The sequence below is a fragment of the Euprymna scolopes genome, chromosome 33 (assembly GCF_053919585.1).
Source record: "Euprymna scolopes isolate OS-2025 chromosome 33, ASM5391958v1, whole genome shotgun sequence".
Classification (NCBI taxonomy): Eukaryota; Metazoa; Mollusca; class Cephalopoda; order Sepiida; family Sepiolidae; genus Euprymna; species Euprymna scolopes.
In genome coordinates, this window is record NC_136514.1 from 6,184,676 (window position 1) to 6,256,764 (window position 72,089).

At 34.2% G+C, this 72,089-nt stretch overlaps 1 protein-coding gene across 1 annotated transcript; it reads right to left on the minus strand.

Moving 5' to 3' along the window:
- Nucleotides 1-1,887: 1,887 nt before the first annotated feature.
- Nucleotides 1,888-57,323, minus strand: LOC145258129 (uncharacterized). Its single transcript, XM_080115871.1, has 9 exons — nt 57,166-57,323; nt 48,995-49,071; nt 44,525-44,605; nt 44,187-44,314; nt 40,412-40,556; nt 39,723-39,823; nt 32,522-32,603; nt 28,244-28,332; nt 1,888-3,197 (listed from the first exon to the last, which is right to left on the minus strand). Exons 1-9 carry the CDS (start codon nt 57,189-57,191, stop codon nt 2,034-2,036), a joined length of 1,893 nt encoding a protein of 630 aa, XP_079971997.1. The 5' UTR covers nt 57,192-57,323; the 3' UTR covers nt 1,888-2,033.
- Between the last annotated feature and the right edge of the window lie 14,766 nt (nt 57,324-72,089).

A 72,089-nucleotide genomic window follows, 5' to 3' on the forward strand; every position in this document is an offset into this window, starting at 1 on the left:
TTTTCTACATTCTTAGTTAAACTGCTCAAACTTTAGAATGGTACTTTGGTGCTTCTATATTATAACAACAAAAAAATATTGAATTTCCAGTAAAACGATTGGTACCTATATAATTGTCATGTCACAAATAGTAACATATCCAAAAATTACAGAAAACGATAAGGTAGAAAAATAATTATTCATGAAAAACAGTTCCAATAATATTGGGTCATGTGACCTAAGCAAAAGGGGAAGTAACTCAGTTTAAACCAGACAGAATTTATTCAGAAAACAAAAATATAACATATATACATAATTTGTGAATTTTTTCAAAATAACTTTTTTTTTTAATTGTTTCGATTTTGAATTATTTTATAAAATAAAAAAAAAAATGATTGAATTTGTGAGAAATTGAAAACTTAATTACCTCCTCTGTTAACTCTCTAATTCAAATCACTAGATTGTACAAATGTCTTTTTTCATGAATAATTATTTTTCTATCTGATGAGGTTGGCGCGAAAATAATGTGTTTTGACATGAAGTTGAATGTCAAAAAACATTATTTTTGTACCAACCTAATATTTTCCGTGATTTTTTAATATATTACTATTTGCGACATGACAATTATGAAGGTACCATTTTTTTTACTTGAAATTCAATTTTTTTTTTTTTTCGTTATTTAAATATAGAAGTACCGGTACTTTTCTTTTTTTACATTAAACTTCAGCAATAACTTTTTTTTATGTGGCCTCCACCATTATCTTGGAGAATGATGAACAAGATAAAATATCTATTTAAAATATATACACTAATATACAATATACCAACATTGACCTGATCAGGTCACAAGTCATCTAATTTATGTTTGTAATATAATAGAAGTGACATGGCTTGGAAAACAGCAGAAATCACTCTCCAGTTATGACATAAAAAGAAGGGTATGCTAAAAAAGACAAGACTTGTCGGTCCTCTTTGGTTTGATTTGTGAGACGAGGCAGATGTGTTTTCAGAGGACTTCTCCCTCTTCCACCTTGTTGGGGGAAGATTAATAATACACTTATTGTCAGCAGAGAAATTTCAAGCAAAAGAAAAGTATTAAAACTAAAAAAACCTGCTTTGTTGTAGGCACATATGTAGAGACACTGCCGTATTTTGTAGACTGCTACACATTGCCAACTACTGTGGAAAGAGATACAATGGTATAAATTCTACTACCCGACATCAGACAACGCTACGTGCACTGACCATATTTGCTTATGTTTCAAAGATTCGTCCTTTATGTTACACATTGCGAGCAAATGCTTTGATATTGCGATTTAATCTGACAGTATGTTATATATTATGCTGTCTTTATGTTGATACTAATGTTTGTGCAGGTAATATCACTAAAGAAACGAATACATTTAATCCATGGGGCTGGGGATAAACAAAGAATACCACAAAGTGGTACAAGTCTCAATTTTCATTTTGTAGCATTATTTGTTTATTCCCAGCCCTGTGGGCTAAATAAAATGATTTTTTAGTAATATTATTCATGCAAACATTGGCTAAAAAGAAAAAAAACAGCATAAACACATAACATACTATGAAATGTAAATTTTAACTGCTATATTGGTGATCTTTTAAATCGACGCATTTTAGGTGAAAACATTATTACGTACTTATGTGCCATGACGAAATTAGTATGAATTTTTGGAATTTATAAAAATGATCCAGTAGAAGATGTGCTCGATGTATTTTTTAACGAAATAATCAGCCACAATTACATTCTGAAATGCATCGGTATAAAAATAGCGGATCTTCAATTTGTTATTTTAAGTCAAGGATCATCTCCCTTGTTTCTCATACTGACTTGATTCCACATTAAAACCTACGATAAAACTCAATAATTCGATAAATTGTATTTTTTACTTGTAATTATTTTTGTATCGGACTACTTTTTATAATTTGTGGAATTTATACTAATTTTGTCATGATACATAAGTACGTAGTGTTTTCACCTGAGTTGCGTTAGTTAAAAAGATTACCAATATAAACAAGCATCAAATATTATCTCAACAAAGTTGATAGGCTCTCATTGGTTTTTTCTTCAGAACCGGCGTATTTTCTGCAGAGTTGGTTCCGAAGGATAATGTAGACTTATCACTGCTGCTGTAATTCTCTTTGTGTTCACCAGAAATCGAAAATGAAGGCAGACAAAGCGACGACGACTCTAAAGACTGATCCGACGATGAAATCGATGTCGATTGATGAACATGGTCCCATTTGAAGAAATTACACGGATTAACGGGTTTGTTTTTCAATTTTATGCTGCTTCCCTTCATGCTACAGGTGAAGAAGCGTTTGCCCATATTGACGCCTGGGCTATGGCTGACACAGAGTTTGGCACGACGACCACACTTACATAAGGGCGGAGTGGATTTCATTTTGGAGGGATTACTATTAGCACTATTATTTGGACATTTAAACATAGTTCCACTATTCGATTTTTTGGGGGGTAAGGAATTGGGAGTGATGAATGTATTAGAGATATCTCTAACGGCTGAATATGGTGTTGAAACAGTCGTACTACGATTCAGAATTTTATCTTTGGCCGACAATACATCTTTTGCACAGGGCTGATTTTTTTTAGGATCAGGAATTTTAATGTCAGTATAAACCATGAATTGTTTCTTTGGTTGTTGTTGGTTTGATTGTGTTTGGTGTTGAAAGGACGTCGAAATAGTATTAAAAGATGTTGATTTTGAGTTAGCTATAGTTGAAGATATTACGGACTGGTTATTGTTTAGTGTGTATCTTTTATCTAAACATTTGGTATTCATTGGGATCTTTGTCGAGTTGGAATTTTTGTGTAACTTTGATTGTAAAGGGCTTTTTTGTCTCTGTGGTGGAGAGTTCCGAGTCAAATCTCTGCTTTTGTCAGAGTTATTCAGTTTCTGACCTATACTTGGATTTGGCTCCAAAGATGTCTGTGGCAAATCAGAATTCTTGTGCAATTTTGATTCTAAAGGATTTTTGGGTCTCTTTGGCGGAGAGTTCCGATTCGATTTTTTGCTTTTTTCAGAGGTGTTCATCGTGCGACCTATATCTGAATTTGGAGCCAGAATAGGCAAACCAGTTCTATCGTTGGTATTTTTCGCAAGATTTTTCATCTGCCCACCATTTTTAACTACTGAGCACTTTTCTGTCTGCTTATTATGTCCATCAGATTTCGGAACCTGCAAACAAAAATAAATAAAAAGAAAGTTTCATTTTATTCCCACAAGCTTTGCGGGTTTGTAGAAGGCACATTTTAAACCATTTTTATTTATTTTATGGATATTGCTGTTACTCAAACACGGTATAGTCAGCTAATGAACTTCCTAAATTCTGGAGTAGCGCTACCAGAAGTAGGGACAAGGCAAATTAGTTCCTTCGTTTTTTTTTTTTGTTTTTTTTCTCTCATGCTAGATCTCCCCTGTGCATGAACTCTTTATTACATTTTTCCAATCATTCTTTTTTTTATTTAATAAACATTGAAAAGTTTTTTTTCTGTCGTAGTTCAATTAAGAATTATTGAAATTTGTTTTTATCTTTTTATTTTTAAGAATTATTGAAATCACTTTTTGCGCTCATTTTTAAAGAATTATTGAAAGCATTTTTAAAAATCTTTTTAAACTATTTTGGAAACATTGGATACTTTTTTTTTAATGATGTTTGAAATTTTGTTATTTTGATTTCAATAATTTTATTTTTATATTTACTTATATAAATTCAAATAAAAAACTTATTTTTTAAAATTAAAAAAAGACTTTTTTTATAATTTCATTAACATAACATATATCTATACTATAAATTTTTTTTTTTTTTTGTGTATTGATATTCATATTAAAAACCTTTTTCTATTTATTTAAAAAGAAAATGCAAATTTGTTACATATGGGCCGTGGAATTGCATTTACCTGCAAAAAATCTAGCTAATTTGCATATTCTTTTAAACATTAATTTTAATTGATTCCCCACTAGGTTTTTCAGTTTCCTAATGAAATGATCATCTTTAGTTAACTATTACATGTAATTATATTCATGTAGATATTCTAAATGATTTATACTTGCGTTATATTTGCGTAAAAAGGTTATAGTAAAGACAAACTTCTTTATATATATATATATATATATATATATATATATTTATGTATGTGTGTGTGTGTGTATATATATAGATGTATGTATATATATATATATATATATAGATGTATGTATGTATATATATATATAGATGTGTGAGTATGTATATATATATATATATATATATATATAGATGTGTGAGTATGTATAAATATATATATAGATGTGTGAGTATATATATATATATATATCTATATATATATATATATAGATGTGTGAGTATGTATATATATATATATATAGATGTGTGAGTATGTGTATGTATATATATATATATATATAGATGTGTGAGTATGTATATATATATATATATATATATATATATATAGATGTGTGAGTATATATATATATATATATATATATATATATAGATGTGTGAGTATATATATATATATATATATAGATGTGTGAGTATATATATATATATATATATATATAGATGTGTGAGTATATATATATATATATATATATATATATATATATAGATGTGTGAGTATATATATATATATATATATATATATATATATAGATGTGTGAGTATATATATATATATATATATATATATATATATATTAGGTGATGTGATTGATAATTTAAAATTTAAAAATCAAATTATAATTAAATTAAAAATCCGTTTCATAAGAAACTTAATTAATGAATTAGCTCTAGGATATTTACCTATCGAGCTTATTATATATCTAAATTACAACGACCACTTTTTCTTTCCTGTATTTTAATAAAACTAGTTATTTCACTGTTACATTAAAATACACTCAGCTCTTTAGACTATTGTTCTAATCTTCTTTAAATTATTAGCTCCCTATAACAGGTCGAGTTTATATAAGTAATTATAGATATGTTTCATAAGAAGGAATTGCAACTATCAACCAAATGTATCCCCATACCTTCTAAAGACACCTTTATAACCAGCTTAATTACAAGTATAAATATATTTATCTATCTCTAACCCATATTAATTTTCTTATCAAGACCTTTTATTTCAATTTTTTTTTTTTTTTTCAGATACATCTGCCTTACTTTTAATGCTAGGTTTATTTATGGTGTCTTTTGGATTTAATAAAAACCCTTTAAAATTTGCTGACGAGGAGACCTTGTTTATTAAAAAACTATATGTAATAATTATTGTCCGTAACTTGATGTCTACCACAATAAAAACACGGTTTTCCGAAACGATTGTACAGATAATTGATTTTGTTGTTGTTCCTTCTTATGAAACGGATTTTTAATTTAATTATAATTTGATTTTTAAATTTTAAATTATCAATCACATCACCTAATATTAAATTAGCTCTAGGATATTTACCTATCAAGCTTATTATATATCTAAATTACAACGAGCACTTTTTCTTTCCTGTATTTTAATAAAACTAGTTATTTCACTGTTACATTAAAATACACTCAGCTCTTTAGACTATTGTTCTAATCTCCTTTAAATTTATATATATATATATATATATTTATGTATGTGTGTGTGTGTATATATATATATATATATATATATATATATATATATATATATATATATATATATATATATATATAAATAAAAAATGAAAATTACAATTGAATTTACCAAAATGATCCAAGATGGTAAAATTAAAGTAAATTATAAATATTAAAGAATTAATATTTATAAAATTATCTCAGCCAGATATAAAAGCTCGATAAAACCAAAAAGGAAATAGAGCTTATAATATGAGCAAACAGATAATGAAATATGTTAAAAAACATTTTGAAATGAGTTAAAAACATATTTAATCTGAAAAGGAAACACTAGATAAATGGATAGTCCTTAATCCGTGGAGTTTCGAAGAAATACTCTCCTTCTCATCAGAGGGTAGGAATTAGCAAAATGCGGGATCGGATTTTGCATGCAGAAGTATTTGATGAAACAACAAGTAAGTCAAAGATCTTACTTGAAAACAAAATAAGTTAAGCAGAGGGAATATGGTAAAGAAAAAGGTGATTACACATGAATGGATAGTCTGGTGGAAGATAAAAAATCCAGTGACGGTAAAATCCAAATGTAAAACTTCAAGAAAGTTAAAAGAATTTCCATTATATATATATATTTGTTTAAAAAATGTTGCCTACCAAACTCCTATCAGTTTTTGGTCTATAGACATGAAACTTAATATATAGAGTATTCAAACCCATGCAAAACTATATATTTGGAAAAAATTGGTGCAAAAATGTCAAAATAAAAATTTAAAAATGACTGTTAGTTTCTTATAAAATTTCAAATAAAATAAAAACTTATTTTCTAAATTCTGTAAATGAAAGTGCAAATAAAGACTGTTTGATTTATCTTTTTATAATTTTATTAATTTTTATTGTATACTTTTTCAATAATGTCCTTTTCTTATATTTTATTTCAATAAATCGCTTCATGATAGAAATACTAAAGAACAATAAAAGTGAAGAAACTAATTTGCCTCGTCACTGCTTCCGGTAGCACTACACTGGAAGTTAGGAAATACGGTAGCCGACTATAACCCTTAAACATGATTAAGTTATAACTTTTTCTTTCAGATAATTAAAGAATCATTCATAGTTTTCTTGCAATATTCACACCCATGATGACCCAAAAACAATCTTTTTTAGTCAAGAGAAAGGGCCTCCCTCTTCCATCATGATAATGCTCATCCTCACACAGCACTACTGACCAAAGATGTAGGGAAATCTTGCCTCATCCTGCATATTTTCCTAACCTAGCTCCTTCAGATTATCACTTACTTTGAGGATTATAAAATTATTTAGACCAAGTATTCTCAACCGGAGTCCATGTGGACCCCCATGGTACATGTAACGTTAATGTCGGTTCAGTCTTCCTTCAAGATAAACTGTTGATGGATGTTCTTTGGTTTTCTTTACTGAAAAATAAAGTAAGCTATAAGGGTTCACCGAAATACATTAAAAAGAAAGTCATGATTAAAAAAGGTTGAGAACCGTTGATTTAGACGGTTAACATCATGCGAGGCGACTGAACAGGAGTTAGATTCATATTTCGCATTAAAACTTTGAAATTTTAGATTATATTTTATTTATAAGCGCATTAACAGATGGAATAAAGTTATAGGGTTATCATCAGCTAACGTATTTCCTAACTTCCAGTGTGTCTGGAAATTAATATGTTTATGAAAGTATAATTGAAATCAAAATAACAATATTTCAAACACCATAAAAAGATTTTAAAAAGTGTTCGACCGAGCTTCAGTCTATGGTCCCCCCTCGCCAAACTTTCACAAGAAACACTCGTCTAGCTGAAAACACTATCAATAATTCCCCCCACTCTTTATCTGTACCTAAACCTAAACGTAGATTCCATGAACAAAGCTTCTTTCTTAGAACTGCACGCCTGTGGAATTGTCTTCCGTTTTCCTGCTTTCTGGCTGACTACGATATGATTGTCTTCAAGTCTAACGTAAATAAGTTCTTGATGAGCCGTTCCATATAAGTTATCAAATTTACCGAATTTTCATTACTAATGATTACTATATTGTCCAATTTCTACTGTACACTCTTTAACCCTTATCCTTGAGTGGCTTCTTGGCCTTAATAATGTGGTGATGCCTGTGTAAAAAAAAAAAAAAAAAAAAAGTGTTTTCAATAAATTTTGAAATTAAATAAAACTAATTTCGATAATTCTTAATCTGGATATCAATACGATAACGTGTGTGTTATTTTGTGCATCACGGTTACATCTTTTTTCTTCCAGTTGTGACTGTCGTTTAATTGTTACTAGCGGGGGGTACCTAGCATTTGGATTCTTTGGACTAGTGTTCTCATCTTGAGTGTTATTCGTACAATGTTTCAGTCGATGTAACCTTTGACCTTCTTCAGGTATATGTAACTAATGCAGACTCGTGGCGTAATGGATAAAGGACTTGGTAATCCAATTGTAAGTTACACTCTTCTGGAGTTTGAAGGTTTAATCCTCAGGTGAAACTCAAAGTACAATTGCGAATCATTTAGGATTTCTACAATGTCTTTCTATGTCATGACTAATGGAACAAGAGCATGAACCGTGTGGATTAAAAACATTTTTTTCTTTATTGCATTTTCTTCCCAAATAAGGCAAGTGCCATTTTGATGTAGGGAGCTACTATCTGGGACATAAATTGCAGGGATACTATGTAGGGAGTTCAGCAGCAAGATGTCTGTTTACACTACACTTGAACTTCTGCATGTTAGTAGAGTCGGGGAAACAGGAACCCGGGAGGGAATTCCAAAGTCTAGCAGTTCTGGGAAGAAACTATTAAGGCTTTCTGGTATCTGGGGATCTCTACTGTGTAGGGGTGGGATTTTGCTGTTTGTCGGGTTTGTCAGGGGGAGTTTACGTCAAGCGGGTACAAGGGCTTGTAGTTTGTCGGAGCATCCACCATTAAAATACTTGTAAAACAGGTAGAGAGATGCAATATTTCATCGATGGGACAGAGGTTGAAGCTTAGCTGACAGTTCGGGACCTATTAGGTTGGCGACTTTTTTTAAACTTGTCCAAAAGTGGGAGACTAGTAGCAGATACACTGGCTCAAATGCAACAACAACACTCCATACATGGCCGAATTGTGGCCTTGTAGAAGTATAGAATACTTTCAGGCGTAACTTTCTAGCATGGTAGAGAGAGGCCAACTTTCTTCACAGCAGCCGCAGCAATACCCTCAATGTATCTGTTCCAACTCATGTTCCCTGTGAATTTTAAGCCAAGGAGTTTGAACAAAGTACTGTTTCTTTAGCCATAGCTATAATAAGTTGAGAAGGTTTCTTGTAATTATTAAAAGAAAGAAGCTTAATCTTGGCAGCATTGAACGTTACCATTCATTTTTGTTCCGATTCCACTATAAAACTGAAGATTTTCCTCTAGTGTTTCCACCATTGCCTTGGATATATGTTCATTTGTTTTCCCCTCGTGCCTGTTATAGAGTGTGGTGTAGTCAGCAAATATACCCATCTCAGAGACAATTTTATCAGGGAGGTCATTGATGAATATTAGGAATAGTAAAGGTCCAAGGATTGACCCCTGAGGTACACCTGCATTTATATCATATCGTTTTGACATATGACCATTAAGGACAACCTGGATTTTTTTTATTTAAGAAGGATTTAATTATGTTAAGTATTTGTCCAGTAATAGCATAGGATCTGATTTTCATAAAAAGACCATCATACCCTGTCAAAAGCTTTAGATATATCTAGGGCTACTGCCCTCCCCTTCCCTGATTTATCCAGTTCATGGTATATACGTTCAGAGAGGCTTAAATTCATATTGTTGGTCGAACAGAAGTTTAATAACATTAAGATGGTGGACTAGAGCTTAATTAATTATCGACTCAAATATTTTGGCAAAAAGAAGGAGACTAATGGGGCGATAATTTAATGGGCCAGTTCTTTCGCCAGAATTCTTGTAAACTGGTACCACAAGAAGCAATTTTCCAGAAGTCAGGAAAGCAAAATTCATTAAGGCATTTGTTGTAAAGTTTGGAGAGAACTGGAGCAACCTCAGCAGAGCATTTTTTTAAAAGGGGAGCTGGGATGAGATCAGATCAAAATGTTTTTGAATTGTCTAGGTTTTTTATATTATATACTTGAGAAGGGATGATTTTCAGATCATCTAGTGTGGTTTCTGTCCGCAAAAGAAAATCAGGGAGGGAGTGGTTTGCTGGGTTCAAAGTAGAGTTTGAGGCGAACCGACTGGCAAGCATGTTAGTCTTTTCGGTTGTCATGCAACCAACCTCATGATTGTTGGATAATGGAGGAATTGTTGATTGCCCATTATTTACTACACTGTTATAGATTTTCCAGAAATCACGAGTTCCTAATTTCTGTGCTTGAATGCGTTTTCTGGTGGTTTTGATATATTCTCTCTTAGCTGCTACTATTTCTTTCTTATTTCTACATCCATATACTTTTGTCTGTTTGAACTGGACTTATGTCGGATAAATCTGCAGGATGTATTTTGCCTTTGAACAATGGCAGCTGCACAAGTAAGACTAACCATTGAGGAGAGTGGAGTTTGCTACAGAACTTCCGTATGGGAACATGTGCTTCAATTGTTGCTTTGAACCATTCAGTGGTTCTATTTATGCACTGTTCCGCAGGAAGAGAAAAGATATTTCCCCATGGGGCATCTCTGATGTGGCATCCCAATCAGCCTTATTGTAGTACCTTGGCATTTTGAGCAATGGCTCTTCAACTTGGGGTCGAGACTTTAGCATTCCTGAGTGGGCAATGGGCATTTGTTACATAATCCTCAGGAATTGTTGTCAGAAATAGGTCCAGAAGCGAGGCTTGCTGGTCCTGACGATCTGGGAGACAGGTCGGGAACATTACTGTCTGTGCCAAGGAATGAAATATAGAAAAGTTATGGATGATGCTGTGTCTGTGTAGTTAGAGAAGCCAAACCAATTACTGTGATGGACATTAAAGTCACTAAATATATGTATTTGGCCACTAGTATCAAGGGAGATTGCAACATCTATGCTGTCAGAGACATGATTGATTAGAATACAGTCCTGAGCCGAGGGAGAGCAATAAAGAAAATACAAGTAGCTAATGCTATGTTGCAAAGTTAATCTAAAGCACATGAAGGCCTGGTTCTAGTTTAGATTCCCTAGTTATGGGAAGGGTGTTATGAATATAGACCCCCAAGTCCATGCATGTGCCAGAGTCCTTACGACAAAGTGGAAGATAACCAGACATGTTAAAGTGGTTAAAGGGGATGGAGGAGTGAAAGTTAGTTTCACTTAGCGCTAAAATATCCAGGGAGTTTGCTAGGAGAAATGAGTCGACATCATCCAAGTTAATTCTAAGTCCACGGATATTTATAAATGCAAGTCTCAAGGGACGAGGCGAATTGCTGTTCGAGTGTGCATGTGATTTAATCGTCATTTTGGATTGAGCTGTCATTTCATTTTATTTCATAGTTTCAGTTTATGGTGTTAGGTGCTAGACAAAGCAGATGTGCATAGCTACCATCATGTAACACAAGTAGACCATCAGCCGACTCATCATCCACAGGCATGTGGCATCGGGAATGCCCACCAAAGATGAGTGCAGGGTCCCTTTTTATGCACGACATGGCACTACAACCATCCCAATATTATACAACTGATGATAGAGCAGCTGCTCTAAGCACTACCAAAGTGTTAGGGCTCCTGTACTCTCAGTCAAAATACAGCAGTCAGACAAACTGTCAAACCGGTACCCTCAAACCTGTTAGACAAGAGTGGCCCAGTCCAATCATGTTAGTATATATGGTAAACAAGAACCCCCAAAATGCCCAGGTTATGGGGAAGGACACGAGGGGATGTGGGGAACGGCATTCATTGCTCTAGTTAGGAAACAAGGCTAAGCACTGGGTGTCTCTAATGAGTCCCTGTGACCTCACCTCTACTCCTGGTTAATATGCAAAGAAGGAGTATGGAAGTCTGGCAATAGGCAGAGCCTACCTACTCCTTAAGCAGTTTAAGTTTGCAAACCAGTGATTTGATCAAGTCACCAGTTCTAGGGAGGCTTTCCTCAACTGTTTGGTGTCAAGATGTAGGAGGTCAGTGGCACAGGTTTAACATCAGTTTTTCTTCTCCTAGATGGATAACCTAACCAGATCTATGGGTCCATCAGCACTGAGAGGGTTAGCCCCTGCCTGGTTTCAAAGCCAGGTATTTCTACGCCCCCCCCCCCACATGGGTAGTTAGGATTAAATAAATGAGTCCATTCAAAATTATGTGCAGAAAGAGTCTTAAGTTTGACAAGACACATTACATCGACCAAAACATTATGAAAATAACATTAAAGATAAGAACAGTAGTCTGAAAAATTCAATATGAATAATCCAAGACACTTTGCCATAATAATATTGTATGGCTTAAAATAATACTTGCACATAAGATGAGAACCCCCATCCTGTTATGAGAGGGAATTTTCCTTATAAAATTTATTAGGACATCCTATTTTGATTTTTAAAAAATGAATAGAATCTATATATAAAGTAGGATAGTGTGTGTGTGTTATTGCATGTCATGCTTACATCCGAGTGACTGTCATTTAATTGTTATAGGTTTTCATTTCTTGTAATAAATAATTTTACCAAGAATTCTTCATAAGTTTTGGTTTTGGTTACAGCTGATGGCACTCAAGTCATTTATTTTTTTATAAATAATTTTACCAAAATTTCTTCACAAGTTTCGGTTTCGATTATAGCTATGAATCCAAGTCATATGGATATATATTTTTATTTTTGAAATCGCTACTTTATAATATATAAAAATCGATAGAGCATTAACTCTATAATAATATATACGAAATCGGCAACAATTAAAATATCACATTTAAGCATACTTTACGACCAGGCTATGCCGGGCGTCCCTGCTTGCTTAGACTACTTTTACAAAAGAGCTACAATAATATCAGAGTGTCTCCATTTACACTGAACATCTACAGAATGCCAACATCAATATATTACATATGAATGAGTCCCCTGTGGAATTTCCACAGCTCCCGCTACTATTAAAATATTTAATTTAGAATGTTTTCGGAACAATCTGGAATTATCAAGAAAATTCTAGTCAAAAATCTGTATAAGGACGCTACAATAGCAGCCACATCAGTTGTTAAATCGTTAAGTTATTGACTTTTTTTTTTTTTACATAGGCATCACCACTTATCAAGGCCTAGGGGCCACTCGAGGATAAGGGTTAAAGAGTGTACGATAGTCAATTGGACAATATAGTAATTGTCAGTAATGGAAATTCAGTAAATTTGTTAACTTAAGGGAAACGGCTCATAAAGAACTTGTTTACATTGGACTTGAAGCAGGAAAACGGAAGACAGATAAAGAGTGGGGGGATTATTGATAGTGTTTTCAGCTAAACCAGTGTTTCTTGTGAAAGTTTGGCGAGAGGGAACCATAAATTGAAGCTTAGTCGAGCACTTGCCATGAAAATAACGATAAAGCAAAGACAAACTCGCTACATCTCAGGACATCTATGAGACTACGAAGTCTATTTTGAACTCTATCAAGGCAGCACAAGTCCTTTCTAGCAGCTCCTGCCCAGATGTGGCAACAGTATTCCATCCTTGGACATACCTGGCTCTTATATAGATAGAGAATTGCATCAGCAGTAAGATATCTACTGGATCGATAGAAAGATCCCACGATTTTTCCAGCAGCTTTGGCAACAGATTTGATGTACGTGTTCCATTTCAGATCAGGAGTATTTTGAACTCTGTGTTTTATTAGTTTATTTTTTTATTTAATTTGTTGTGCGTTTATATCCCTGGATAGACACATATCCCTGGATAGACACATACCCCCCAAAAAGTCATAGATCAGAATGCAACAGATTTCTGTTTATACAAACTTATGTTTATATGTTTCTATGCATAGGATTCACTCCTAAACTAATTAACAGATCATTAAAAATTTTAGAATACAACTGCCAGGTGTAAATGTGGACTAGTTTAATTTAGTTTTCTGCAAAAGGGGCAAAGAGACACTATTCAAGAAAATTAAAATACTTCTGATTTTTTATGAAGTTTTAACAAAAGATATTAAACATCAATTAATAAATATTCTCCAAATTTCAGTTATTTTTTCAGGGGGTATATTTGGGCACAACCTCCTATTTCAAAATTAAAATATTTCAGATTTGCATTAAATTTGATCCACACGATATCATAGACACCAATTAAGAAAGATTTTCCTAAATTTCAATTTCATGTAAAGCCCCCTTAAGCCTAAGCATTAAAGCTTTTCTAGAATCAAAATTATGTAATGGAGTTTGATTAAAATTGAAAAAGGATTCTAGACATAAGGTTTAATAGCAGATCTTGCAGGAGGACCATGTGAAGGTTGCCAACATCCATAGTGAACGTAGTGCTATGGAATTGATAAGATTCGAACTTGATAGATCCAGGTCAAAAAGTATTTTCCTTCCCCACACACATTAAAATGACCTTGTTCTGTTCGAGGAATTGATTTTATCTTCCCTGGGACAGGTATTCTCATAGTTCAAAATATATAACACAATTTTCTTTTTACTTTTATTCACCTTAAACAAGGCATATTACCACTTGGATTTAAACTGGGACCATACCTACAAGGACCATATCTGTAGGGAGTTGAGCAGCGAGATGTCTGTTCATATTAGATTTAAATTTCATTACAGTTAAAGAAGCAGAAGACCAAGAGAAAATTCCAAAGTCTATCAATTTAAGGGAAGAAATTATTACAGTAGAAGATTTTTCGGCATCTAGTGACTTCAATGGTGAATGGGTGGAATTTTGCTGCTTGTCAAGTTAGTCAGAAATATGTGTGTCAAGGAAGCAGAAGTGCTAGGTGTCCATTAGAACACATTCCGTTAAAGTACTTGTAAAACAAGCACAGGGATGCAACATTTTGGTGATGGGACAGAGGTTGGAGCTTGGTTGATAGTGTGGGAACTATTAGATCGGAAATTCATTTTTGGACCCCCTCTAAGGAGGAGAGACTAGTGGTAGATACACCAGACCAGATGTCACAACAATATTCCATGCCTAAATGAATCATGGTTTTGTAGAGGTACAGAATATTGTCAGGTGCAAGTAATTTTCGAGCACAGTAGAGATAGCTCACCTTCTTTGCAGCAGATTTGGCAATGTTTTCAATATATTTGTTCCAATTCATGTTGCCTGTGAGTGTTAAGCAAAGGAGTTTGAATGAAGAGCACTCAGACGGTGTTATTTGTCATGGCAATCTGCGGTTGTCAAGAAGGTTTCTTGTAATTGTTAAAGGAAAGAAGCTTAGTCTTAGCAGCATTAAATGTTACCATCCGTTTATGTTCTAATTCCACTACAGACTGGAGATCATTCTCTAAGGTTTCAGTTACTGTCTTAGACGAGATCGAACTACTTGTAAGTGATCCACTCTGGACGTGAATTAGTAAAATAAATTTGTGTCAATAAGAATGACAACTTTTCTGACCAGCTCGATTTTGTTGTTGGCCTTGATTTCCCTTAATTCTTTCTACTTACAAGAGTGACCATGTGAAGGATGCCAACATCCATAAGTGAAAGTGGTTCTATGGAACTGACTGGATTTGAACCTGGCACACCTAAATTGTCAGTCTGGTTGTTATTCATTTCAACACAACCACCTACTGCACATACTTTGTTTGTAAAAAAAATATTAAAATCAAGTTTTCTACCAAAAAACAGTTTTCTACCAATAAAAGTTCATAAATGCTATCCCATTAATCATACAGGGTGACCCCAAAAAACGGACCCCAACTTTAATTATGCCCCGTTTCTTAGTGTTTTGTCCGAATGAAATGAAACTTTGGTCATAACTAGTTTATTATATTCGAAGCATCACATCAAAACACTTGGATCTTTGGCCTTTTTTTCTCCGTTCTACAGCATATGTTCTAGATGGCCTCCATTTAGCTTTTGTTTTTGTTTTTTTGGTCACCCTGTAGTAGCAACCAGACTCATTAAAAAGGATTTCCAAAACTACCTGGCGAACCAAGTGCAAGAAAGATAACAGCAACAGCACTTACAGGGATGGTTTGAATCCTAAAACGGTCTCTTGGTTGGAATGTATAAGATAGCGGTTGAATGTCTAGCATCTAATAGTTACAAGAGGTACCACACAAACGTTTATAACGTAGTCTTGTTCTGCCAGGTCAGCATTTTAAACCATGATGTAGACGTGCCGTAATCAAGCAAAATGCATATATATGCATAGAGATTGGAAGGAGAAAAGAAAGAAAGAAAAAGACATGTGGAAAGTTAACTCGGCAAGCACACGATGACTCTCCCTCATTTCCTTCAATTGATAGCCAGCAGTGTCTGGTGCCGTGGATTGACAGCCAGCTTTGTCTGATGCTGTGTATTGACAGTTGGCCGATGTGACGGTCAAAAAGAGAGAACATACTGGTGTTAAATACATATTGGTAACGAGCGTGGTAAAACAAAGAAAATAAATAACTTTTTCTTGCACCTGGAAAGTTTGTGCCGAAGTTTTAGTTTACTTTTTGACTACATACAACATTTGGGTCTGTTAGAGAGAATAAGAACATTAAATGTTGCTAACGTCCATAGATGATAAACTACTGACTGACAAACAATATGAATTTAGACAAGCCCGTTCCACAGCAGACATCCTCACTGTGATCTCTGAACGTATATACCATTCACTGGACAAAGCAGGGGAGGGCAGAGCGGTAGCTCTAGATATATCTAAGGCTTTTGACAGGGTATGGCATGAGGGTCTCCTCAGTAAAATCAGATCATACGGTATCACTGGTAGAATACTTAACATAATTAAATCCTTCTTAGATAAGAGAAAAATCCAGGTTGTCCTCGACGGTCGTACATCTAAACAATATGATATAAATGCGGGGGTGCCCCAGGGTTCTATCCTTGGACCTCTATTGTTCCTGATATTCATAAATGACCTCCCCGACAACATTGCCTCTGAGATGGGTATGTATGCTGATGACACTACACTCTATGGCAGACACGACAGGAAGACGAATGAACACATTTCTAAAGAAATGGCAGAAACACTAGAGGAAGACCTCCAATCTGTAGTGGAATGGGGACAAAAGTGGTTGGTCGCGTTCAATGCTGCTAAGACTAAACTAGTTTCATTCAATAATTACAAGAAACCCTCCCTACCACCCATAGCAATGGCCAACGACTCTTTATCTGAGAGTCCATCTTTCAAACTCCTTGGCCTAACGTTCACAGGAAACATGAGTTGGAACAATTACATTGAAGGCATTGCCAGGGTCGCTGCAAGAAAGGTAGGCTCTCTCTACCGTGCTAGAAAACTACTAACACCCGAAAGTATCCTGTACCTCTATAAGGCCACCATTCGCCCATGTATGGAGTATTGCTGCCACATCTGGGCTGGTGCATCTGCTACTAGTCTCTCGCTCCTTGACAAGGTTCAAAAGAGAGTCGCAAACCTGATAGGCCCTAACCTGCCATCTAAGCTTCAGCCTCTGTCCCATCGACGAAATGTTGCATCTCTCTGCCTTTTCTACAAGTATTTTAATGGTGAATGCTCTGACGAACTGCAATCACTTGTGGCCCCACGACGTGAGCACCCTCGACAAACCCGACAGGCTGCTAAATCCCACCCCCACACTGTAGAGATCCCTAGATGTAAAAGATCTTTTTACTCCAATAGTTTCTTCCCCAGAACCGCAAGACTCTGGAATTCCATTCCAGGTCCCTGCTTCCCCAACAGTACTGACGTGCAGAAGTTCAAGTGTAACGTGAACCGACACCTTGCTGCCCAAATCCCTACATAGTACCCCAGTAGTTGCTGCCCCTTATAGTAGCCCCCTACACCAAAGTGGCAATTTGCCTTGTTTGGGGTGAAAATGTAATACAAAAAAAAAAAAAAAAAAAAAAAGAAAAAGTGCTGCTATCAGTGCAAACACTGATGAGTTTTTTTTTGGGGGGGGGGATGTACACAAGTTCAAAAATTATTTTGAAAGATAAGAATAAACAAATTTTCACAAGGAGACAATTTATTTTAGCAGTAAAAGATAAAGATATAAAAATTATTAACTTTTTTCATCATGAGTGTTGTTACCTGCACAACATTCTATATGGCCAAGGCGTTTTCAGTTGTAGTCAGTAAGCTGAGAATTTTGAAGTGAACCTTTTATTTCCACTGTTGTAGACTGATCTTATTCAGCGTTCAATGCTTTTTAGAGATATTGTAACAATAATTTTTGTTCTTATGATCCTTTACCAGGGATTGAACTCATAACTTTTAGAGAGGACTCATAACTAGGCTGTAACAGCAGCATATTCTTTTTTGTTTTGACTTGAATATATATCTGACACAGTTAATCAACCGTGAACCACATCACTCTATATAAAAGCATACAAGATATCAACGGATATATACCTGAGAATTAAAACAAAGAAAAGAATATGCTGTTGTCCTAGCGCTATTCATAATACAACTCTAAAATGAGAACATTAACAAATATACTGCCCCTTCCCTTCCTCATCAATCAAACTTTGTTGGGTTTTTTTACTACCTATTCAGGTCGGAGTAGACATTTTTATTTTGCTTGCGCATACTAACTTATACAGAAAAAAATATATGTTGCTTGTAGTTTGAAATATACAGGTGAGATACAGCAAGTATCAGACAAAAGTTGATGTCTACACCAAACAATAGGAAAATTTATAGAGTAGAATTTTAATCAAAAATATCAGTTTTATTTATTAAAATTTTTTTTTTTATTGCTATTTCACTCCAAACAATGTGCAGTGTTACTTGGATATAGGGGGTTACTATTTGGAACATAATTTGCAGAGATACTATGTAGGGAGCTGAGCAGCAAGATATCTGTTTACATTACACTTGAACATGTCAGTACAGTCAGCGAAGCAGGAACCTGGGAGGGAATTCCAAAGTCGAGCAGTTCAAGGGATGAAATTATTAGAGTTGAAAGCTTTCCGGCATCTAGGGATCTCTATTGTGTAGGGGGTGGAATTTTGCTGCTCATCGATGGTATTTAAGTGGGTAGGTGGGTGGGGGTGGGGGGGTACAAGAGCTTAGCTTGGCATTCGTCAGAGCACATTCCCTTAAAATACTTGTAAAACAGAAACAGGGATGCAACATTTCATGGATGGGTCAGGGGCCGGAGTTTGTTATACAGAGCAGAACCTATCAGGTTGGCAACTTTTTTTTAATCCTGTCTAGGAGAGAAAGACTAGTAGCAGGTGCACTAGACCAAATGTGGCAACAATACTCTATGGGTGGATAGTGGCCTTGAGTGTATCGTATATTTCCAGTCTTTCATTAGCACAAATGTGTTTTACATCTTTAAAAACAAGAACAAGGGAGATAAATCATTAAATGCAAAATATGATGAAACTAATTTATTCTGTGATTAAAATGCAGGACAAACCTGACCTCGTACAACGTGCCATCTGTTTGAGGAAAGGATAAAGAAAAAAATTGGCTGCTCTTGTTATTTATGGACTGGTGGTCACATGAGCTAATGAGAGGTTTTTTTTTTTTGCATGGTAATTACCACTTATCAAGGCTCAGAAGCCATTCGGGGATAAGGGTTATTGCGTGTACAACAGTTAGAGCAGGACAGAGAGGGAAAGTAAGAGAGAAAAAGACAGGAAAAATTTCCGACATCTCAGGTTATTGTTCACAAAGTACTGCCAATCTGGAAAGCAGCTTTTTCTTCACCCTTTGTCAGAAAAATCACTCATTGGAAATGAGGACTGAGGGACAAATAAGGAGAGGCGAGAGTTACTGGAGCTGCCGATAACACATCCACAGTGCATTTTCTACTCTCCAGTTGAGGGAAATATGCAAATGAGATGCAGTCCGTTTTTCAAATAAAAAACGCCTGTGTGTCAGAGAGTGAGCGCGTATCTCTTTGGCAGAAGGAAGTTTCTGACACGTGTGCTGGGGTTTGATATCAAGAATTGTGTAAAAGGAGAACATGACTGTTGGAAATTCTTTCTTTGGACTTTACGTTCTCATATTACCAACACATTTAACTGCATATTCATATTATTTAGATTCTTCAAACTACTGTTCTTATCCTGAGCGTTGTTTTTAATTTACTCGAGACTAAAGGTTCAATCCTCAATATGAGTGTCACTCAAAATACAATTTCAAATTATTTGGAACATCTACCCAGCCATAGCTGAAAGGATGAGAGCATGCTACCCCCCATGGATTAAATAAATGGTTCGGGTTAGGGTTTCAGTGCACTTTCCAGAGTTTGACAAGGTACACTTTAAGTTGGAGGTTACATCAACCGAAACACTGTGAAAATAAAATTCAAGAATCCGAATAATCAAAATAATCAATCCTTATCTCAAAATTTGGAAACAATATTTGTGAATTTGGGAATCTTTTTAATCAATTTAATTCAGAAATGTAAACTGATTTATATTTCTAACTAAAATTCTATTTGATAATTTTTGTTAATTTTTACCTTCTTTTGCTTAATCTGTAATATAATAAAAGTTTTCTTGTTAATTTGTTTTGAACCATCATATTTCATCTGTATATTTCTAACTACAAACACAAAAAAATACATTCTTTTAGTTGTGGTTTTATTTTAGTCTTTAATTTAAAATATGAGTTATTCCCCTTTATATTATTTGAGTTATGTTTTATGATTGACTTAGCGTGGGTACCCGGCATTGCCCGGGTGTTTCAAGGTGTGTGAATTAAACCTGAAGCCCTGAGGAGGAGTTGGAAAATAAAATGTGAAAAAAACATCACACGTTAACCGATCAGCCAGCAAGAATGAGTTACTGAAAGAAGTTTGAATTTATTTAATTAAGAAGAGAATTGAAAGGTACCCGCACTAAATGACGTCAAGTGGAAGTCGTAGAGTTAACATTTTGTGTGAGCGTTACGACGACGACATAAGCAATAGCTATTCAGCAGTTAACATTTTCTGCGGGACAGTTTTTAATGAGGTCAATAATTCGGTTTGTTTGTTTTTACCCAACTTTGGGGAAAACCAGCTCCCCGTTTATTAGAGAAGTGTCCAGACGAAAGCAATTGTTTGATATGACGCTAAAAAAGCAGACATTGACCAAACGTTTACATCGCTTTCCGGAGACCACCGGGAAGTGCTGATTCAAATCTAGTTTCACTTTTTTTATACTGAAAAGTGAAAGATACACGCGATGATCTAAAATTCTGGAAAAAATAGCGCGTGAAAGTCGGGCAAATTAAATACACACGCAACCCTCATTCGTAACTCTTCGATATTATCATTTAGACAGCATATAAAAAGTTTTAAGAAGGAATGAGCCGACTGAGAAGTCCAGTGAAAAAAGACTTTTACAGACATACACAAAAAGCGAACATACATACACATATTTTCACTTTTATATTTATAGAAGGCACTGTTTATATATGACGCGTCACGTGATCCTAATTGACATCGAAATGTAAAAGTTTTCAAATATAACCTCTTTATTTTACTGGCAAATTTCCAAATTTGATGTACTATATTAAAGAAAAAGTCAGCAGTCTACTAAAGTCGTTTTTTATTAATACGGGTTGATTTTTATTTTTTTAAGTGATTAATGTTCTATATTACTTATTATTCAGATCAAGCGAAGTAATTTGCTTTTTAATAAATTGTCCTAAAGTACATTATTTATATCTATTTGCATGATTATATTGTCAATAACATGATGGAACAATAACAAATGAAAATTGGCTAGACAGAAGTAAAGTTTGATTCGTCAGCTTAAATGCCATTCGGATGCAATTTTAAAATCCAACAAGATAACTTTATATGTTAGATTAATTTTCTTTTTTAATTATTGTTTCTTTTTTTATTTCATATTTTTTTCCTATAAAATTCTTATTGCTTTCACCAATGAAATTATGTGCTCTATAGAGTTATTGATTTATCACTAAATTCATGGTCAGCCTGACTAATTGTCACCAAACCAAATTTGATAAAAAAAAAAAAAAATTAAAAAAAAAAAGTTTATGGTCTATCTTTGAATTGATTTAATTTTGAGATATCTAAGTCAATGAGCAAATTCAAAGTCACGAGAAAAAGTGAAAGTCAAACTTTTGACGATAACTTTCGTTCATCAGAGAGACTCACAACTTGGTCAATGTTGTAGCCAACGAAGTCCTATATCTTATATGGCCTGGATTTTTACTAGTTTTTATCATGATTGATTTATAAATTGAATTTCAACTCCGATTTTTCAAATTTAATATATACCCTTTGATAACAATAACATTAACCATTACGATTTAGATGAGGATTATTTGTATTATTTCGATTCAGTAACATCTTAAGTGTCATTTACACAACGTTTCAGTCGATGTATCTGACCTTCTGCAGACCTGCAGACCCGTGGTGCAATGGTTAGAGTACTTGAAAAATCAATTGTAAAAACTGATATTCTCCAGAAAGATGAAAGTTCAATCTTCAGTGTTTGCAACTGAAAAATACAATTGCGAATTACTTAGGCGGTCTATCCAGTCATGGTTGATGGATCAAGAGCATGCTACCCCCGTGAAATAAATAAAAGGTTGCATTTGAAATTCTGTCCAAATTCCCAAGCTCGACAGAAACATTCCTAACTTCGACAAGATACACCTGAAGAAGGTCGGAGGTTACATCGACCGAAACATTGTGGAAATGACACTAACGATGAGAACAGTAGTTCGATGGATTCGAATAATATGAATGTTAATTTTTATTATCGTTATTAGTATTGTTATTAGTACAGATTGAACCTTCAACTTCCAGAAGCCCGCTTTAATTTCAGTCTGATCAAATAAACAGTTTTTGATTTATCTAGGTTTCAATGACATAACTTCACGAATACTTCATATAATATGGAGAAGTAAGGCACGGGCAAAACTTTGGTCTATCCTTACGTTGTCAGGCAGAAACATGCAATCTCACAATCGATTTATGTTCTTGTTTTATCTATGGTTTAAAAACAGTTTTTTTATTTAATTTTAATGGTCTAATGAAATCAAAAGAACACAGTGCTTTAAAGTGTACATGCAAGCATTTAAAGGAAAAAAATCTAAATAATCCTAAAGAACTATGATCATTAAAAGATAAAGCAGGTTCAATATTAAATAAAATAAAAAATTTAAATAATCCTAAAGAACTATGATCATTAAAAGATAAAGCAGGTTCAATATTAAATAAAATAAAAAATTTAAATAATCCTAAAGAACTATGATCATTAAAAGATAAAGCAGGTTCAATATTAAATAAAATAAAAAATTTAAATAATCCTAAAGAACTATGATCATTAAAAGATAAAGCAGGTTCAATATTAAATAAAATAAAAAATTTAAATAATCCTAAAGAACTATGATCATTAAAAGATAAAGCAGGTTCAATATTAAATAAAATAAAAAATTTAAATAATCCTAAAGAACTATGATCATTAAAAGATAAAGCAGGTTCAATATTAAATAAAATTAAAAATTTAAATAATCCTAAAGAACTATGATCATTAAAAGATAAAGCAGGTTCAATATTAAATAAAATAAAAAATTTAAATAATCCTAAAGAACTATGATCATTAAAAGATAAAGCAGGTTCAATATTAAATAAAATAAAAAATCTAAATAATCCTAAAGAACTATGATCATTAAAAGATAAAGCAGGTTCAATATTAAATAAAATAAAAAATTTAAATAATCCTAAAGAACTATGATCATTAAAAGATAAAGCAGGTTCAATATTAAATAAAATTAAAAATTTAAATAATCCTAAAGAACTATGATCATTAAAAGATAAAGCAGGTTCAATATTAAATAAAATAAAAAATTTAAATAATCCTAAAGAACTATGATCATTAAAAGATAAAGCAGGTTCAATATTAAATAAAATTAAAAATTTAAATAATCCTAAAGAACTATGATCATTAAAAGATAAAGCAGGTTCAATATTAAATAAAATTAAAAATTTAAATAATCCTAAAGAACTATGATCATTAAAAGATAAAGCAGGTTCAATATTAAATAAAATAAAAAATTTAAATAATCCTAAAGAACTATGATCATTAAAAGATAAAGCAGGTTCAATATTAAATAAAATAAAAAATTTAAATAATCCTAAAGAACTATGATCATTAAAAGATAAAGCAGGTTCAATATTAAATAAAATTAAAAATTTAAATAATCCTAAAGAACTATGATCATTAAAAGATAAAGCAGGTTCAATATTAAATAAAATAAAAAATTTAAATAATCCTAAAGAACTATGATCATTAAAAGATAAAGCAGGTTCAATATTAAATAAAATAAAAAATTTAAATAATCCTAAAGAACTATGATCATTAAAAGATAAAGCAGGTTCAATATTAAATAAAATTAAAAATTTAAATAATCCTAAAGAACTATGATCATTAAAAGATAAAGCAGGTTCAATATTAAATAAAATAAAAAATTTAAATAATCCTAAAGAACTATGATCATTAAAAGATAAAGCAGGTTCAATATTAAATAAAATAAAAAATCTAAATAATCCTAAAGAACTATGATCATTAAAAGATAAAGCAGGTTCAATATTAAATAAAATTAAAAATTTAAATAATCCTAAAGAACTATGATCATTAAAAGATAAAGCAGGTTCAATATTAAATAAAATTAAAAATTTAAATAATCCTAAAGAACTATGATCATTAAAAGATAAAGCAGGTTCAATATTAAATAAAATTAAAAATTTAAATAATCCTAAAAGAACTATGATCATTAAAAGATAAAGCAGGTTCAATATTAAATAAAATAAAAAATTTAAATAATCCTAAAGAACTATGATCATTAAAAGATAAAGCAGGTTCAATATTAAATAAAATTAAAAATTTAAATAATCCTAAAGAACTATGATCATTAAAAGATAAAGCAGGTTCAATATTAAATAAAATAAAAAATCTAAATAATCCTAAAGAACTATGATCATTAAAAGATAAAGCAGGTTCAATATTAAATAAAATAAAAAAATTTAAATAATCCTAAAGAACTATGATCATTAAAAGATAAAGCAGGTTCAATATTAAATAAAATAAAAAATTTAAATAATCCTAAAGAACTATGATCATTAAAAGATAAAGCAGGTTCAATATTAAATAAAATAAAAAATTTAAATAATCCTAAACAACTATGATCATTAAAAGATAAAGCAGGTTCAATATTAAATAAAATTAAAAATTTAAATAATCCTAAAGAACTATGATCATTAAAAGATAAAGCAGGTTCAATATTAAATAAAAAAAAAAAATCTAAATAATCCTAAAGAACTATGATCATTAAAAGATAAAGCAGGTTCAATATTAAATAAAATTAAAAATTTAAATAATCCTAAAGAACTATGATCATTAAAAGATAAAGCAGGTTCAATATTAAATAAAATTAAAAATGTAAATAATCCTAAAGAACTATGATCATTAAAAGATAAAGCAGGTTCAATATTAAATAAAATTAAAAATTTAAATAATCCTAAAAGAACTATGATCATTAAAAGATAAAGCAGGTTCAATATTAAATAAAATAAAAAATTTAAATAATCCTAAAGAACTATGATCATTAAAAGATAAAGCAGGTTCAATATTAAATAAAATTAAAAATTTAAATAATCCTAAAGAACTATGATCATTAAAAGATAAAGCAGGTTCAATATTAAATAAAATAAAAAATCTAAATAATCCTAAAGAACTATGATCATTAAAAGATAAAGCAGGTTCAATATTAAATAAAATAAAAAAATTTAAATAATCCTAAAGAACTATGATCATTAAAAGATAAAGCAGGTTCAATATTAAATAAAATAAAAAATTTAAATAATCCTAAAGAACTATGATCATTAAAAGATAAAGCAGGTTCAATATTAAATAAAATAAAAAATTTAAATAATCCTAAAGAACTATGATCATTAAAAGATAAAGCAGGTTCAATATTAAATAAAATTAAAAATTTAAATAATCCTAAAGAACTATGATCATTAAAAGATAAAGCAGGTTCAATATTAAATAAAATAAAAAATTTAAATAATCCTAAAGAACTATGATCATTAAAAGATAAAGCAGGTTCAATATTAAATAAAATAAAAAATCTAAATAATCCTAAAGAACTATGATCATTAAAAGATAAAGCAGGTTCAATATTAAATAAAATAAAAAATTTAAATAATCCTAAAGAACTATGATCATTAAAAGATAAAGCAGGTTCAATATTAAATAAAATAAAAAATTTAAATAATCCTAAAGAACTATGATCATTAAAAGATAAAGCAGGTTCAATATTAAATAAAATAAAAAATCTAAATAATCCTAAAGAACTATGATCATTAAAAGATAAAGCAGGTTCAATATTAAATAAAATAAAAAATTTAAATAATCCTAAAGAACTATGATCATTAAAAGATAAAGCAGGTTCAATATTAAATAAAATAAAAAATTTAAATAATCCTAAAGAACTATGATCATTAAAAGATAAAGCAGGTTCAATATTAAATAAAATAAAAAATCTAAATAATCCTAAAGAACTATGATCATTAAAAGATAAAGCAGGTTCAATATTAAATAAAATAAAAAATTTAAATAATCCTAAAGAACTATGATCATTAAAAGATAAAGCAGGTTCAATATTAAATAAAATAAAAAATTTAAATAATCCTAAAGAACTATGATCATTAAAAGATAAAGCAGGTTCAATATTAAATAAAATAAAAAATCTAAATAATCCTAAAGAACTATGATCATTAAAAGATAAAGCAGGTTCAATATTAAATAAAATTAAAAATTTAAATAATCCTAAAGAACTATGATCATTAAAAGATAAAGCAGGTTCAATATTAAATAAAATAAAAAATTTAAATAATCCTAAAGAACTATGATCATTAAAAGATAAAGCAGGTTCAATATTAAATAAAATAAAAAATCTAAATAATCCTAAAGAACTATGATCATTAAAAGATAAAGCAGGTTCAATATTAAATAAAATAAAAAAATTTAAATAATCCTAAAGAACTATGATCATTAAAAGATAAAGCAGGTTCAATATTAAATAAAATAAAAAATTTAAATAATCCTAAAGAACTATGATCATTAAAAGATAAAGCAGGTTCAATATTAAATAAAATAAAAAATCTAAATAATCCTAAAGAACTATGATAATTAAAAGATAAAGCAGGTTCAATATTAAATAAAATAAAAAATTTAAATAATCCTAAAGAACTATGATCATTAAAAGATAAAGCAGGTTCAATATTAAATAAAATAAAAAATCTAAATAATCCTAAAGAACTATGATCATTAAAAGATAAAGCAGGTTCAATATTAAATAAAATAAAAAAATTTAAATAATCCTAAAGAACTATGATCATTAAAAGATAAAGCAGGTTCAATATTAAATAAAATAAAAAATTTAAATAATCCTAAAGAACTATGATCATTAAAAGATAAAGCAGGTTCAATATTAAATAAAATAAAAAATCTAAATAATCCTAAAGAACTATGATCATTAAAAGATAAAGCAGGTTCAATATTAAATAAAATAAAAAAATTTAAATAATCCTAAAGAACTATGATCATTAAAAGATAAAGCAGGTTCAATATTAAATAAAATAAAAAATTTAAATAATCCTAAAGAACTATGATCATTAAAAGATAAAGCAGGTTCAATATTAAATAAAATAAAAAATTTAAATAATCCTAAAGAACTATGATCATTAAAAGATAAAGCAGGTTCAATATTAAATAAAATTAAAAATTTAAATAATCCTAAAGAACTATGATCATTAAAAGATAAAGCAGGTTCAATATTAAATAAAAAAAAAAATCTAAATAATCCTAAAGAACTATGATCATTAAAAGATAAAGCAGGTTCAATATTAAATAAAATAAAAAATTTAAATAATCCTAAAGAACTATGATCATTAAAAGATAAAGCAGGTTCAATATTAAATAAAATAAAAAATTTAAATAATCCTAAAGAACTATGATCATTAAAAGATAAAGCAGGTTCAATTTTAAATAAAATAAAAAATTTAAATAATCCTAAAGAACTATGATCATTAAAAGATAAAGCAGGTTCAATATTAAATAAAATAAAAAATTTAAATAATCCTAAAGAACTATGATCATTAAAAGATAAAGCAGGTTCAATATTAAATAAAATAAAAAATTTAAATAATCCTAAAGAACTATGATCATTAAAAGATAAAGCAGGTTCAATATTAAATAAAATAAAAAATTTAAATAATCCTAAAGAACTATGATCATTAAAAGATAAAGCAGGTTCAATATTAAATAAAATAAAAAATTTAAATAATCCTAAAGAACTATGATCATTAAAAGATAAAGCAGGTTCAATATTAAATAAAATAAAAAATTTAAATAATCCTAAAGAACTATGATCATTAAAAGATAAAGCAGGTTCAATATTAAATAAAATAAAAAATTTAAATAATCCTAAAGAACTATGATCATTAAAAGATAAAGCAGGTTCAATATTAAATAGGCTTTAAAATACAAATTTATTATAAAGAAAAAAAAATTGATTTACTCCCCCAAAATAGTCATACCCCAGTTAGAGATTTTGTAATCGTCAGGATGCAGCCATCTTGAACCATTCTCCAAGCGAGGAAGGCTGTATTGCGAGCATCATCTAGACCTGCAGGAATAAAAACAAATTCAAGAAATTAGGTTTTTGAATTTTTGACATTGATATATTTGGATTCTTTGGATTTCTCAGCCTATCAGCCATGATTAGGTAGAAGTCCTGAATAATTCGCAATTGCATTTTTGAATGTGGAAAATCCAAATAATACAAAATATACGAAAACTTGAAAAATGTTAAATAATTATTAATAAAAACCATAAGAATTATATTCATATAAAGTTCGATATGCATCTATGTTTATAAATTTGTATACAAAGGATTCGATCCTAAGTTAGTTATGGTAGTCCATCCGTGTGGATGATGACGTCTGCATTCATTTATTTATTTACTCCATTGTTGACTGAAGCCCAATGCGTGATCTACACTGCTTTGTACAGATAAAGCACAGGAAGACAGGATTTAGGTTTTTGTTGCAATATTTTTGACTAATAATGAGGGTAGAATGGTCCCTGACAGTTGGGAGATTCTATTTATAAACACTGCTGCTAGGAATTGACGAATCACATTAATTCATGTTCTGCTACCAACCAATCAGAAACCAGAATTGCTCCATAAAAATTAAACCTTTTTTTTTTTTAGCAACCTTGCATGTGTTTTCTTCGTGTCAACACCGGAAGAATCTTTTGCTCTCTGGATTCCAACTCAAGAACTGTCTACTGAGAACCTGTCATCTCCAGGAATTGTCTAGAACAACTAACCATCGGAAACTGTTCTGTCTACCGAGTGGAGTATTCAGCACCACACATGGCACGGATCAAGAGCATGTCACGCAGATCACAGTGTCTGATGAAGACGAAATCGAGAAGGTGATAGTGTTTAGATAGATCGAAATATATACTAGCAGAAGATCTGATGTTGCCCGGGATTAAATGAGATAGATGGAAATATATACTAGCAGAAGATCTGATGTTGCCCGGGATTAAATGACATAGACGGAAATATATACTAGCAGAAGACCTGATGTTGCCCAGCATTAAATGAGATAGATGGAAATATATACTAGCAGAAGATCTGACGTTGCCTGGGGTTAAATGAGGGGCCTCAGAAATGGCTGAAACACTTTACGATCTCAAAATTACTTTATTTTATGTATATTTTTAACAGGGGTGAAGGGAAATATTAAATCAGTTTCAGAAATGGCTGAAACCGTTTATGATCTCACAATTACTTTATTTCTTGTATATTTTTAACAATGGGGAGGAGGATATGGAGTCAGTCAGTCCTGAAAATGGCTGAAGCAGTTTACGATTTCCAAATTACTTTAATTCATATATATATATATATATATATATATATATTGTTGGTGTTCTGTGAAGGTTAACTGGCCAGTTTCTGTAGGGAGTGATCCATATTTTTCTGAATTTTCAATGTCATCATCCGGAAATGATGTCACAGTGGGTAGAAAGAAGCATGATTATGGTGCTTTTAAACATGCTCTGAAGTTCTCTAGGGATTACCAAACCATCTCTTTTGGGGTGCAGTTGAAGAGAGTAATGTCCATTTTGGGGTCACAAAGTAATCTTCCACAATGTCATATTCCAAAAATAAAGAATACCTGCGATATCATATTCTGGAAATGACATCATTTCTCTCACTATTATGTTGTCGGTGGTGGGGTGGGAAGAGCTCCGTTAATTGGACCATGACGACACAGATGTTATGATGTTGCAAGTTTAGTTTTTCAAACCGAAAGAATGAAACGACGGTTCTCGTATGCACAGTTTTATCTGACCCCCAACTTTAAAGAAAATGACATTTCTACATGAAATAATTGATGTTCTTATCCAATTTTTCGATATTATGTGTCTGAGAGATCACTCTTTCTAATGGTACCACGTTCGTGTGCATGATGCGGATGACAAACGTTTTTAATGGACATATGAACACACACACACACACAGACGTTTGCCCTTTATATAATAGACTTGCTTGGGACCATATAAAACAATGAGAAAATTTAAGTTACTTTTGAATATATTTGCTATATTCTTAGGATAGAGGAATTTTTGATGCCTATGTATCATTTGCTATCTCAAGCAAACGAATATTTTACCTACCCTACGCCGAGTATTACACATGTATCACATAATTGTACCTTCCCTAGGGTTGGTAATTTACAGCACATATATGAAACAATTTTACCTTTGCTAGGACGGGTAACGTACAACACATATTTAAAATAATTTTTCCTACCTTCAGACGGGTAATGTAAATACATATATGAAACAATTTAACAGATTCTCGACAGGTATTGTGTAACATATATGGTTTCATATTTCGGTTCATGTTTAGTGACTTCCATTCCACATTTAGATAAACTGAGTCCACTTCTGGTGTCTTAGCTTTAAGTACTAAATGTTTGGACCTAACCAAACAGTTTTTGAATCATCAACGATTCTATGGAATAACTCTGAGAATACTTCAGAAAATATGGAGAAGGAAAGTCCAGATAAGACTTTGGTCCATCCTTATGTTGTCACAACTGACTTATGTTCTTATTATGCAAACAAAACACAAACTTATTTTAAATTCAACAACAAATATTAAAACAGGTTCAGTTTTCCTATGAGCAAAACCATCGATCTGGATCTATGGCAGAATTCATTAAGCCAGAATCAAGTGAATTTTCAGAATTTATAGAATAATATATTCAATTATTCTTACAATCAAACAACATCACAGCTCACACAAACCATGAAATTCACAGACCAGAAGTTCTAGATTCGAGTTTTGCTCTCATTTGGGCTCATCAGTGGAACATATCTGAACTCAGGGTTTAAAACCCGAGTGCAAGGCGAGTATCCTGTCACATCAGCAACCATGCCACATACAAGAAAGTTCATTGCAAATCAAACGAGTCTCATTATGGAATGTACCTACTACTTCTAAACAAGGTGTGTAGTAGTCATCGAACTACTAAGAACCTAAGTCGATATCTCATAAGTAGGATTTTACACTTCCTAGGACAATGTCATCCAACAAGCTAACCCAGCGAACAAATTAATATCAGATATTTTCATATACAACTATTTCCACATTCAAACAATGTCATAATTCACACAAGTAATGAAAGCCGAAAACCAGAAGTCCTAGACACAGGATTCAAAGCCAGAGTTACTTACATGCGAGGAAAGAATCCTGTCATCGTAGCCACCATGACACATAAAAAAAAAAATCAAATACAGTAGAACCCCGGGATTTGGCATTAATCCATTCTGGGGTTGAGATCGTAAAGTGAAATCGCCATATGGCAGGGCCTAAGCAAAATTTTATGCAGTACATATTAAAAATTAGGAACAAAATACAGTACAGTATATAATACACATGTATATAATCAAATAACATTATAAATAACACCTAAAGTCATGGCAAATATTATAACCAGGGGCTGGAAAAACATTGTATTCCATATCGTACGTAACCTGAAAAAAAAAAAAAAAAAACATATCTTAGGGCCACCGTATCCTGGGGTTCTATTGTAATATATTTTCTGGTGTTTTACTTTGTGTATTTTTTTAAATTTCTAGAACCTGGCTATTTCAAATATAGATTACCTAAAAATACTATGTATATTTCAGTTACATTGAGGTTTCTCTCCAATATATATAAAGAAAAACTTTGCAAAAAACCAGACCCCCGCCCCTTCCCAACATTCCATAAATTTTTACACAAAGAATCTAAAACTGAGTATTTCCTAGACATTCTAGAATTCATTGAAGAGGATCACAAACTATCTAACATTCTAGGTCCTTATTTATTATATTCAGATAACTATCTCGGCAAACCAACCAACAAAAAAGATTACATGAATTTATATTCCCACTATAAAAATAAATATTAAAGAAACAAAAAAATAGATTAAAAAATTTTTTACTTAAAAAATTTTAAAAATAGCAAAAAGATTCTAAAAAAAAAGGGAAAAGATTTTTAAAAAATAATAAATCAAAAATTTATAAAAAAACAAAAATATAAATAAAAAATCAAAAAGAAAAAATTCAAAAAGAAAAAATAGAAATAGTAAGAAAAAAAATACAACAAATAGTAGTAAGATAAAGAAAGAAGACCAAATGTGACAATCATAATGAAATAAAAACACTCCGTAAAAAAAAAAAATAAATAATTTTTTTCAATAACAACAACGCATCTCAGAGATATCATTAAATATTTAATTTTTTTTTACCTGAATGTTCTCTTCCTTGGAATGTGATGCCAACATCTTTAAGAGCACCATTTAATCCTTCAGGTTTGCGTCCATAAAATTTCTGTTATTGGAAATAAAAATAAAATCAATTTTGATTTGTTGGTATTGGTTGTTTCCTTTTTATCTAGTTTCTTTTCATGGGTGTGTAATCATTTGTACCAGAAGAAAAAAAAGGAAACATTTCTATTTTTACTGCTATTTAATAGGACCCTACGATGACGGTAGAGTTAACTAGTAGATATAAACACATTAGAAATCCAAGTCAAGTAGATATATGGATATATTATGTCAGAAATAAGTTTTTAACTAAGAAGTTACTAAGGGCAGATGGCCAGTGTTGATAGGCATGGGCTATGAAAGGTCACATCAAAAGTTTAACAGTGCTGGAGGGCTGATTTGTAGGAACAAAATGTTAAAAGAGATGATTTGAAAAGGGAGAAAATAAAACAATGTTTTTCTTTTAGATGGAGGTCACCACTTATCAAGGCCCAGAAGCCACTCGGCGATAAGGGTTATTGCGTAATCAATGGGATAGTATCGTAGTAATCGTTAGTATTGGAGATTTGTTAAAGTGTCTTACTTTAGTGTGTGTGTGGGGGGGGTTTCATCAGAAATTTGTTTCTGTTGGCCTTGATAACATCCAAGTTGTAGTCAGGTGGGAAACAGGCAAACGGAAGAGAGTTCCACAGGTGTACACTTCTAAGAAAGAAGCTTTGTTCATGGAATCTACGTTGTGATTTAGGCACAGATAAAGAGTGGGGAAAATTAATGACAGTGGTTTCAGCTAGACGGGTAATTCAAACGGGTAATTTACAATGCTTTACTTCTTATTGTCATGCGAGGATATATTTTCCTCTTTAAAAAAAAAAATGAAGAAATTACAATTTCTTACATAAATAATATTATAATTATCCAAATATAATAAATCTAAGATATAATAAAAATATTTATTAATATAATTAAATATTATAATAATATAATAATACTTAAAATATTATATAATTAAATAAAATATAAAACATAATAAAAATATTTATTGATAGAATTAAATATTATAATAACATAATAATACTTAAAATATTATATAACTAGCATTTCAGCCCGGGTGTTTGGAGGTGTATGTTGAGCAAAAAAAAAAACAAAAGACAGAAAAAAAAGAAAAAAAAAAGTCAATTTTTTAAAAACTTTGACCCCTATTATGACCCCGTTAACATTTATTGTTTTGGACTGAAATCAAGTTATTAAGTTAAATCGATGTCCAAAGAACCTATATCTAAAATTTCAAGTGTTTAGACCAAAAATTGTCGGAGAAGTTTGGCAGAGTTCTCAAAGGTCAAATCGTTGAACTTTGACCCCTTAACAGCCAAATTTCTGGCCGAAAACCAATTACAAAGATTTTCCCAAACCTCACTGTCATGTATATCAAATTTCGAGTCTTTAGCTCGAAAATTGACAGAGTTATTGCATAGGGAAATGTAGACAGACAGACAGACACACACACTTTTATAGATATATAGATAAAATATAATAAATAGATATAAATAATAAATAAATAAAAAATAATAATAAAATATTATATAGTATAATATTAAAAATATTACTTTACAATTAGAATATAAAAATGTTCTGGACTGAAAGTGTTCTATTTTAGTTGATTCTAGAATATTCTTCAGTTGTCGAATGTGTTTGGTATTTGGTTATGATTAATGAACCGCTCTGAGAAAGGACGAACCTGGGTGACCTCTCAAATCGTAACTCTGACCGAGACACATGGAATGAAGAAATCCCAGTCATAAAGAGAAAACTGAATGACAAGCCTAAAGAAAAAAAACATCCTAACCCAGATAACAGACAAATCTTGGAAAACAGATTTTCTGAATCTTAATTTGACCAAAGAAATATATCTTTAAATGTTATAAAAGTATAAATATTAGACCCATAGCATAAAACTAGTACCAAAAACCTGGATTATTTCCCTTCGACCATCTTGTGCCTGTAAATTGATTTATATTTTCTTTTCTGCTTTCAATAAATTGAAATAAATTCTCTTTTTTTTCTTTTTAATCTTTCTTTAATTAATATATAGGTTGCTGTGTATTACCCCTAGACAAAACACAATAACATGATACAGTATAACTCCTATAATTTGAACATCCGCTTCATTCAAATTAGAGGATGCTGTTCAAGTTTCGTGATAAAAAAAATGTGTTGCAGTTAACTTTAATTTTCTAAGAATTAAGAAATAGTAAATGAATTTCATTGCTATATGATACTTCAAGTATATATTAAGTTGAGTTTACGATATATTGCAAGTAAGAATTGTTAAATATTATTACCAGGAATAAAAACAATGTAAAATAAATTAAATCTACTCTTATTTGTTAGGTATTTATTACCTAAGTTATCATCTACAGAAATCATACAGTTTTTTATTTATTCATTGAATGAGTCTCATTGCAGTTTCCATTTTCATCAATTGAGCTTTTTTTTTTTTTACACAGTGATCACCACTTATCAAGGCCCGGAAGCCACTCAGGGATAAGGGTTATTGCAAGTACATTACGTTAGTGTGGAGATTTGATGAAGTGTTTACTTAAGGGGGCGGTTCATTAGGAATTTGTTAACGTTGGACTTGAAGACATCCAAGTTGTAGTCAGGTGGGAAGTAGGCAGACGGAACAGAGTTCCACAGGCGTGCAGTTCTAAGAAAGAAGCTTTGTTCATGGAATCCGCGTTTTGATTTAGGCACAGATAAAGAGTGGGGGAAACTTTTCACAGTGGATTCAGCTAGACGGGTGTTTTTCGTGAAAGATTGGCGAGGGGGGACCAGAGATTGGAGTTCAGACGAGCACCTGCCATGGAAATAACGATAAAACAAGGATAGGCTTGCAACGTCTCTTTTGTGCGAGAGAATTTGCAGGGTAGAGAAAAGGGCATCCCCCACTAAGCCACGAAGTCTATTTTGTACTCTGTCAAGGCAGGATAGGCTGTTTTTAGCAGCTCCTACCCAGATATGGCAACAGTATTCCATCCTTGGACGTACTTGGCTTTTAACGTTCTTGGTTATTTACATTAGGGTCAAGAGAATGGGAGCTGTTGCTATTTTCATCACCATTACTGCCTTCAGGATATTGATCAGTAGTTTCCTCATCTTGTTGCACCCACATTTCAACATCATTTGCATTAAGTGATTTAAGAACAGCGTGGTTGGTCGGTAACCGTTTGGTTTCAAGAATTTTTTCTAGACCAGATGTATTCTCTGATTCTTTCAGTTCAGAAGCTTTTGGCTTTGGGCATAATTACCCCATACTTTTGTTAATGTGCTTGCTCGAACTTTATTCCATGCACTTGCGAGAGAAAATATGGCATCTTTGATAGTAAAATGGCGCTGAATATCGCTTATACTCACGGTACTATTTATCATATTCATCATGATAATAATTTCTGTCGAAACATTTTAAGTTCCAAATAATCCCTTGATCTATAGGTTCGATGACACTAATTCTGACTCAGGAGGATGTACTCTACAATTGTCCAACAGAAGCAAGCACTTTGAATCAGGTTTACCTAATTCAAGAAAACGTCTCTGGACAACTGGCACAAATTCTTGCAAAAAACATTTTTTAAACAACTGTTGATTCATCCATCCATTTCGTGAAGAATAATAGGATACTGGCAAAGGCGAAACTCCTTTCAATGCTCGGGGACACTTTGATTTGCCGATGACAAGAAGCTTAAGTTAATGAGTTCCAGAAGCATTAGCGCATACCATCACTGTTAGTCTTTTTTTTATTTAATTTGAATCCTTTTATTTTCTGCTCCTTGGATCCGGCTAATGTTTTTGTAGGTAAGCACTTCCAATTTACGCCACTTTCATCAGCGTTGTAAACATCCTCTGGTGTTAAACCATAATCGGCAATTATCGTCTTGAATTTGTCACAATAATTTGATGCTGCGTTTGTATCAGCAGACTGTTGTTTGCCTGACATTATATCTGACTAAACTATGCAAACAGTTTTACTGCAACTCTGCATCAAATATGCTAATACAATTTCAATGACGAGACAGTTCAAGTTTAGAGAAAGTCCAGGTTTAGAAGAATTCTAAATGAGAGGAAGTCCAACTTTAGTTCAAATATAAGGAGTTTTATATATATATATATAAGCCTGACAGATCCTGGCGTGGATGAAACATGGAATAATCTGTACAGCTTAATTGCTATATACATATATATATATTTACAAGATGGTCACCACTTATCAAGGCCCGGAAGCCACTCAAGGATAAGAGTTATTGTAAGTACAGTACGTTAGTGTGGAGATTTAATAAAGTGTCTACTTAAGGGGCGGTTCATTAGGAATTTGTTTATGTTGGACTTGAAGACATCCAGGTTGTAGTCAGGTGGGACGCCGGCAGACGGAACAGAGTTCCACAGGTATGCACTTCTAAGAAAGAAGCTTTGTTCATGGAATCCACGTTTTGATTTAGGCACAGATAAAGTGTGGGGAAAGTTTTTGACAGTGGATTCAGCTAGACGGGTGTTTTTTGTAAAAGATTGGCGAGGGGGGGGGGCCAGAGATTGGAGTTCAGACGAGCACCTTCCATGGAAAAAAACGATAAAACAAAGATAGGCTTGCACATCATCAACGTTCTGATCCCCATCTGGCATCAATTAAAATGAATAACTCTCGTCTTGGGGAGGCCTCAAGTTTTGACAGGCTTCTGGGCTTGACCTTTACTCCTGATCTTAAATGGAATACGTACATCAAATCTGTTGCCAAGGCCGCTGGAAAAATGGTCGGATCCTTCTATAGAGCCAGTAGATATCTCACTGCTGATGTAATTCTCTATCTATATAAGAGCCAGATACGTCCAAGGATGGAATACTGTTGCCACATATGGGCAGGAGCTGCTAGAAAAGACTTGTCCTGCCTTGATAGGGTTCAAAATAGACTTCGTGGCCTGGTGGGAGATGTCCTTTTCTCTTCGCTGCAACCTCTATCTCACAGAAGAGATGTTGCGAGTTTGTCTCTGCTTTATCGTTATTTTCATGGAAAGTGTTCGACTGAGCTTCAATCTATGGTCCCTCCTCGCCAAACTTTCACAAGAAACACTAGACTAGCTGAAAGCATTATCAATAATTTTCCCCACTCTTTATCTGTGCCTAAACCTAAACATAGATTCCATGATCAAAGCTTCTTTCTTAGAACTGCATGCCTGTGGAATTGTCTTCCGTTTTCCTGCTTTCCAGCTGTCTATAATATGGTTGTCTTCAAGTCCAATGTGAACAAGTTTCTGATGAGCCGTTCCACTTAAGTTAACAAATTTACCGAACTTCCATTACTATTGATTACTATATTGTCCTTTTGACTACTCTACACTCTTTAACCCTTATCATTGAGTGGCCTATCGGCCTTGATAAGTGGTGCCGCCTATGTAAAAAAAAAACAAAAAAAACATCCCTTCTGTGGGAGAGAGGTTGCAGGGAAGAGAAAAGGGCCTCCCCACTAAGCCACAAAGTCTATTTTGTACTCTGTCAAGGCAGGATAGGCTGTTTTTAGCAGCTTCTGCCAAGATATGGCAGCAGTATTCCATTCTTGGACGTACTTGGCTTTTATATAGATAGAGAACTGCATCAGTAGTGAGATATCTTGTGGAGCGGTAGAACGATCTCACCATCTTTCCAGCGACCTTGGCAACAGACTTGATGTACGTGTTCCATTTCAGATCAGGAGTGAAGGTCAAGCCCAGAACCTTGTCAAAACATGGGGCTTCTCCTAGACGAGAGCCATCCATTTTAATTGATGCCAGATGGGGATCAGAGCGTTGATGATGTAAAGATAGGAGTTTGGTTTTAGATGTATTAAAGGTAACCAGCCACGTCTTCCCCCACTGAACCACTCATTCGAGATCAGAGGAGAGAGAATCAGAGAGAGCTTTGTCATCTACAGCCTTTGATGTGTTGCCGTAGATGGTCATGTCATCAGCATAGATGTCAACGAATGATTTAAGTATGTGTTTAGGGAGATCATTGATGTAGATCAGGAAGAGAGTTGGGCCCAGGATTGACCCTTGAAGGACTCAAGCATTAATACTACAGACCTCTGATTTTTGTCTATCAACCACTACTCTTATGAGCCTGTCAGAGAGAAATGATTTAATGATAGAATGAATATTTCCAGTTATACCATAGCTGGAAATCTTGTGAAGTAGGCCTTTATGCCATACCTTGTTGAAGGCCTTTGATATGTTAAGAGCAATTGCCCTAGAAAGGAAGCCTTTGTCAAGAGATTCACTAATCCTATGAGATATAACCGTTAGCACATCTGCGGTAGATCTTGAAGAGCGGAAACCATATTGCGTGTCACTAAGGTTATTTCTGCTGAGGTGGTTGACTATTTCTCTATTTAATATGGATTCCAGCAGCTTACTCATGACACACAGCAGACTTATTGGTCTGTACTGAGAGGGAGATGACTTATCACCTGAGTTCTTAAATACAGGGCATACTGATGAGGTTTTCCAGGGTGTTGGAAAGCACTTCTCCATAAGGCAACGCTTATTTATATTTTTATAACTTATATATATATATATATATATATATATTACTATCCATTATCTATTTGCCTTTCTGGTACCTAAGATACTTCAGCTTTTATGCATTTTTATTCTCATAGCATTTATATGCTAGTTAATATGTTGCATAAAAGATCTTGTAATTTTGTTAAATTTACTTATTAATAGTTTTCTTTTTCTTTATATACATATATTATTATAAATAGTAACCGTATTATTCTACAATTTCTAATTTGGGAAGAGGTATTATCCACTGGAGAGCCATGTACTGAATAGCTGTCCTGTTTTTAAATCTCCAAAACAGCTATATGGTAAGCAACTGAGGATCCCCGTTTTCTATTTACAAAATTTTAGTTATGGTTTCTCTTTTCATCTTATGCAGTAGGTTAAATTTTTTTTTCTGAGAATTTAAACTGCATTCTTTCTTCTTATTTAAATTTTTTTTCAAAGCTTCTTTAGACTATATATATATATATATATATATATATATATATATATATTTCATATACATACAAGTCACCCACAGATAGACTATTTGGTGATATCACAGCTCTTCAGTGTAGCTAGACTGTTTGCCAATTAAACATATGAAGAAAAGATCTTACCTTATACGTGGCTCGCAAATCAATCCACTGGTTTAATTCTGGCGGCTTTCGGATCTGTTTTCGTCTGCATTCATTTTTTAAGCACATGCCTAAATCCCAATCTGGCAAAAAAACAATGTTTATTGTCTTTGTTGCAACTCATCCTCTGGCCTTCTTCAGGTGATTAACTGCGATGGGATAAGAATGTTGAGTCTCATAACTGTATTCTCAATATCTTCCATAATTGTTGTGATTTCACCACATTTTGGCCAACGAGTGACCACTCCTACCCAAGATAGGTCAAAACATGGTAAGACAACCACAACTATGGAAGGCAGTAATTACTGGGGATACAGTTATGAGACTCCGCATTCCTATCCAGTCACGAATAAGGCCAGAGGATGAGTTGGCCGAAACGTGGTGAAACAACAATAACTATGGAAATTAGGATAACAGTCCGTAAAAAAAAAAATGAATAAACTGAAACTACTTGATCAATTTATATGATTTTTGGAATATGATATTTTCTTTACATTATGGCTACACATGTTTCTTTATTTTTGGTTTTTACTATAGGGAACATTCTGAACAAGCAAAAGAAATTTTTTCCATTTAAAACCTTTTTTTTTTTTTTTTCAATAAAAAATTTTTTTTTTTTTTTCAATAAAAAAATTTTTTTTTTTTCAATAAAAAAATTTTTTTTTTTTTACCTGACCATGTAATGAAACAGCAAAGATTAGAATTTTGTTCTGGTGTTGAAAAATATTGAATATTTTTTTCTTTGTATAATTTTTCTAACCACTGGCTGAAACGTTTCAAACAAAACTGTAATGGGATGCCGTCATCAACTTGTTTCTGAAAAGTAAAAATTGATATAATAATATCAAAAGGTAAAAATTGATATAATAATATTATTAATGCTTATATTCAGACATGTTTGCTTGCTTGTTCATATTCAACTATTGTAAGGTCATTCCAGATTAAACAGTTTTTAAAATTTCTTTCTTCCATGTTTTCTTTTAAGATAGAAGCATAGATTTACAGTTTTATTTTTAGACTTAAAGAAAAATCACTAGAGATTGGAAGAGCCTAACTAGAAAATATATATTAAAAAGAAAGCTTTCTATATTATTCATTTGGTCAAAAAAGAAATAAATTTTCTATAAAATCATGACTATATGTTGTTAAATCGTATGAAATGTTTATTTGCTTATTCATCTTTAACAACCTTTCAACCATTATAAAATCATTCCAGATTAAACATTTTTTAAATTTTTTTCCAGAATCATTTTTTTAATTTTTTTTATTTATTTGCTTTAAGAATCAGTTTTTACAATGTTTTTTTTTTGTGTGAACATGGTTTTAGAGTGTGGACTTTGATTAAAGATACATATATATATATATATATATTTTAGATAGAAGTGTACATTTACAATTTTACTTTTAGACTCAAAGAAAAACCACTAGAGATTGAAAGAGCCTAACTATAAAATATATATTAAAAAGAAAACTTCTTATATTACACAGTGGAGCAATAAAATTGTCACCATAGAAAAGACGACATGATTCCATTTCCATTTGATAAAAACCAGTTTTCTTTTCCATCTTTTAGTTAACCAGTTGTGTACAAATCCCAAGAGCAACAGGAGCCTTCTATCATGTCTGAAAGTGACACAATGCTCAACGAGCGAGATCAAAGATACGCTGTACAACTCATGCTCTCTACCAATCCAAGTTATGACAACAGGACCATTGCCAGCACCCTCAAAATGCATTGCTGGATTGCCATGAATAACAGGGACGTGCCCAGGTTGATGAAGACAAAGTTTCTGGCCACGGTTATGGTCTTTGGTGTGGTTTCAAGTGAAGATCACATTATGCCACCTTACATCTTGAAAGTCGGCTTGAAAGTTAACACTAAAGTATACCTGGATGTGCTGAAGAGGGTAGTGATCCTCTCGTGCAATCAAGTGACTGCTAGCAAACCCTGGGTATGGTAGCAGGACTTGGCGTTGGCCCACAAGTTCAGAGACCTAGGCTTGGCTTCAGAAGGAGTACTACAACTTGGTAACTTTCTGCCACTTAACCTCCTCCTCCTCCTTTCCCGGCCTGAACCTACTGGACTACTTCGTTTGGGTCATACACCAAGAACATCACAAACATGACCTCCCACAACAAATCCAGCCTGATCACCACCATCTGCTGAGTATTCGCCGAGCTTTCGCCAGTGCTTGTAGAAAAGGCATGCTTTCCAGTTTCAAACCCGTATCGAGGTGGTGATTGAGGCTGAAGGCGGCTACATTGAATAGATGACAGTTCTACTACATAATCAAGTTACCTGAATTGATTTTTTTTTCAATAAAATTTTTTTAAATAAATCTGTAGCGTTGTTTTCTTTAGGGCGACAATTTTATCGTTCCACCCTGTATAATCTATTTGGGAAGAAAAAAAGAAAAATCAAGATCTTCATTTTTTAGAAGAATCAGATACAATAATACAGTTACGGATAATTTGTGTATGATGTGACCAGTCAAGTGATTGGATTGGACCTCTCTGATATTTGTCAAAAATTGACAGGAGTTTGGTAGAGATGATTCCTCACAAAGACAATGTCATTTCATATATATATATATATATATATATATATATATATATATATAATTTTTCTTTTATTTTTATTTTTTTTTTTATTTTATTTTTTTTTTTTATTTTTTTTTTTTTTCCTTTTATTAATATTATTTTTTCCTTGTACACATTTTTGTGAATTATTCCATGGATTTCTGCCTTTGGATTATTATGGACCATCTTCTTCCAATTACGGGATTTCCTTGGATTTTACTTGTACAAATGGAAATTCTTTTAACTTTCTTGAAGTTTTACATTTGGATTTTACTGTCACTGGATTTTTTATCTTCCACCAGACTATCCATTAATGTGTAATCACCTTTTTCTTTACCATATTCCCTCTGCTTAACTTATTTTGTTTTCAAGTAAGATCTTTGACTTATTTGTTGTTTCATCAAATACTTCTGCATGCAAAATCCGATCCTGCATTTTGCTAATTCCTACCCTCTGATGAGAAGGAGAGTATTTCTTCGAAACTCCGCGGATTAAGGACTATCCATTTATCTAGTGTTTCCTTTTCAGATTAAATATGTTTTTAACTCATTTCAAAGTGTTTTTTTAACATATTTCATTAACTGTTTGCTCATATATATATATATATATATATATATATATATATATATTAAATTAAAAAAAAAAAATGAAGTAAAATACAAAACAAAAGAAACTGAGACGTGCATGTGAGCATTATGTTTTTTCTAAACAGTTCTTGTAAGTAAAAAAAAAAATACTTAAGCTGAAATCGGAACCAAAACCTTAAGATAGTGGGTCAAGTATGATAACCATTAGGCCAGCTTAACACAATCTGTAAAAAGTGTTTTCAAACCTACTTATTCTTAACATAATGTGAATAATTCGCACATGCAAGCTGTGAAACAGTTGACAAAAAGATTTTAAAAAAAAGATGAAACAAACAAAAAAAAACATGAGAGGGGGCCGCTGATACCCATGAACCAATCCCCCACCCCCACCACTATTAGCACTAACTTATCTTGCCCCTGGTGACATCTACTTGTAATACATTTCCTTTTTAACCACTTTTACGTTTTGTTGGCCATACTGAAAATTATCCGGTGGTTTTATATGTCAATAATAGATGTGAACACCTGTAAAATAGGAAGAACCAATTTTTTAATTTTGACACCTTAACATTTCTTTTTTCAGGATAAAAATCAATCAAAAAGTTTTCCACATGTCTGAATACCCTATATACCAAATTTCAAGTCTGTAGATAAAAAATTCATTGAGTATATACATTGAGAAGTGTCCTCACAATACACATTCTCACATTTATAGATATATAAATATATGTCAATAGATTACTCTAAGAATTGTTTTTTTAATGAAATGGCAACATTAATCTTAGAAAACATTACGTTTAAAAGTCTACTCTGAAAATTATGGATGAGAATCATTTAGGGCAAGAAAAGTGTGATAACGGTGTGGAGAAGCATAGAAATAAGTGGTCACGGTTGGCATGCGCCCGCTGTAGGGAAGCAGTGGCACGTAAACCTGAAACCCTTCAGATACAAGAATGCAATTATGAAAATTTAGGCGCTGTTGGGAGTTCGAGATGGCAGACTATAGACGGAAGTGTTGCTTAACATATGTCTTTTGATTTTCGAACGCCATCTCATTCGCATGTGATTTTGTTGTTGGTTATTGAAAAAAGAAGGGCTGCTGCTGCTTATGGGAAGTGCGAACGTTTTCGCATGGAGAAGAAAAGAACACAAAATAATCCAGTTCGAGTTTTCTTTCCAACTTGAAATAATTTATGTGACTGAAATAGGAATTGCATAAATACATTTTTCAGTCACGTAAATTATAAATAATCTTTCGCTGGGTGTTCATGTTACTTACTTGAGTGATACCTGTTAGTTGACAACAAAATTCACTCAGCATTGGTTTTTCTTGTGGTTGAACGTAATATTGGAATTCACTCTCGATCGATCCATTGGAAATGTTCATCAACACTGCAGGAAATTCAACTAAAAATTTAAAATCAAAAAAAAAAAAAATTATTTTAAATTGAACTAAAAATTTTTTTTAAATTCAACTAAAAATTAAAAAACGAAAAGAATTTCAAGGTTATCACTATATACCACTTGCTCCGTTATTTTTTCAATATTTTAGACATAAAAATAAAATGTTGGTTTGGAATACCCTGTTAAATTTAATAAATAAAAGAGAAAACTTACTAATCTCTTGCGGTATTAGCTTAGTGTCACTCCAACAGGTTGATTCAAAATCGAGTACAATGATATACTGGAATATTTGTTCTAGAAAAAAAAAAATTGAAACAGGAAATGAAATTTGCAATATCTACAATTATTTTGTTACAAAAATCAGTTTTAGTTAAAAAAAAAAAAAAAAATGTCTTAATAACACAAAAGGATGTTTAAATTTACGAACACAAATTAAAAAAAAATGAAAAAGAAAACTGGGAAAACTTTTACATCTAGCTACAACAATTGTAATTTTCTGTTCTGTTGTTGTGTACCTTTTTTTTTTTTACTTATCAAAGCCTGACGGCCACTCGAGGATAAGAGTTAATGAATGTAAGGTGGTGGTTATCTTCAAGTTTTGTCACTCGACATTTACAAAGGTCTTGCCTAAACAAATTTTTTCCTTTTTATTTTTTCCGACTTCTTTTTTTTTTAATATGCAATCTCCAAGCCTTGCCAACCAACATTCACAATCCAAGGGCAACAACTAATGGTCAATGTGCGTGAGAACACCAACTAAAGATTCACCCTTAAAAAGTGTGAAAACAAACACAGTGACCCATAAAAACAATGCGGAACACAAACCCGAATACCCCCAAAAATCAACTTTTCAAAAGCTGTTTCTTCAGCGCACACTGACCATCAATTGCTGCCCCCAGATTGAAAATGTTTGTCGATGAAAGCTGAAGATTGCGTATTAAAAAATAAATGAAAACAATTTGGGTGACAAAAATTTAAGATAATCATAAATATGCATATAAAATAATTGGAAAAGAGCAAGTTTCAAACAAAACTAAAAAAAAAAGGGCCAAACTGCGTAAAAACGGCCAAAATTGTGAAACCAACCGAAAAACATGGAGCAGTTCCAAAATTGTGCCACTAGAAACCGAGCACTTCCCCCCAAATGTCCAAATATTGACTTTTTCTGCCCTTGACAATTTCATTCGACAACAATTTGCCGAAAAAATTAAAAAACAAAAAGATGAAACATAAAAAAAAAAGATGAAACATAAAAAAAACAAAAACATGAGGTGGGGACCACTCATACATGTGAACCAATCCCCCTCCACTCCACCCGCTATTTCCCCTGGCAACATTTGTTTTTTGACCACTTTTACATTTTGTCGGCCATACTTAAAAATATCATCACAAAATATGTCAATAATAGATGTGGACAACTGTAAAATAGGAAATGACCTCAGGGCACCTCTTTTAGGGATAAAAAGGAGTTGAATTTTCCTCACATTAAAAATCTACAAACTTTGTCTTTCTTTACAAAGACCATGACTTTGCCCTCGTGAGGAGGCAAGCAAAAAAAGGGACAAAGAAATATAATTCGTTTGCAAATCAAAACAAACAATAAAAAACATGTACTAAAACTAAACGGACCTTTCATGATCAAATTTTCTTTTCAAGAAAAATTGCTGACTATAGCATGATCGTTTTCAAGTCCAATGTTAATAAATTCTTATTGAGCCTTACTCTCAATCATTGTCACCAATCCTCACATTGTTGTTTTAGTGTCCTCCAGACAAATTCATTAGCCTTTATCATCAAGTGGACATATGAATGAGGTATAGAATTTGCTACAAAAAAAAAAAAAAAAAAAATCACTGAATGGTCGCAGCTTCAAAACAATTGTAAGGCGATCAACACTCTGTGGCTTGTACCTTGAATACACAATAAGTCTTCGACAAAAATGCTTTCAAACATCGAAACTCTCGATAAAAACCAACAAATTTAAAGTCCAAATAAAGCATATTAACCCAACTCATTTACGAGATGCCTTAAATAAATTTCAAGACTTTTTTCGTATGAGCACTTTTATAAATAGTACACACATGAAACTTTTGTCCCCTTTGAAGTAATCTCCTCTGACTGCAATAGACTTGTACCATTCCCAACAACTTCTGGAAGGCCTCATGGAAGTCCTCTTGTATGAGCATGTCAATGAACCGCGTCACAGCCTCTTTCGTCTCCTAACAACAGCCTCTGAGGTTTTTCTTGAGTTTAGGGAATAACCAAAAGTCACACACTATAGGAAGGGTGAGGAACTGTCTTGATGCCCATCTTGATCAAATAGTCTGTGACAAGGATGGAATTGTGAACTGGTGCATTGTCTTGGTGGAAATGCCACTGACCTAATTTGAAGAATGCTGACTTCTTCTGATGGAATCTCCCTGAACTCCCTTAAAACCTCAACATAGTGTTCCTTGTTCACTGTCTGTCCAGTGGGGATCATCATAAGTTTCTGGATGGATTTGCTCTGTCTGGCCTTCTTGGGTCTGGGAGAGGAAGCATGCTTCTACCTCTTAGTCTTTGGGTCATTAGCAGTAGATCCAATGTTCATCGCAGGTCACCAGAGCATCAACAACTGCGGGATCTGAATTGATGTCATGACAATATCTTTCTTTCTGATCTTTTCTGAGCACTCTTGGGACAAACTTTTGGCAAATCTTTCTCATCTTCAGTTCCTTGTGAATAATTGTGTGTACAGTTCCCACACTGACATCAAACTATGCACTTATTGTCTATATAAACACACGAACATCCTTATCCATGAAATTCTTTATTTGGCTAATCAACTCCGGTGGTCGGACTTTCTTACTCCTCCCACACCTCTCATCATCCCTAAAACTCTCTGCCTTCCTTGAATCTCTTATGCTATTCAAAAACTGATGCTCGATTCATGCAGATGGTCCAAAAGCACTCTGAAGCATTCCATATGTATATTTAGCATTTTTTCCAAGTTTAAAACAGAATTTTATTGCATATCGTTCTTCTAAAGTGTCCTCACATCCAGATTGTATTTTTGAAATTCACCAGCTGTGACAATCAGGCTTTAGTAGGGTGTATTCCAATTCCTGCTGTAGCTGTTCATTTGAACCTGAAAACATAAAAATTGGTCAGTCATCTCATAATATATACAGCAATAACATAATGAATTTTCAGGTCTACAACAATTTTAAATACTTGTACAAAAAAGTCTGAAAACTTATTGAAGGCAACTTATATCATCCGATACAATGCATGCCAGTATGTAAAACATGATGTAATGTTGCATCCCTCTGCCTGTTCTACAAGTATTTTAATGGTGAATGCTCTGGCGAACTGCAGACACTTGTGCCCCCACGACGTAGACACCCTCGACAAACGCGACAGGCAGCTAAATCCCACCCCACACTGTAGAGATCCCTAAATATAAAAGATCTTTCTACTCCAATAGTTTATTCCCCAGAACCGCTAAACTCTGGAATTCCATTCCAGGCTACTGCTTCCCCAACTGTATTGACATGCAGAAGTTCAAGTGTAATGTGAACCGACATCTTGCTGCCCAAATCCCAACATAGTACCCCAGTAGTTGTTGCCCCTGATAGTAGCCCCCTACACTAAAGTGGCAATGTGCCTTGTTTGGGGCGAAAATGTAATTAAAAAAAAAAAAAATGATGATGGAATACTAATTTCATCTTGGTTATTATTTTCACGTTTCAGCTGATGTAACCTTTGATCTTTTTCAACTGCTGCTAAGACTAAGCTTGTTTCCTTCAATAACTACAAGAAACCTTCTCTACCACCAATAGCAATGGCCAAGAACACATTGCCTGAAAGTACTTCTTTTAAACTCCTCAGCCTAACGTTTACAGGGAATATGAACTGGAATAGATACATTGAGAGCATTGCCAAGGCTGCTGCAAGGAAGGTTGGCTCCCTCTACCGTGCTAGAAAACTACTTACGCCTGACAGTATCCTATACCTCTCTAAGGCAACCATTCACCCATGTATGGAGTACTGTTGTCACATCTGGGCTGGTGCATCTGCTGCTTGTCTCTCGCTCCTGGACAGGGTTCAAAAGAGAGTCGCCAACCTGATAGGTCCTGAACTGTCATCTAGGCTTCAGCCTCTGTCCCATCGACGAGATGTTGCATCCCTCTGCCTGTTCTACAAATACTTTAATGGTGAATGCTCTGACGAACTGCAAACACTTATACCTCCCCGAGGTAACTACCCCCGACAAACCCGACAAGCTACTAAGTCTCATCCCTTTACAGTAGAGATCCCTAGGTGCAAGAAAGCCTTTTACTCCAATAGTTTCTTCCCCAGAACTGCGGGTCTTTGGAACTCCCTTCCGGGATTCTGCTTTCCCAACTGCAATGATATGCAGAAGTTCAAGTGTAACGTTAACAAACATCTTTCTACTCATCTCCCTTCATAATGACCCCGCTAATTAAGTCCCTGATAGTAGCCCCCTGCTTCAAAGTGGCGCTGTGCCTTGTTTGGGGTGAAAATTGAATAAAAAAAAAAATAAAAAAATATGGACCGGACACAGGTCATGAAAGATAAAGGCATTTATTAACAATCAATTCTAGTTCCTGCTAGCATATAAGAAAAAGTCGAGTTATTTTGTTTTGTGACATAAGTGTGAGAGCAATAAAAACTACTTACTTAATACCTTCCGTCTTTTATTTCTAAGCTTCTGACCAGGGGAAGAAACAGATCGTTTTCTCAATAAGCCCAACTCTCTGAAAAAAAAAAAAATTTTTTTTAAATAGTTGATGCACTTTTCTACATTGGTGTAATTTGAAAATGAAAAGAAATAAAATTTTGAGAAGTCTGTTCAGAATACACCCCCCTCCTACAAAAAAAAAAAAAAATCTGTGGATGTATATACCTGTGATGAAAAGAAAACATTGTATACAAAAAAAAAAAAAAATCACATAAATTGATCAAGTAGTTCTATTTTTATAAAAGAAAATCATTTTTAAACAAATTTGAGATTTTCCAATGCCCTCCCCATATTAAGAATAGTTTTCTAAAATCTCGATTTGAAGTTATCTCTCTTGTTCCTGTAGAGTGTTTTCAAGATGGCATTACAAGATTGTCACTGATAGTTAAGTGATAAAATTTGATTTTCTTATTTAAAAATAAAATTACTTGATTAATTTACATGATTTTCGGTGTATGATATTTTCTTTCAGTCACGGGTACATACATCATACAGATTTTTTATTTTTTCAGTGGGGTTGGAGGAGTTCTGTACAAGCACAGTTTTTTTTTAAAGTTATGTTTATGGTTAGGTTAGGGTTGGATTTTTTTAATTTGTTTTACAAATAAGAAACAGGTAAGAATTGAATTTTAGCGTAAAAAAAAAATAAATTTCGACATTTTTGAAATGACAAAGTAAAATAAAGTAATAAGATAAAAACAAGAATTTATTGAAAGAAATTAAACTTTTGATGATCCCTTCGAACATGTAAATAAATTGTAGATTCTTATACTGTACATAGATTTTGACAATTTGTCAAAACTGGAATCGTTTTACATAATATCATTGATTATCTCCAACAGACAACGGTGTCAATCTAACATAAAATGATTCATATATTATCCATAACTTTTTCTTTAATAATTATACATCTACTGAATAAATTTCCCCAAAATTTAGTGTATGCTCATATTTTTCCATCACAAGGCAGTATTTCTTAAAGTTTTCCTGTTATTTTTAATTAGGCACTGCCAAAAATTGAAGAAAAACAAAGTTTTAATAGTCCACAATAAATAAATTAATATAAAAACAAAGTTGTTTTTGCTTTTTTTTAATGAATTCAAATTTATTAAAATCCATTATTCTGGAGCAATTTTTTTCCAGAAAGATAAAAGCCTGAATTTTATATGAAAAGCAGAATAATATAAAACTTTTTCTACTATTTTTAATAGAATTTTAAATTTTCAAAAAAAAAAAAAAAAAAAAAAAATCACAATTCATTGCCATTTTTGTCTCGATGGATAACATATTTAATATTTTTTTAAAGGTTTTTGAATCAATTTTTTTCATATCTAAATAAGATTTTTTTTATTTTTACAAAGGAGTCGCCACTTATCAAGGGTTAACGAGTGTACAGTAGTCAATGGGACAATATCGTAGTAATCGTCAGTAGTGGAAATTTGGTAAATTGGATTACTTAAGGGGATGGCTCATCAAGAACTTGTTCAGGTTAGATCTGAAGATACCCATATCGTAGTTAGTTGGAAAGCAGGAAAACGAAACAAAGTTCCACAGACGTGCAGTTCTAAGAAAGAAGTTTTGTTCATGGAATCTATGTTTAGGTTTAGGTACAGATGAAGAGTGGGGAAAATTATTGATAGTGGTTTCAGCTAAACAGGTGTTTTTCATGAAAGTCAGACCAAGGAGGACCATAGAGTATTTTTCATGAAAGTTAGGCCAAGGAGGACCACCATAGATTGGAGCTCAGACGAGTACTTGCCATGAAAATAATGATAAAGCAGAGACAGGCTCGCAACATCGCTTCTGTGGGAAAGAGGAAGAGGTTGCAAGGAAAAGAAAAAGGCATCCCCTACTAAGCTACAAAGTCTATTTTGAACTCTGTCAAGGTAGGATAAGCTGCTTCTAACACCTCCTGCCCAGATGTAGCAATAGTAGTCCATCCTTGGACTTAGATTTAGTATGATTTGCTATAAAAATATGCAAAAATATTATAACATAAGTATCTGAATTTCAAATAAATCCATCTTTAATCTCACTATAGATTTCACGTGGCGAAATTAAAAAATCCATAAGTTAACGATAGTTTGGAAGAAACTACGGTAGCCCAACTAAATAAGTTCATTTAGTAAACGTAAATTTCCATGTATTTTAAATGTTTGTTTTGATGATTAAGTGAATTTTTTAAGGATTTAATTTTTTTTCATAAACTATATATATATATTTGTTGCCTACATAACTCCTGAAGTTAAGCAACGATGGGGCTGGCCAGTACCAGATGGGTGACAATTTTGGCAATGCTAGGTGCTGTATGTATTGCATCGGTATCTTCATTAAGCTTGTTTTCACGCTTGGTTTTCTTAACCCTGTCTTGCCATCAGGGTCAAGTGTTTCTGGACGAGAGAGTGTGGTAGATGCAAGTCCCCCCCCACACTTTTAACTAAGTCAAGCGCAGTCAGATAGTTGACAAACCAGCAATGTTTCTATTTACTTGCCTTCCCAGGAGGGCAGAGTTGGACACAAAATCGGTTTTTAATGTGGGGGAAATCAGGTTCCCCAAAATGGGGCACTCTGGTTGGTTGGTTTTGTTTTACGGCATATCAACCCTTTTCGGGTTATTTAATGCCGAATACAAAGATTTTGAAGAAAATTTTTTTTAATAGAATATATTTGTTGTTTTCAAATCAGTTTCTATTTAACCCATAGTTGGGACCCTAACAGGTACTACCACTCCGGGTCAGAGTGGACTTGGAAGCAATGGCAATTAAAGGGTGGCTCCACACTCCCCAAAGCCCGCAAGCTGGGGCCTCACCACTGGATATAGTTTAAGGCCATATCCAGGACCTGGGGGCATTCTGGATAAGAACAAAAATGCTCCAGTCTAGAAAGATTTTTCCTTCATTGAATGAGAAAAGTATAGGTTAAGTGTAGCATCAGAACAGATAGTACACTCTGATCTTAGCCCCAAAACCGGTGATGTTTGTGGTCTTCATCGACAAAGATGGATGACATAATCCCACTTCTTCATTTGTGGTCATTTCTACCTTTAAAACAATTTTTAATGTAATCAAACAGGTAAATGCTCTTTTTTAAATAATTGAATTAAATTATAATTCCGAATGCCATTTATGGTGAAATGGCAATGGATCCATGAATTACTAAGTGGGAGTGCCTACAATCTGAGCCAGGACTGCCAACAAGAACCGAATAAAAAAGTCAACCACCTGCTCTTCATGGATGACTATAAGTTTTATTTTACTTCAGTCAAAGTTCTCAGAAATCAAGGGGCCCACGACCTGGGGCTAACACTTGAACTCTATATGAGATACATAGATATTCGAATGTTCCATTAAAGTTCTTTATTTTTCAAACACTGAGTTAATAAAGAAGTTGAGAACATAGTTTTCCTCTCCCCAATTAACCATTTTCATATATTGTAGTATATATTTTATTTTGGTCTCTTGGTCTTACTGAATTCCAGGACAAGAATTTATCTAGTCTGGTGGAGTATCCATTTTCGTGCTGCTACTTGAGGTAACATCACTTGGAGAAGGTGCACCATTCCTTGTAAAAGCTAATATGGGTTAGCCATAGCAAGGAGATCTTATTTGGGCAGCGAATACTATGTGATTTTGAATATTTGGTCAGGGTTTACTTCTATGGAAAAAGTGGTGACGTATAGCTTTGACATTGTTGATTGGCCACAGAGAGAAATTAACAGGCTAGACACTAAAACAAGAAAAATGTTAAAATTATACCGAGTAATATATAGAAACCTGTATCTACCAAGAGTGTTACGAGAGCAGTCGCCTGTTCTTGTAAGTAAGTAAAAATGGAATAGGATAGTCCGAGAATTTGAACCTGGGAAGCTTAGATTTGGAATTAAGATTCAGGAGAATTCCAATCATGAGTTTAAAATGAATAATACAGATATGTTATTGAAAAGGAATTCGTTGTTTAGAAATGTTATTGAAATAGGAATTTGATGATTCAATTCTGTTTATGAAAACTTAAATTAAATTGAGGTTATCTAGATCCGAACAATAGAAAATGTTAAACATTGGAAAATAGGTTGGGCCAAAAATAGACGAATTTGGTCTACAGAATGAGATAGACATGTGAGGAACAGTGCATGTTTTAGACACGTGAAGCATGTCAGGCCACGGGATTGATATGCACGTTTTTTGGCCATGCAATGACGTCATGGCTAAGAGATGAATTGTCAATATAGTTAGAGCTTTAGTGAAACAAAGAGATCAGTGCCGAGGCAGGGTCGAGAGAGGGTCGGACAGAGCTGACATGAGTCAGAAGGAACCCACCTTTGGAGGCGAAAGGTTGGAAGTTGAAATCATGTAGAAACTTTGAATTCCTTGATGCGAAATCATTGACCAGTCAAGAAATAAAGGACGTCATCATATTTTGTAACTACTGTCTTGTGTTATGCGATTCTACAAACAAGGTATTGTGAAGTTGTATTTATAAGAACTTGTGTTCCACTCATCTGTATAATGAACTTGTGTATAAACTCATATAAGAATGTGTCTTCATTATCTTAAGAATGTGTCTCCCTCTCAGTATCAAGAAATAATGAATGTCCCCTCTTAAGATGAAAGACTGACAATCCTCATCTCAAAAATACATGTGTTAAGAAAATATGTGTCAATGTTATAGAAACACTCTCCAGAACTGTATAAATGCCTTGCGTTTGTATTACTGTACACATAGATTCGAAAAAGTTGTTAAAAAAGAAATATATAACAAATAAATGTTATCAAAGGCAAGATAAGTTACTTTTCTACCAAACTGGATATAATTTTCATGTTTTTATTCAATTTAACATGTTTATTCAGCTCGAAAAGCATACAGTGTTTACCGATGTATCGGAAAATTCAAAATGGCGGCTGACTCTCTCTTTAACACGGTAAGTTCGGAAAAAGGTGTAATAAATAATAAACTAGACAAAATACTGTTAGAAATTCGCTCAATATATGTTACCGTGACATAACTTGACATATATTCGGTGGTTTTTTAATAGTATTTTGTCTAGTTTATTATTTATAACACCTTTTCCTGAACTTACCATGTTAAAGAGTCGGCCGCCATTTTGAATTTTCCAATACATCGGTAAACACTGTATGCTTTTCGAGCTGAATAAACATGTTAACTTGAATAAAAACACGAAAATTATATCCAGTTTGGTAGAAAAGTAATTTATCTTGCCTTTGATAACATTTATTTGTTATATATATATTTTTTTAACAACTTTTTCGAATCTATGTGTACAGTAATACAAACCCAATGCCTTTCTTCTATCTCTCTCATATAAACCCTCATCAAATAGTATTACATGTCACTGTCACATTAAAATGTACTCTATCCACTAATAAGAACTACATAACAAGAGGAGTCGGAGGCATTGGTTTGTCAGAGATTAACGATCAACATGGAACCATTATTGTGAGCACTGTAGTACACTATCTGATAAGCTCCCATAATCCAAACCTTAAAATGGTATATGAACACCAAGAAAAGAGAGCCAGTAGAACTACTTCCATCACAAAACTGACCAAACATTTTGCACGAGACTGTCTTACAAATGAGACAGAAACAGAAAGCAAGCCCGCCAATAGAAATAGCCTAAAAGAGTCGGCAAAAATTCATGAAGACCTTCCATTGCAGAAAACTGGACAATAGGCTAACTAACAGCGTGCCAAGTATTTCCTGGATGAACTATCACAGGAATATATTGATAAAAAAGGTTCTGTAGATTGGCTTAAAAAGGGATCTCTTCACTATGATCAGGAGAGAATGATAATGGCCGCTCAAGATCAAAGCTTGATGACCAATGCTTTTAAAAAGATGAGTGGTCTCAGCAATAACAACAAGTGCAGGTTCTGCCACACAGAAGTAGAGAGTGTGAGCCGCCTGACATCCGGTTGTGAAGTCCTGTTTGTGGATGGCTATTATACAATGTGACACAATAAAGTGTGTAAATTCCACTGGAAACTTTGTAAAAACTTGAATATCCAATGTAGCAGCAAATCTTGGGAACATGTTTACCGGAATCAACAGTTGGAAATAAGTCATGCACCATCCACCATGACTACGAAATTCCTACAGCTACAAACCTGGAAAATGGGGTTATTAAGCCTGACATAGTGATATGGGACAAGAAGGAGAAAGTGGCAACCCTAGTTTAAGTCAGCATCCCTAATGATGCTGGTCTTAACAGAGCAGAAAGGGAGAAAATAAAAAGCATTAAAAACTATGTAATACACAAAAAAAAAAAAAAAAATGAACATTTTTTTTTTTTTTTTGAAAACTTTGTTATTCCAAAATGTCCGCTATAAATTCCTCGGCGACTAAGTCACTTCACTACGCAAGTGCACACGCAAACGCATCGTGTAAGAAAACACTGCTGAAGGTGGTAAATGGCATAAAATAGTCCTAGGTTCCAGGGTTCATAACTGAAAATGAGCACCCACTTTATGGTCACCTGAGAGAAGGGGCATTTTATTGGCCGAAAAGTTTTTTTGTTTGATTTATTTTCTTTCCATGGTATTAACCCCTGAACTCTGGGACTATTTTCCATTTCACAGCCTAGCCTTCGTTTATGTTAAACGTTTTATGTATCAAACTGCCTTGTCACAGGGTAGTATTGGCGAAAATTTTAAATTAGATGAAAAACAAGTAGTTTTTTCAAATATAAATCCATGTAATTCTATATGTTATCAGTGGTGGCCATTTCTGTACGTGCAAGCGCTCATATTTTTGACGCGCATGCATCACAAATATGCACGCACTGATAACATATAGAATTACATGACTTTATATTTGAAAAACTACTTGTTTTTCGTCTAATTTAAAATTTTCGCCAATACGGTAAATTTTTACGACGTCCAGCATATTATAAACACCCCAATCTCCTCATGTTAAGAGCGGCTTTCAGAATAACCCCCCCCCCAACTCGAAAACCGTTCTTAACATTGGTTGGAGAACAAAAAATCTTTTAGCCAATAAACACACAAAAAATGGGTATTATTTTACTTTAAGGCCCGTCTCACGTTCGTATCTAAAAATATTTTTTTTTGTAGATTTGGATGTGCTACAAATGAATCTGCAAACCGTTTCCGTCGCAAAAAAAGTTTTCATATGAAGAAATTACTTTTTCAAAAAGTGGGTGACTACCGGGTGATCACTTTTCCATGTAAATTTAACTGAAAATGGGCACCCTATCGTGCTGAAATAATAACGTTATTATTTTGAAAGCCATTCTTAACATAGGGAGGGGAGAGTGTTTTTAATTATTCTGTACTTCCACCTAACAATTTAATAATAATAATAATAATAAAAGATCTCATGTAACTTGAATTTAACCTGAAAAAAAAACTATTTAAAAGTAGCGCTGTCTGTGGTAAAGTGCACAAGCATTCATTTTTTATCATACTAATGCAAAATTTAATCAAATATTATTTACTTTTGTAAGATATAGGTAAAAAAAAAAAAAAAAAAATGAAATATATATATATATATATATATAGGTATTTTTTACGACCAGCCCAGCGCCAGCGTAGTATAAACACATCCAACCACCCCATGTTAAGAACGGCTTTCGGAATAAATACCTCCCCATGTTAAGAACGGCTTTCGAGGTTGGGGTGTTTATTCCGAAAGCCGTTCCTAACATGGGGAGGTTGGGGTGTTTATAATATCCTGGGGCACGTCGTAAAAATTTACAAAAATAAAATTGTTTACTAAAGTTTAAAATTTTATTTCACGCCAATTCGTTTATTTGTTTTAGAAAAAAAAAAAAAAAAAGCGCAACTCCGGTTTGGTAACCAGATTATTATTTGTTCCACTCGAGGTTTTCACTTGACACAGGTACAGCCGGGTGTAGAGTCGCCTATTCTTCCGTTACGCGCTTTGTTTTTATTCTGTTAACTACAATTAAAAATACTCGAAATGGTTTCTTATTTAATAGTTTAGTAAATAACAAAACCACTTATCGCTGATAAACAATTTTTTCATCGAATTCTGCTTACGTTGTCAATCTTAACGAACTATTCTAATTTTGGAATTATTAATTCGAAAAAAAAAAAAAAATTATATTTACTTTGCCAATTCTTTCGTTGTTTTCATTTCGATGTACAAATCCGTGCATGGAATAATATTAAGGTTAGTCAATCATCGGATCGTGTCAGGAAGAAAAATTTAAATTTCCCTGAAAGTTGACATGTGACCGCCGGTGTGAAAATATATTTGTACCTTAAAGAAAAAGGCCCGGAAATGTAGTTACGTGTTGTTCATTTCTTTTTCTCTTTCTTCAAGAATAAAAAGCGTTACTTGTTATTATTGGAAACTTTTTTCTTTTCAAAGCACAGTGCCACTTTGACGTAAGGGGTAGCCCCTTACGTCAAAGTGGCACTGTGCTTTTTTGGGAACAAATTTGCAGGGATATTATGTAGGGAGTTGAGTAGCAAGATGTCTGTTCACATTACACTTGAACTTATGCTTGTTGGTACAGTCAGGGAAGCAGGGACCCGGGAGGGAATTCCAAAGTCTAGCAGTGCGAGAGAAGAAACAATTTGAGTAGAAGGCTTTCCGGCATCTAGAAATCTCTACAGTGTAGGGGTGTGATTTTGCTGCTTTTCAGGTAAGTTGGGGTATATACGTCAAGGGGTTCAAGGGTTTGGAATTCATCAGAGCACTTTCCATTAAAATACTAATAAAACAGGCACAGGGATACAACATTTCATCGATGGGACAGAGGTTGGAATTTGGTTGACAGTGTGGGACCTATTAGGTTGGCGATTCTTTTTTGAACCCTGTCTAGGAGTGAGAGACTAGTAGCAGATACACCAGCCCAGATGCGGCAACAGTACTTCATGCATAGGTGAATGGTGGTCTTGTAGAGGTACACGATATGCTCAGGCATTTAGAGGTAGAGAGAGCAATCATTGGCAATGCCTTCAATGTATTTGATCCAATTCATGTTGCCTGTGAATGTGAAGCCGAGGAGTTTGAACAAAGAGCTTTCAGGTAGTGGATCATTAGTAATGGCTATTGGTGGTTGAGAAAGTTTCTTGTAATTATTAAAGGAAAGAAGCTTAGTCTTGGCAGCATTGAATGTTATCACCCATTTTTGTCCCCGTTCCACTACAGACTGGAGGTCTTCCTCTATGGTTTCTGTAGAACTGGAACCTCTTTCACTCGTTCCAATGCACTGAGTAACCGTCTGTCTTGTAACGTCACCTGTTTGCCGTCTGTACAGCAAAAAACTGCCACACTCCTCCAAGCGACTTCACAGGTAGGCCGTTTGTATGTCCATTTCTATTCACCCCCCCCCGATCTCATGATCACAGAGATGGCAGGGAAGTGGTGCTCTCTTCCATCGGGTGCTTCTCCGAAGGGGGACTGTGCAGGCCTCTTGTTCACTTGCGCTCTCATCTGCAGTCTGAGGGTTGAAGAACACTATCATGCTGTCCTGTGCATGGATGTGTAATAATGAGACTTGGAACACATGTGTCTCGTTGGTAATAAAGGAACTGAATGATGGCGTCCCGCTTTATTAATAGATTGCTATGCACATGCGTGCGTGCATACAAAAGTTAGATCAAGAAACCGGGACGAAAGAGTCTATATAAAAGTTACTGAAACGAAAGAGCAGCGATATCATTACAATTACAGTGTAAGACGGGAAAAAAATCACCACATTTGGAATATATTTGTTTTTTTTCAATTCGGTTTCTATTTAACCCATAGTTGAGACCCTAACAGGTACTACCAGTCCGGATCAGAGTAGACCTGGGAGCAATGGCAATTAAAGGGTGGCTCCACACTCCCCAAAGCCTGCAAGCTGGGGCCTCACCATTGGATATAGTTTAAGGTCATGTCCACACATCTGCATCCCACTTTATTAAAAGATTGCTATGTACATGCGTGAGTGCATACAAAAGTTAGATCAAGAAACCGGGACGAAAGAGTCTATATAAAAGTTACTGAAACGAAAGAGCAGCGATATCATTACATCTCCCGTTCTCTGAAAACAAAGATGACTTAGGCATGTAAAACAAAACAAAGAAAATGGAAAAGCTGGTTCAAGGTAGACTGCCTGAACAGCTGCAGCGAAGCAGGGGATTATTCTGTCCCATGAGAAGCTTGCTGGGAGGTTATGAGTGTGTGCTTATCATGAGTTCATTTTTTATGGTGGTCGTACCACCCTACTACTACGGGTACATTTTTGAGTGTCATTTGGCATGTTTGGGGCTGCACACACAAGTAGATCCACAGATGTCGTACATTTTTGTGAAGCTGGTTGACATAAACTGCTGATGCCTCATGTGAATGGGATAATCTAACAGCTTCCTCGATTCTGTAACCCTTCGGTTTGTTTAATAGTTACTTTTGCAGTTCAGGTATGGGTGTACTGGTAATTAGTAACTCAACGAGGCGTTCGTTTAATTTATCGGCACTGAAATCACATTTCTTTGCCAACAGTCGACATCTGTTGATGAAGATGTCTGTTGTTTCATTTGGTTTCTGCTGTGGTGATTTGTTGCCGGTTCTTGCTGTTCCAAAAATGCAATGAATATCATTTGTGAATCCTTGCGATCATCATCCGACATCGACCAACTGTTATACCAGTGTAAACCTTCTTTGCTGGTCGCGAGAAGAATTAGAGGGACTTTATCCTCGTGTTTCGTCACTTTGATGGTGAAATAAAGTTCCATTCATTGTCGAAATAGTTTGAATGATTCAGCAATGCATGTCGAGCCCCAATCAACACTAGGGACTTGCAACGAAACTGTGGCCATTACGATATGAAAGTGTGAAAAAAGTACAGACAATTTGTGTGGCGTGGGAGGTTAGGAAAAAAAAGAAATGAAAGAAATCCGAATGCACCGTAATTCATTCAGTGTGCAAGGGAGGAGAAAAAAAAATCGCTTTTTTTTTTCTTTTTTTTTTTACTTACTGTTTTACCCTTTCTTTTTCCCCTATTTTTGTCCGTTACGTTATAAGATTATGTGTTGTATGATAATACCACTTGCCACCATGTCATGCTGTGTTGTGCATGGATGTGTAATAATGAGACCTGGAATACGTGTGTCTGGTTGGTAAGAAAAGAACTGAATAATGGCGTCCCGCTTTATTAATACATTGCTATGCGCATGCGTGAGTGCAAGTTAGATCAAGAAACTTGGACGAAAGAGTCTATATAAAAGTTACTGAAACGAAAGAGCAGCGATATCATTACAAACACTGCCTAAGGGGCTACTAATATCGGATTCACTGCTTAATGAAGCTGGTGCAAACCAGAGCAATGACCCACTGGCCTTAGACCCAGAGTCGCTCCTGTCATGCAGCGGTGGTTGCAACTGTGTTGCCGGCCTCAGCTTCTTAACATGACAGAGCATACCACCAACCATGACTGACTGCTGACTCACCACATCGGTCACTCGGCCCCATGTATATCTGTCAGTGCACCGGCTTCCCAGCAGCTTCACCCAGACAGGATCCCCTGGTGCGTACGACCCCTGTCCTTCCTCATTGGTAACTTCTCTGTTGGGGTAGATTCCCTTTTCTAGGACTCGGTATTGGTAGATTGCATTTGCAGGCGCTATTCCTGGAGAGATGCCATCCTTCGGCATGATGTTGTACCAATATATGGCTTCTGAGACAGTGTACTGCTTCCTAGCTACAATTCTTTTGATGCTGCAATGGCTCCTCTCAGCAATACCGTTGCCTGATGGCACATAAGCACACCGCAATCATAGCCACACTCCCCACTCCTTCAAGAACTGCTTGACCTGCCGGCTGCAGAAGGCTGGGTCATTGTCCGTTAGCACCTCTTCGGGCACATCTCTTTCAAAGAACACAGATGACAGCTGGCGAATAATGTAGGAGGTGTCCTGGTGCCCAAGTGGTCTCCAGACCGCGAAGTGCGTAGATCCACAATCGATGAGGGTGAGGAAGTGATTGCCACCATAATGTGTGATATCCATGCCCACTCTCTGCCACGTGCCGCTCACTCCCAATTGCTCTTTTTTCCACTGTATCAGAGCTGGGTCGATTGATTGACATGCCTCGCAACTTTCCACTGCTCTCTTGATATCTGCCCTACTTACTTCTGGGTCAACCATCTTGGCAAAATATAGTGTCCGCTTAACCCCTGGGTGTCCGCATTGCCAATGAATCTCACTGATACGATCCGCAGCCATATGACATGGGATGGCTGCACATAGCTGCTACAGTGTCTCAGAACCTCCCCGGGTATCAGTCAGTAGCCACTGTTGTGGTACTCATGCCAGCACATCTGCTCTGTTACTTGCTGTTACGTCTATGGTCAAGTTGTACTTTTTGATTGTATCGACCAGCGTGGCGAGCTATCTTCATATCAACATTTCACTCGCTGCCCATGTGGTTAGCCGTGCTCTTCCAGTCAATGCATCGGTTATCCACTGATGAGTGCACGCAGAGTCCGTGATAATATGTAGTACCCTGGCTTGCCACTGAAGCACCAGGGTAATTTCTTTCAATGTGGCATCAAGTTTGGTCAGGTTTATGTGCCTAGAATCATTCTCTGGACAAAGCCAACAGGCATATTCGATAATACAATCATCAACTCCAAGGACTAGTGAACTAGCGTCCAACCAGACCATGAACTCATTCCCGTTAATGCACCAGTTCCCTCGCACAGGGTTGCCATGAGTCATCCTGGCCACAGTTTCTGACAGCTCAGGAGCATGGCATCATGCACTTTATCATAACATCCCAATGATACGGATGTGACACGACGTTTTATGGCCACCACTGCCACCCAGAGCAAACCACATACAGGGAAGTGGCCCACCAGCTTTCCACAAACAGAAAAAATGCTCCGAGTTATGTTGGATGGGACTTCCGGACCGTCACCACCTCTCCTCCAGTAGAGTCCCCCCTTGCTACTGCTCATGCGCAGGCCAAGTACTTTTGCCCTGTCTCACAGACACTCCGGTTTCTTGTCAGTCCGAAGTTCTCGAAGTGCTCTTTGACTGACTGGGCAGATATGAGACTCCTATTTACAAAGATATTGTCAATGTGTCAAATGTTGCCTGGCGCACAGCCTCATCCTGTTGCTGGATTGCATGCATAATTGCCGTCATAATGCCTGGTGCCACGTTGAGACCAAACACTAGCCTGGTCAGACAATAACGAGTTCCATTAATTTCCACAGTCTGAAATATCCACAGCGCTTTTTCAATGCGTATCTGCAGGTAGGCCCTGCGCAGGTCCAGAATTGCCATGTCCGACCCTTGCTGCTGCCACTTCCTTAATTTGAGTGCACAAACATCTGCTCCTGCCATGTACGGGTCGACATGTTCATTAAGCTCACAGTAGTCCATGACGGGTCGGACCATCTGTTTGCTACCTTGTAAGACAGTCATCAGGGGAATCAGTCCTCGGGGGGGGGGGGGGAGGCGAGCTCATCCTTGGGGTACGGAAGCAGCCAGCCATTGTTGATGCAAATCTGCAGTTCTTCTTCATACAACCCCAAAGCCTCATTGGAGGGGGGTACTCTGATAGTCAGTTTCGTAAGAATATTGGTGGTTGATCGCCAGCCCACTTCCAAGATGCCATCCACACATTGGTTTCCCTGTCATACTTCGCATGAAAGTTGGGCTCGTCGAGGGTAATCACAGCGCAAACACGTTTCTCATGTTGGGAGAACTTTATCTTGCCGGTGTAGTCCACAGTGAATCCACCTAGCTGTGTAATCAAATCCATCCCTAGAAGTAGGTCATACCCAAGCAGCTCCTCATCCACCATCAGGGCTTGCACAGCTACTGCAGGCTTGTGCTGATGACGCTCACCCCGCAAGAGGCCAACGACTCTCCACCCACGGTTAGCACTAGAACTCTCTGCTTGTATCAAGTGTCACAACATGCCTTGCGCACCAGGGTCTGGGTGCACCCAGTGTCTACAAGGGCGAGGCATTCACATCCATTAATGTGCATGCTCACTGTGGGCAGCGCCTTGTTCAGTGACGATCTAGGTAGAAGACTGGTACTGTAGCTTCCTCCCTTTGCCCGTTTTCCGGACAGGCATGGGCCAGGTGTTCCTGGGTTTTACACTTGTAGCACTGAAGCCTGCTAAGCCTTCGAATCAGTGAGTGCGATGAAAGACAATCACGGGCCAAATGGTTGGGCACACTTGTAGTAGCTTTTAACTGTACTCAGGTCCTGAAATCCACTATGTGATGGCTGCATGGATACTGCGTGGTCTACAATCTCTGGGCTCGTTTTTAGTATCACCCGCACCCGTGCTAATACTTCTGAGATATCCATCTCGTCTATTTGGGATGAGGCTTGGAGCAGATCTTCCACACCAGTGGGTAATCCTGCAATAAATGCGCACACCAGGCCTTTGTCTGACATTCCTCCAAACAGGACCGCAAGCTTCTTCAGTTCTGCCAGATAAACATCAACCATCTCCCTGGAATGTAACTTGCATGCCATAAACTCCTTCTATGCAGCAACCAGATCTAGTGCAAACGCTGTGTAGAGGGCGTTTTTGATGCAGATGAAATCTGCCTTCTTTTCATCCGTTAGCTGCTGGTATACAACGTATGCACCCCCAGCGAGGCGCATTGGGACCACGCATTCCAGACGCTTCACACCACTGAGCTGGAATATCAATTCTGCCTTTTCCACCCATTCCTGTACTGACTGCTCAGCGCTGCTGCCATCAAACAGTGGAATTAGCTTAGGATCAAATCCTGACGTCATGCCAAAATAGCTTGTAGAACTGGAACCTCCTTCACTCGTTCCAATGCACTGAGTAGCAGTCTGTCTTGTAACGTCACCTGTTTACCATCTGTTCAGCCAAAGCTACCCCGCTCCTGCAAGCGACCTGCTTTATATTACATTCAATAATTTAATGATTCAGTTCTTTCGACATAATTCTTGTAAACTGGTACCACAAAAGCAATTTTCCAGTAATCAGGAAAGAAAGATTCAGTAATGCCACTGTAGTTTTAGAGCAAGAAATAACTAAACGCAAAATAGAAAGTATTCAATTTATCATGGCCGATGTACTGGAAATTACTTGGCCGTGTTTATCCCCCCTCCCCCCCAAAAAAAATTCTATTATGTAAGGTCGCATAGCTTTTGGCAGAATTTTTAACACAAGCGCACTTTAACTCAATGAAAGTGTTTTTTGTTTTCAGTTTCGGAAGAGTGTTACTCGTGAAAAAGAAAGACAATCCAAAATTAATGCTGTTTTTCTAAATATTGTAAATTAACTGTTACAATTTTTAAGACTTTCAGAAATTTATCTTTTTCCCCAAAAAAAAGTTATATAAAACGTATTCCATCCATTTTATAATATTCTAAACTGAATGTTAAAAGATACTTATTTGAAAAATAATTACTTTGAAATATAAAATGTTACATTTTATTTATAAATTTAAAAGATAATAATTTTTCTTTTTAACTATAACCAAAAATGGATGTTAAATTTTATTTTATTAAAGAAATATAAAGAAAAAAACAAGCACTAAAAATATTCCCGTATGACTTGCATTTTACAATTAAAATTAAATTAATAAATAATATTCAATATTAAAATAAAATGCATATGAAATACGGTTATAAGACAAATTACAATGCAATATTATGTAAAATAAACAAATATTTATTTGTTTAAAATTTATACATTTTAAAAAATTTAAACAACACTTATATCACGGAAAACACAACTCTGACTTTTAATTTAATAAATGTTTTGGTAAGTCATTTTTTTGTTGCGTTTGGTTAGAAAAAAACATTAATTTGGGAATTTCGGTAGAGACTACCGAAATTCCCAAATTAATGCTTTTTTCTAACCAAACACAGCAAAAAAATTACTTAATAAACATTTATTTCTTTGTATTCGATAGACAGATAAATACACAAATAGATAGATAGATAAATAGATAGATAGATAGATAAATAGATAGATAGATAGATAGATAGATAGATAGATAGATAGATAGATAGACAAATAGATAGATAGATAGATAGATAGATAGATAGATAGATAGATAAATCAAATTTATTTAATAACTGGATTTTTTGTTATTTTTTTTTAAATATTTTTTTATAGTTTAATTATTAATTAAATATAATTATTAATTATATAAAAAAAATAAACAATTTATAAACAAATAATGAAATAAAATTTTGACACAAGTGCTGGAAGTATTTTTTTATTCAGAAGAGTGAGACACTATTTGTATATCTATCTATCTATCGAATACAAAGAAATAAAAAACAACAATGTAAAAATATATACTAATGCAAATAGATTTATTCATTTATTCAATATGGATGTTACATCAATTACGCATGTAGGTAAGTAAAACTCTTTATACCATGGCATTTGGAAGCCAATGCTTCTCATCAGAAGAGAAGAGAGGATACTAGGTAACATATTTGGGATGCGACATCGAGTGATAGCTACATTAGGAGTGAAATAATGGAGCGTGAGATGAAGAGGGTAAAACTGTGGAGGGAGAGAGATAGGATAACTACAGTGATCTATGAGGTAGAGGAGGAATATAGATGATATTACAAAATGAAGACAAGTGAATACCATGTATGCCATGGTGGGTTATGAGGTCAGTGTTCAATATATGTGTGCCTATGTGCAGCTATACTATCGGGAAGAATATAGGAGACATGATTAAAGGTAGATGTTTTGTAATCTTGTGGAGTTGGGGGTTATAACCAGAAAAGGGATTTTCTTGAAATAGGGGACTTATGCTATATTATAAGGGTTATCGGAATTACAACTTAGTAATTAAACGAAGTATACATTTATGGCCTCGGTATTTATATTAGGATTAGAGGGAGGAAAGGATGCCATAGAGGCCACAACCAAGAATACATGAAATGAACAACGTTGGAAATGTGTAGATTCTGACTCCATATAATTAAAGACAGACGAATATTGAAGGTTGAGAACCGATTTTATTTACTACCAACAATTTGTATTAGGAGACGCAGGGTGTTCGTAGGATGGAATGTGATTTAACAAAGGAGATGAATCTTCGTAAAATGTTTGTAGGTATGTATGAATTGATGAGGAATGAATCTTCGTAAACTGTTTGTAGGTATGCATGAATTGACAAGGAATAAATGTTCGTAAAATGTAACTTTTGGACGATGGAGAGGGTCAGGGTAGGCCGGTCATCCTGCTGTCGGTGATGCGTGTCCTGGCTATACTGGAAAGCGAGTGACTTTTTCATCAGCAGCTAGCAGCCCTGCATCTTCATCTTCCTTTTTCTCCTCTCTTCTTCGGTTTGTGTGAATTAGGTATTGTTTAGAATTGAAGGCGTTTGGCCCATAACATGAGAGCGTAGTCGGCTTCAGTTCACTGGTGCCTTATTTCTTTTTCTTCTTCATCTCTTTAGGTCGGGTGGGAGAATCCGTCCGTGCGTTCACTGACGCAGCAGGGCGAATCTCCTCTTCCCTCCTTTTGGTCCCCTCATTTTATAGTGGCAAACCGGCTCCCAGCGACTGTGATATTTGAGGTGTTTATTTTAGGCGTGGAGCTCTGCCATTGGTCGATAATTATTTTGTGGTTATCTTTTTTCTTCCCAAGCGGAAGCGATGTGTGGAGCCATGTGCAAAAGACGATTTTTTATTTTGTCTCTCATGGTGGATGCGTTAACATCCGGTTCGCTGCTAATTCTCATAATGTTCCCACACATTATAAATTAATGCAAGAAATAAGTAATATAATAACCGAATAAAAGGTAAAAAGATAAAATATTTAAAAAAATAAAAATGAATAAAATAAAGAATAAACAAATGGTAGAGACATTCTGAGAGAGACGTTGAAAAATATGCAAACCTGAAATGTCATCTAAACTTCAACTTCTGTCCCATCGACGAAATGTTGCAGCCCTCTGCCCATTTTACAAGTATTTTAATGGTTGATGGTCCAACAAACTACTAGCCCTCGACATAAATACCCTGACAAACCCGACAAGCAGCAAAGTCCCACCCCTACACAGTAGAGATCCCTAGGTGTAAGAAAATCTTCTACTCTAATAGTTTCTTCCCTAGAACTGCTAGACTTTAGAATTCCCTTCCAGACTCCTGCTTTCCCAACTGTACTGACATGCAGAAGTTCAAGTGTAATGCAAACAAATATGTTGCTGCTCAACTCCCTACATAGTATCCCTGCAATTTATGTCCCTAGTAATAGCCCCCTATATCAAAATGGCACTGTGCCTTGTTTGGGATGAAAGTGTAATAAAAAAAATTATTTTTATTATAAACGAGGCTATGATATTTGAACGAATATTTAAATATATCATTTTATTATTGAAATCGTTTAGGATGAATAATTTGTGTATTTATTTATTTATTTGTGGACTGTTATCCTCATCTTCATAGTTGTTTTTTTTTACAACGTTTTGGCCAACTACTCCTCTGGCCTTCGTCTGGTGGTTTACCGCGAACAGACATCTTGCTGCTCAACTCCCTACATAGTATCCCTGCAACTCATGTCCCTGATAGTAGCTGCCTACATCAAAGTGGAACTGTGCCTTGTTTGGGGTGAAAATGTAATTTAAAACAAAAATTTTTAAAGCATCATGCTATGAATTCTGTTTCATCTACGATACTCGACCATACTTTGACATACCAGGTTTATTACTCAAACTGAAGCAAGACTGCTCAGCTCCTTCAAACGATACATGTTCATTTCTAGCTATTATATCAATATCATTATGAACAAAAATTGGATTATTGCAGGAAAAGTTGATACCCACTCCATAAACAATCTGCTTCTAAGATATTGAACGTTTGTTGCATTCAAAAATTAACTCCTGTCGACATTTAATGCAAATGTAATCCCCCAGATTATTTACAGTAAAATATAGTTCAGCATCATTCTTAAACGCCTTACCTGTACTTACGCATCGTTGCTGTTGTTTATTGTCTGTATTTTTGGAATAATGTACGCTTATAGCAGCAGCTGCATAAAGGTATTTTTTTTTACTTGGGAGTCACCACTTATCAAGGTCCAAAAGCCGCTCAAGGATAATCTCTAATGCCACTCAAAAATGCTGATGCTCGATTCATGCAAGATGGTCCAATAGCAGTCTGATGCATTCCACACGTTTCTATGGCATCTTTTCCCTCAAGTTTACAACAGAATTTTATTGCATATCGTTCTTTTAAAGTGTCCTCACGTCCAGATTGCATTTTTAAAATTCACTAGCTGTGGCTTTAGTAGGGTGTATTCCAATTCCTGCTGTAGCTGCTCATTTGAACCTGAAATCATAAAAATTGGTCAGTCATCTCATAAGATGTATAGCAATAACATACTGAATTTTCAAGCGTCTATAACAATTTGAAGTGCCTATACAAAAAAAAAAATGTCTGGAAACTTATTGAACACACTTTGTATTTCAATATTATTCCGAAACAACTTACTTTTACTCATATATGACTTGTGTTGTTTCCCTATAAATCAAGATGGTTGCTTCTCTATGAGAAGTTTGTTTTTAAACACTGAAGAAGGCCATAATACTACAATACAATTTAACTGCAATCATGCGAATACGTAAATCAATGTACGGAACATATAAATTATAAGTTTAAGGTCTTCCTTAATGCATCCATCAATCCAAATTTATGTTGGGAGTTTTGCATCCCTACTTATCTTTCTCTGTTAAGGATAAACAGGTATGTCACTCGGCATCAGGGGACACAGAATAAAAGGAAAATAAATAAATACACATATTTATTACCATATCAACAAACGTGAATGAAGGCAGTAACATTAGATAACAGAACAAGACGATACAAAAACTCATCCACTAGGTGGTATCTCGACCATTAATCATCATGAGTCGCATCTTCCGCTTGATGTGACTTGTGAACCCACGTGACTTATCCTTCTGATCCAGGGTAAGTTGTTTGATGGACGCCCAATTTAAAGCATTTTCTCTCCACTTTCTCTTTGGCTTTCCTCTTTTGCCTTCTAGCATACCCTCAAAGCATAACTTTGACCGGCCAGTGGTTGATCGTTTGATATTAAATAGATGAGGTAGAGAAGTAGTTTGACGGCGGGTGGATATTTTAGGGGTTTTTTTTTTTTTAGGCGATGTCCCGTAATGAAATGCATTACGTGATTTTGAAACATCTCAATGCTGTTTAGTTTTATACTCCATGTGATATAAATATTGAAGGAGGAATTTTGATTTCTATTTTGTTTAGATTCTATCGGCATCAAGCTGTCATCGTGTTGTATATATTTTTTGTCCATTCCTTCTGATCCAGGGCAAGTTGGTTGATGGATGCCCAACTCTTGAGAGATGTCCAATCAAAAATATTTTCTCTTCATCTTCTCCTTTGTTTTCCTCCGTCTCTTTTACCTTCTAACGTATCCTGAAAGCATAACTTTGACAGGCCAGTGGTTGATTGTTTGACATGGCCAAAAAGTTTAAGGGTATTACTTTTGTTTTTTTTTCAAATAAAAGGGGTAGGGAAGTAGTTTGATGGAGGGTGAATATTTTTTTGGGGGGGGGGGGATCAGGCGATATCTCGTTATAAAACACATTACGTGATTTTGAAACACCTCGATGTGATTGGTTAGTTGTTTAGTCCACGTGATACAATCAACGCCATATAAAAACTACTGGGAGAACATAAATTAACTAAACTTTTACTTTAACAGTTATCGGCACCTTTTTGATATTAGAATGGTGCTGTGTTTTTGGCAAGCTGCCCAACCCAGCCCAATTCTGTGTTTCAATGTCGTCTCGTGATTACTGGAGAAAGTCAATTTATGCCCTATATAGATGAATTGAGTGACCTGCTTGAAGGATTTACTGTGAATAGTCATGTTTAGGTTAAACTGTGATTTAGCTATAGACATACATTCTGTTTTCTCTAGGTTTATTTCTAATCCTTTGCATTCTTTGCTAATATTATTGATAGGATGGATATACTCCACCAACGCCAGATTTGTATTCAGCTTGGGGGAAAAGTGTTTAAGGTAGGATAGTTTTCTCACTTTTGTGGATTGACTCTAATATATAAGCTAGAATTAGGTGCTATTCCCCTCACATGGGTTTTGACTCACTGTAAGAGGAAATGTGCTTTCACGTCCACTGCTCTGATCTCCCTTCTAAGGGGAAGAAAACCACCGGTGGCTTTGGTAACCATTTTCTGTTATTCCCTTACATTTAAAGAGTTGCTTCCCTTTGGTTACTGATGTCAGTTCAGATTTGTAAATGCAAGTACAAAAACCTCAATTGTCATAAACAATATTATCTTTAAACTAGCAAAGATACCTGCACTACATGTGTGACTTTGCTGTACATTCGGGTACCCGTTCCGCCAGCACCCTTGCAGTAAGTGGATGTTGTAAGAGCAACTATGTCTTACAGTGTTTAAAATTTTTAAAAGTGTGTCGGCACAATGGAAATAGCACCCGGGATGGTGGCAAACCACAACTTAATGTGAACCATGCCTAGGGAAGGGAGTTTATGACTTTAACCTTTGACCTTGACCTTTAAAACTGGTGTGCATCATCCTTAGGTTGGAGACCATTATCATGTATGGTTTGGTCATGATCGATCCAGTGGTGTGGGCTGTAGGAGAGTATATATTCATAGGCTATTACCTTGACCTTTACTTTAGAAAATGGTGTGCACCAGCTCCAGATGAGGAAATGTCATCATACGAGGTTTAGTCATGATCGGTCCAGTGGTTTGGGCTGTTTGAGAGTTGTACACACACATGAACGTTACTACTTTATATATATAGATGTTTGGACATTTCTGAACTTCCCAGGTAATTTCAAGTCTCCCTGCCTCATTTCCAGCCAACCAGTCTTCAAACAAGGTCATATATTTTTTTTATTTTCTGCTCCTTATAAATCAAATGATTTCTTCAGGAAAGCCAAATGATAGAATCACAAAGTTTTAGAATAAAATAGGTTTCAACTGAGTTTTGGCATTGTTCCCAAATAACTTATTATTAATTAAATCATGTTCAAGTGTCAAAAAATAAAAAAAAGAATTTATGTGAATAACGAAACCATAAAACTGGATGACATAAGAATTCTTTAATCTCACACATTGTGGAAAATTATTTTGTCCCTTTTTTTTCTCTCTTTTCTTCTTCCTTCCCCCTCTCTATGTTTCATTCTTCTTCCTTCTCTTCTATGTCATGTGATTCAATTCTGCTCACTGATTGGGTGAGCCTCTCTTTGTGCACCTAAATCTCCTCGTGGGGAATTTTTGAAAAGAAAACTCTCAGTAGCTGTTCAGACTCCGTGAAGGAAGGAAGTTGTTGTCAGCACTTCTTACCAACAACACCGGTCAAATATGTCTAAGTTACTTGACATATTTTGTAGAGGTCTCGGGCAAGGAAAAGAGAGCAAAGGACTTCTTCAACAGTTTCTTGACATAAATATAATTGAAAAGAAACGTTTGCTGATTCCACTCCGTAAGAAGAGGACTGTAGTGTTATCATAGAACTACTTTCATACGCGTAACAAGGAAATCATGGCGTATGAATATTGATGTAAACCGCCTAATACATATCGTATTCGACAACATGGCGTAGACCTCTACACACGTACCTTCAATCTCTCTTCCTATGTAAATATGTAATAAAGTTCTATATCAAATAAAACCACAACTTGGTTATCAATTACTTATAATAACTAACATAAATAAACGACATGGTGGCAGTGAAATGGATACCGAACAGTTATAACAGTTAAAAAAAAAAAAAAAAAAACTTCGGCAACAGATACGAGAGGAAAAGTACGTTTACAGAAGACAAAACAAGGCATGTAAACCAATTTTCATTAATTTACCATTAATGTGCATTTTATAAAACTTTGCTGTCATTCTCGTATACACTAAGAAACACGCACCAAATATAACAAGACATGGTCGTGAAATCCATAGGCCAAACAGATTTAAACAATAAACATCTGAACAATGTGTACTACTTTTCTTCCTTCTGGTAAGGGGGATGTAGTGTT

What these genes read in the sequence shown, in the direction of transcription:
- LOC145258129 (XM_080115871.1), bottom strand. Translation starts at nt 57,191, where the DNA reads ATGAAAACAACGAAAGAATTGGCAAA. An exon ending in CTGTTTCATTACATGGTCAG is followed by an intron (nt 39,824 to 40,411) that starts GTAAAAAAAAAA and finishes TTTTTTTGCCAG; the next exon opens with ATTGGGATTTAGGCATGTGC. An exon ending in CCAAGGAAGAGAACATTCAG is followed by an intron (nt 28,333 to 32,521) that starts GTAAAAAAAAAT and finishes TTATTCCTGCAG; the next exon opens with GTCTAGATGATGCTCGCAAT.